This window comes from Cupressus sempervirens, chromosome 4 (genome assembly GCF_028749045.1).
Source record: "Cupressus sempervirens isolate cs-2001-9-10 chromosome 4, ASM2874904v1, whole genome shotgun sequence".
NCBI lineage: Eukaryota > Viridiplantae > Streptophyta > Pinopsida > Cupressales > Cupressaceae > Cupressus > Cupressus sempervirens.
In genome coordinates this window covers 739,788,844-739,860,932 of record NC_143121.1, presented here as the reverse complement: position 1 = coordinate 739,860,932, position 72,089 = coordinate 739,788,844, and the positions used below count along the sequence as shown (strand labels likewise).

The 72,089-nt window shown below is 33.3% G+C and overlaps 1 protein-coding gene and 1 pseudogene across 1 annotated transcript; both read right to left on the bottom strand.

Moving 5' to 3' along the window:
• Window positions 1-12,553: 12,553 nt before the first annotated feature.
• On the bottom strand, window positions 12,554-16,102 carry LOC149563467 (toll/interleukin-1 receptor-like protein). The gene is made up of 2 exons (XM_089828189.1): window positions 15,591-16,102; window positions 12,554-12,947 (listed from the first exon to the last, which is right to left on the bottom strand). Exons 1-2 carry the CDS (start codon window positions 16,100-16,102, stop codon window positions 12,554-12,556), a joined length of 906 nt encoding a protein of 301 aa, XP_089684315.1.
• Window positions 16,103-21,099: 4,997 nt separating this feature from the next.
• LOC149563466 (cysteine-rich receptor-like protein kinase 15) lies at window positions 21,100-71,831 on the bottom strand (annotated as a pseudogene).
• Between the last annotated feature and the right edge of the window lie 258 nt (window positions 71,832-72,089).

Below are 72,089 nucleotides of genomic sequence, written 5' to 3'. Positions count from 1 at the left end.
TTAGGCTTGCATTTAATAGTTTAGTCTTGCATGTTTGATTTAGATTTAGATTTGTATTCAAAATCTATTTGATATATATATTTTATAATACTTTTCATTGTTAATGGTGCTTGATGGGAGTGTTTTAGGGATGTCTTCTTTTCTATTTCTGAAATATTTTGGTCCAATATGTACTTTCCTAACCAAATCTATCCATTTTCTTCTGATTCATGCATGGAGCTTCCTGACGCTATTAGCGCGTTGCTGGGACTGAATGGGAATGGATTAAAGATAAATGACTGACTCTGGATCTGGATATGCATTTGGAATTGGCTCTGTTGCGGCTCCAATTTATAGGTTCCTTCCAGTCTATGAGCGCACTAAAATCTTTGCAGAATTCAGAAGATCCATGACAAATTGAAACATTGAATTTTTGGAGCCTTTTGATTTCAATTTCTATTTGACTTTGATTTGGGTCATTGTATTTGGACAAAATTCCAGAGTTGCTCGGTCTTCTCAGATTTTATTTATTTTATTTCTCTGTAAATTTTGTTAATAAGAATGAGTCTTGTTCATTTGAGTGTTGATAGCATCAATCTCTCTCTTTTGAAAATATAGTATTTGTAATGTTTTTATAAAAAAAAACCTAAATGAATATTCGATTGTTCTGTGATAGATTGTTCTGTGAGGTTCCAACTTGGAGCTAATAAGATGCTCACTTCTAAAAACTCTTCGTAGTATACCCGTGTGTCTTCTTTAAGTTCTTTACTAATCTTTATCGCCTCCTTGCAATGGATTGTTTTTTAGTGTATTTTAGCCGGTGTGATTCATGAGTACGGAATCAGTTTAAACTATTGATGCAAGAATGCAAATCCATGGAAAACCCATTTTGGATTCCGTCATACTCTTCTATCATACATTTTTTAACATTCCATTATTTACTTGCACATTTCCACTTCCTTGAACTTCTAGAGGACTATTATCTCCTAGATATATATTCTCACCATTGCTTTCACTGAATAACTCAAACTGCTCCTTATTATGTGACATATGTTGTGTGCAACCAAAATCAATTATCCATTCATCCTTAAAAGAAGTATTTGCTTTAAGTGCTACATAGAAGGTATTCCTCTTAGAATCAAATGATTTTGTAGACTTATTCTTTTCTGAGTCATTAATCCTTTTGTAACATTCATTAGCTTTGTGTCATTTCTTACCACAGTGATGACATTTCCACTTACTTCTATTTGGATTCCTATATGAATTATTATTATCTCCATACTTCCAAATCTTTCAATTAGATCTATTATCTTGTGTCCTTTGATGTTATTGTTCTTCTTTCATTACAAATGCTTGAGATGCACAATCAACAATAGAGGATTCTCTTTCTTTTATTTGACATTTTTCTTCTTGAATTAACTTAGCACACAACCCATCAGATTTAATGCCTTTTAATTTATCAACAATATTAAGTCCCCTTATAAAAGATTGATAAGAGCCTAGAAGACTTTGTAAAATTATTTGCACAAAATCCTTATCATCTATGCTCTTTCCAAGAGAAACCAATTCATTTTTCTTTTCCTTTAATTTACTTAAATGAGTCACTACTTCCTGTGAGCCTTTTAATTTTAGATTATACAACTTTGTGATGAGAGATATAATCCATACAATACTTGAATTTTGATACAAACTTTCCAAGATCTTCCATACTTGGCACTCCTCTTCTTTCATTTCAAACTTCTGGAAAAACTTCTTCTGAAAGCGTTAACTTTATCAAAGCAGATGCCTTCTTGTCTCTCCTATTCCAATCATCATGTTCTTTTCTAGAATCTACTAGTCTCTGCTCACTACCATTTGCAATATCATAACAGTTTTGTAGAGTTAGAGACATTTCAATTTGTGAAACCCAATCATAGTAATTCTTTCCATTCAATCTAATTGAGGGTAGAGGAGTAACAAGAGAATCCATTAATCAACTTCACTTCTTTTTTGAAAAAAATAGAACTTTCAGCACTTCAAAGTTAACAAGGACATGAAATTCTTACCAAACTTGTGTAGAGAATAAACTTAGTGTTGTTCAACCAATTTTTAGCCTGCAACAAAGAAGATTAGAGATTTTCTCCATAAAGCCACTGCCCAGAAATTAGATCTACTCAAAAGAAGGTGGATGAAAAATTGTATAGGTAGCTTGTCGGTAGTCTCTTATATCTTACCATAACTAGACCAAATATTGCATATGCTGTTGGTGTTGTATCCAGGTACATGGAAAACCCATGCTTTGATCATTGGAAGGCTGCTAAGAGGATCTTGAAGTACATCAAAGACCCTTACAAGCTTGGCACTGAGTACCAACATGGAGGAGACCCTACTTTAGTAGGCTATATAGATTTTGATTATGTAGCTGATATTGATGATAGGAAATCAACTTCAGGATATATCTTCCACCTTGGATTCGGACCAATCTCTTGGAGCAGCAAGAAGCAATCAACAGTGACACTATCATCAATAGAAGTCGAATATATTGTAGCATCAAAGGCATCTCAAGAAGCTCTATGGATCAGAAGACTACTTGAAGAGACATGTCATCAACAAGCTCATCGAACTACCATATTCTGTAACAACCAAAGCACTATTAAGCTTGCAAAGAATCCTGTCTGCCATGCAAGATTCAAACATATTGAAGTTCACCACCACTTTGTTTGAGATCTCATGGAGAGTGAAGTAATCAAGCTACACTTCTGTGGCATTGAAGATCAAATTGTAGATATATTTACCAAAGCATTATCTACTATCAAATTTCTCAAGTTTAGAACATTGCTATATCTCAAAGAGGTTGATGTTTGAATTCATTCTTGTAATAATTTCTCCCACTTAAAGATGCATTCGTGGTAGAAATTAAGGGAAGGTATCGGAATAATTCCACCTTATTATCTCCACATCACTGGTCCGTTATAACAAAACTGCCAGTTTATCATATTTTCCAGCCATTGACTTTTAGTGCTGTCAAAATAATATCGGGTCCTCTGCAATGTATGAGGAAGTTAGTTTATTTTCAACATGAATTCAGGAAAGTTCTACCAACCTATACGTGTTGGAAGCCTCTATATATAGAGAGAGCCATTGTAATGTGTTGTTGTAGCTAGATTAATAAAACAATATCTTTCTCTTTCAAATTTGTTTTGTGCTGCTATGCTTTTCTCTTAAGTTTGTTTATGTTTTTTTCATTTATACTAATAAACAAAAATAATAATTTGAATCCATGTAATCACAAGACAAGCTACAATGGATGGACTGTTAGTATTTAAAATCCAAATGAATATATATTATTTACTTACCACATTCAGCGGCTAAGATTGCCCTATACTCTTCCATGTCTTGTATATTAATCGAAAGAATAGACTCTGTTTGACATCGCAGGGCTAGTATTCCAAATTTCCGCCAGTTATCTACCTGGGGAGGTAAGCCCAATACCACTATTTATAATAAAAAAATGAATCTTCTTAAGGCGAAGTTAGTGACAGCTAAAAAATAGAGAAAGAAACATATCTATTTTCTATCATTTACAATTGTCAATGCAATTGCAATTACGAAGAATATCTATTTCGCACACATTCTAATCCACTAAAAAAAATATAATCTTCACAGTATTAGAAAGGGAACTAAATAACCATGGTAGAACTATGTATTTACAGAAATCTGTTTATACTAAAAACTTGGTACATATTTCTATGGCGCATTTGCCAGTTTTTGTTCAACTAGTGAATTATCCCCGCTTATTTTCCAAGAGGGAATATTTTAAATTTTTTCCATATTTTTATATCCTATAGAATAGATGAAAACCAAGGCGGCCACAGAACTGTCTTTGAAGATCTTTATTTTCTTGCATCTTATCTAATGCAAACGGAGGAAAACTTCAGGTCAGAATATCTCATGCTCATCTGTATCAACTGTCTTTCATATCTAAACTTACCTAAAAGATCACCCTTTCTAATTTGTTTTATAAATCCATTTTTTCAATCATTATTTCATTAGGTTTTTAAGTATTTTAAGCTAAAGCCAATTCTTGTAAACTAATGTGTAAGGAAATCAAGATCCTTGATATCACTGACTCTTTTATGTCAGAAAAGAGAAAGAAAGCAGCAGAGGAAAAATAAAAATAAAATAAAATAGAAATTTTTTAAATTCATATTTCATGTTTATTTTAAATTTTATTAATATTTAATTGAATATATATCAAATCATAGAACTATTGTTACTATTTTATTTTTATAAAGAGAAAATCAAAGTGATCAAAAGAACTTTCTTAAAATACTTAAAGTTCATGTTGTTTCATATCATAAGAGGATTATTCAAACTAATATAATATATTCAAAGTAAGAAATTTATAGGAAATAATTTGCCTTCTATTTCTTAATGAGAATGATAATTCACACATGCTATTCTATTTCAATTGCAAAATATTATCTATTTTAGTTTTACAAATTGTAAGTTACAAGCTATTCTTCGAGATTACTTACTATTTATTTTATCTAGAAGAGAAGAACTCAACTTCCAATAAATAACTTCTAGCCTACGAATTCTTTTTATATTTTTTTCACCTCTTAGAAATCTCTCTTCCTTTTGATGAACAACACATCTCTATCAATATAAGAAACACATAACTAGTAGACCACCTTTCAACTTTTCCAACAGAGCTTCTAAAAAGTGTATCTATTCAATTTTCCAAAATAGGTACCTTAAACATCCAGATTGTTCCCCATCTTATCCCATCTTCAACGTAGCTTATTGGGAGCTTTCTAGAGGTCTGCATAAATGGTTATAAATTTCCAGTTGCTTTGGCTCATGTATATAACAAAAAGTTGCAGTGTGCTCTGGCAGTAAAGTTCTAAATTTTCAGTGTCCATATGTGTTGTATTTAATTCCTTCTTTTCTGCCCTATCTTTGTTCTGTTGTTCTTTGCTCCATTTTCTTTTTATTAAAACTTCATTATCGCAGACACTCAAATTTACTTTTTCATAACACCATAGAGAAAATATCTGCCAATTGTTCTTCAAACTTGCAAAACTAAAGGTAAATTTCTCCACACCTCAAAAAATCAATTTTTTTGATTTAACCATGATGAATGATAGTTCAGGTGTACCTTGTTGAAAATTATAGTTTAGATGTATTTTCAGTCTTCTGTGTTCTCTTGAACACTTTTCCCAGCCCAATACATAAAAATTTATATATGTCTGCATTCATTTTCAACTACTTAACTATTATTAAAAAAATAAAAAATAATAATACTTAAAAAAGATGTAAAATTGTCCTATGCCCCCAAATTCTCCTACATCAGAGAGAGACCCTTGTTGTTGGCTACTGCCAACACATAGAAGACTTCTCTTGTTCAACGAATATGGGCAACAAAGAGAGGCAATAACCCAAAGTACTAATTAGAATTAAATTTTCTTATAGAAATGCACCGCATGAAGATTATAACAAGGAGCTTTCAATCAAAATTTCATTCATTTCCTTCCTATAAATTGGAAAGCTCGCCCATAAGAGCAGAAGATTTCAACATTGAGACAGACTCCCTAAGACACCATGCCAAGATCACATAGCCTTTGGAAAATATAGGAACATATATTGCACCGCACTTAATTGCATTTTCTAGGCTTGAATCAATGATTTGCGCCTTCTCTAACTTGTGGATGTTAAGAAACACATTCAATCAGCCTGCAAAGAGAGCTTGAAAGAGATGATCAACCAGAGTTTTCTCACATCTTTTCCCCTAAAAGTAAAAAACACATGATATTTCATGGTACAATTGAAAGGAACTTTTATGGCGGTAGGAATGTAGAGTTTGACTCCCTCCATGTTAGAGTTTGAATTCAAAGGAAGAAGAAGAATGTAATGAGACAAAACCTAAATCCACGCATCAGATCTTAACCTCTACTACATATATCATTGGAATTTATTCCAACTTCTTGATAGCCATCTTGTATGCTCTTTCCCCACTCTTTCCCCATACAATTGTTATATTGTAGTGGGTACCTCCATGCATGTCTATTTTTTAATCTATTTTGCAATGTTATGTTAAATCTATTTTGAAAGTCAATGTCAAACACATTTTATAATTTTTTGTAAATCTATTTTGAAAGTCGGTGGCACACGAATCTCTGTCAAGACTAAAATTTTTGAGAGAGGAGCTTGACCTTGTTCGAGAAGAAATGTCCAAGTAGTTTCAGGGGGCGTATACCTTAGAAAATCTGTTTGTGACTTTGCTCGTCAGATTTATGTAAAAACTCTATGTAGTGCAAAGAACAATTGTTAGGTAATTTATGATTAGCTGTATTTTTATTTTTTTCAAAATTTTCTAATATTTAATTAATCTAGAACATGTTAAATAAGAATAATAGTAATTAACATTAACTTATTAATATGAAATATTTTTTAAGATTGATTCAAATGTATACTTTAAGTAAGCAGTTCTGTAATATTTTAGTTTGTTCTTTGAATTATTATAGAATATTATGGTACAAAATATGTGTTGGAGTGATTTTTATTATTGATTTGAAGAAACTTAATTATATAATAAATATTTGGAAAGATCTAGGTTAAACTTCTTGAACATGTTTGTCATCTCATAAATTGGTAGATGTCACCCAAATTGATCAAGAATTTTGAGATTTTCAAGGTTTTTGGGTTTTCTTTGCATTGAACACAAACCCATAGTCGAATTTTGAATCACGGTTCCAAATCCACAGCTTTTAGAGTAGAAAGGCACTTTCTTTTTCATATTTCAAAGTTAGATTTCCCCCTTTTTTGAATCTCTTAGCATAGACCTATTTATATGCTTTAATTGGTATGATTGCACGTATAATGCTCCTAGATATATTTCATTTAATTAATTGGTTCAATTTACACTTATATTGCACATCTTAAAGTAAATGAACATTGCATGAAAGTTGATTTGCATGCACACTTCCTGATTACATAATATGAGTTTAATATTGACATCTCTTCATCCTATTTGAGTTTTGCTAGTCTAACCTTGATTATATTAAGAGTTATGTTTGGAATACCCCTCTTTCACCTGTATTTTCTATTTAGGAAGTGGAAGGCTTATTTGATACATAATTTATTGAGTGTTTCCATCCCCCCCCCCCCAACCCAATAAGAGTTCATTGTTTTATCTCCATACTTTTGGTTCCTTTCTTTAGATTAATTATTTTGTGCCTTTTTATAACATTATTTTCTTAAATGCTTAAGACTCAAGATTAAGCAATAAATGATTCTCTTTCCTTTATTTTATGTTTCTCTTCATAGATTAACTTAGCACATGACTCGTTAGATTTAATATTTTTAATTTATCTGGAGTATCAAGTCCTTTTTAAATGATTGATAAGATTCTTCAAGATTTCGTAATATTATTTGTACAAAATCTTTATCATTTATATTCCTTTCTATTGAAAACAATTAATTCTTCTATTCCTTTAATTTACTTAAATGATAGACTATTTCTTGTGAATTTGATAACTCCATATTGTACAAGTCTATGGTGAGGGATATGATTCATATATCACCTCAATTTTGATAGTTTTTTTTACATTTCTTATATTTTCACACTACTTTCGAAAAGACTTTTTTTTGAAAGTGCAAGCTTGATCAAAGTTGCTGCCTTCTTGTCCATTTTATCCCAATCTACTTGCTCTATCTTTGTTCATCCCAATAACAATATTATAATAATGTTGATGTGTTAGAGACATCTCTATTTGTGAAACCCAATACTAGTAATTATCTCCACTTAACTTTCTGCATGTAAAATAACACTAAGATAATCCATTGTATCAACTTCTCTCATTTTTGGACAAGAAAAAAAATTAGAATCATCAAATCTCAAATTAACAAATGAAAAAAATCTCACTAAACATATATAGAAATTAGTTGACACAAGAAAAATTCTTGACACTATTTAGCAGAAAAGATCACAATTTCACGAAAAAGCCATATCACTTTCCAAGTATCAAATTTTTCTTTGATATCATGTTGAGGAAAACAATATGAGAACAATGTTATACTAGCATGGAAGAAAACATCTAGAAAAAAAACAAATTTTTTATAAGTATTGAAGACTTAATATTTTATTTTATTGATTCATATTTAAGTAGAGAAATCCATAGCTTCTTTTTATTATAGGTCTAAGTTGGTCCATATAAATTAAGTAATAGGAAGTTTAGTTTATAATTGACAACCATTAGATCCTGCCAATTGGATCCTATTTTTCAGCATGAATAACCATTGATTCTAGGTTCTAGAGAGTAATAAGACCACATAGGGCTCCTGCAATAAGTGTATGAACTGCATTCTATTTATAACATTTTTGAATAGTGTCTTCAAAGTTTTGTAGAGAATTTTTGGTTTCTTGTTACATTATAATATATACCTTAAGTGCATACAATTGATACTTGATCTCGTACCTCTAATTAGATGCATTTAAACCTTTGACATTCCATGTCAGAATTTTCATTGGGCTCAAGGAAAGCGATACAGTCTCCTCAACCTTTTAGAAACTAATGATTTTCCATCCAAGATGGATTGACTACCAATGTCAATTTCTTCCTTCAATTTAGCTATCTTATATTTCTGACATCTCTTCTTGGAGGAGGACTTAGATGGAGCATGGGATAATACTATTTTAATAATGGAAAGCATTTTTGAATAATCAAATTTAGGATCTTGAGATTCAATCAAAAACATCTCTTCTTCCTCACTGTGGTCAAAATTCAGAATCTTGGAACCCTTCCATCCAACTCCTTTCTCAAAATGTTCATAAAAACTAGTTGTTGCAGATTTTTTTTGCCTGCAACAATGAGTTGATAGGAATTTTGTTTTACCAAATTATCAACTGGATGCATAATACAAAAAAACGAATATTGATAATTTGTAGTAAAAAAATTGGGTAAACATAGTTAGAGAAAACTTGAAGAAATACTTTATGTTCTATTAAAAAATATAATAAAAAAATTAATAAATTAAAAAAATAAATATTTCAAAATAAATTATAAAATTAATCTTATTCTGATTCTAGTTTTGTACAACCAAACACTGGAAAATATGTTCCCATTGAATTTCAAGTGAACCAAATGGATTCAATCATATTCCCAAAATCAAACTCTAGATTAACAAATTCAATAACTAACAAATTTCAGTATTGCACAAATGCTGCATTTGCTAATTGCTGCAGTCAAACAGATATAGAAGACAAAAAAAATAAAAATCCAAGCTAGTGTTTTCCAAAACCACGCCTTAATATTAAAGCACTTTCTTAATAAAGAATTTAAAGAAGCACCCCGAAATTTGTTAACTAGTTTGCATAATATGCAAAACTTGATTTTCATGCAATCTCTGGAAGATTCGATTTCAATGAGATTTCAAAATAAATTATAAAGTTAATCTTATTCCAATTCTGATTTTGTATAATCAAACAAGGAAAACATCTTCCCATCAAATTTCAAGTGAACCAAATGGATCCAATTATATTTCCAAAATCAAACTCTAGATTAACAAATCCAACATCTAGCAAATTCCAATATTAGACAAATGCTAGATTGCTAATTCATGCAGTCAAAAAAATGGGTTCTAAGTTATAGAAGACCGAAAAAAAAAAAACTTTAAGTCATTGATTTCTAAAACCATGCCGTTGTTGAATAAAGAATTTAAAAAGGCACCAGAGAAAGGTATTTATTATAAAATTTGACAACTCACAAAATAAATTACAATATAATTTTTGGTAGCACATAACAAATAGAGGGTCAATTTGCATTTGAGATTACAAATATAACTCTCATTGTTACTTTTAGTTTGTTTTCCTACCAGCTTGAATTCCAGTCTTGATTCATTTCAACAAACGTGGCTTACTCATCCCATTTTTGTTGTTCATCATATCCATGGGTTTGCTCTTTATATCATGGGAAAATAGGGGCACTCCTTGTCTATATGGAAAAACCAGATTTCTCTGCTGAGAATATTGGGACACTCCACGCATGATCAATGGGTTTGGTTTCGTCACAAGAATCTAACTTTTCTAAGATTTAGAAAAATAAAATCATGTTATATTTTAATATTTAATATTCATAGAAGAATTTAGCAGTTTAGACATCACATATTAAGAAATAAATTAATTTTTGTAAAAAGAAGTAAAATTTAACTTTTTAACAGTTACAGCCTAAAAATCAAGTCTTCAACAATATAAAAATAAAAATTAGCCTAAAAATTTAAATTAAATATAAGTTCTCATATTCATATTGGTATAGATATAATACTATAAATATGAAGCTGAAACAATACAACCTTATTTTAAAGCATTACCATTATACAATTGCTTCCAACCATTTTAATATATATGGCAAAAAAAACTTTTCAGTAATCTTCTAATATATTCTCAATTGAATTTTAAAAATGAGATTGCATCCAAGAGATTTTAATCGAACAAAATCGTGAAGAAAAAATAAGACGAGTCTGAACTTACGTGCAAGGCGATTGATATGCTTTTTACCTTTACTGGGTTTGCCGGACAATTTGAATTTGAGTTTTGAACTTTTACCCTACGACCATCTGACTTTTGTTAGCTTGGACACTAATTTTTCTGGATTGAAGGAAAACATCCCCTTTAGCGTGTGATAGTAAGTATATTTTTTAAGAGCTTTGAAGTGTAAAATTTATTTAAGATTGCATACAAAAAATGACCAAGAATTTAATGCATTTAAGATATGATCAGGAGGTTGAGGTATACCGTTTTGATCTACTCTTTGTGTGACGCTGCCAGTACATTACACATTACACATGCTTTTATGCAAATAAGGGAAAGCATAAATTTCATTCCATCAAACCATAAGACAAGCTGTAATGAGCTGATTGCTAGTATTCAATATCGAAATAAATATATAGTATTTATTTACATCCTGGGGTTATAATTAAATTCTTCCGCCAGTTCTCCGCCTGAGGAGGCAATCCCAAGAGGCATATTGTTGGCTTGATCAAAATGGCATATGGAGTTGATTTCCATGCAGAATAACAACTCATAACGTCCAACTTATCCAGATTTGACAAGTTGCTAATGCTTTCTGGAAGGCTCTGCAATTTTTCGCACCAGCTTAGGCTTAAATGTTTCAGCTGTGATAGATTGCCAATACTGTCAAGAAGTTGAACTAAGATCTTACAACAGGTTAAGTTCAAGTACTCAAGCCCAGAGAGGGTTCCCAATACTGTCAGGAAGGCAACGGAATTTTTCACAGTAACTCAAATTCATGTATTGCAGTTGTGAGAGGTCGAAAATGATGTTAGGAAGACAATTCAAATTCTGACATCTGGAAAAATTCAAGGACTGCAAAAGTGACAAATAACTAACACTGTCCGGGAGGTTTCGCAGGGACCTGCAGTCAGTCCAGTCGATGATCCTCAATTGCGATCTCATGCCTAAAACAGATGATTTCTCCTTTATTGCTAAAAGTAACTCCTCCAACGAATTCGAGCTACACCCCATGCTTGCAAAAAGGCAAGGCAAGGTGGTTTTATAGTCCACGACACTATGCCATAGTTTTTGGGTTTACGTATGGTGACAGTGATATGGGACTACCTCGTACTCTTTTTCGAGAGGCGCTTGGCACTACAAATGAGGCATACATACCCTACCCGCCCAGTGGGATTTGAACTTGTGACCTCTCTTTCAAGAGTACAAGTTCTCCACCACTAGACCAACTCAGGTTGTCTAAGAATTCACCTTGACCCATCTCAAAGTTAGAGGAAGAATGTCTAAGATATCTTCTATGAGCACTTGCTCCAAATGAAGATAGCGAAGACTAGGTGTACACAACATTTTAAGGCACCGTGAATCACCTTGATGGAGACGAAGGCGAGAGATATTGATAGTGCTACTTGCATTGTTGAATGAGCTGCTTGACTGGAAGTGGACAGTCTCCCGTTGCTGGGTTTGATCTTCCTCAGCAATGATTCGGCCCATATCTCGCACGAGGTCATGCATTTCAAATACACCTTTCTCGTCTATCTTTATCAACAACTTATTTGACAGATTATTGATAGCAATGCGCACATTCTTGTACATGGATTTCCAGAAAACTATGGGAGAAGTTGTGCATTCTCCAATAAAATAGCAAGCAATGTCCAGAAACATTTCTTTTTCCTCACTACTAAGACCACTATATCTGATCTTGAGTGTTTCAAAAATGTCTCTATTGCCTGCAACATTTTCAAGGGTTTCATTCCAGCAATCAATGTGAGTGTCATCCTGCTTATCGTACAAAAAAGCTCCAATGATCTCGAGAGAAAGAGGGTGTCCCTTGCAAGCCTCCACTATTCTTCTCGAGAGTTGTTTAAAACGGGGAATGGGGGATGGTCTGAGGAAGGCGTGCCAACAAAACAACTGGAGCCCTACGCTTTCCTCAAATCCGCGCATCTCGCGAATGCAATCGGATGAGATATGAGCGGCATTGAGAATGTGTCTAATGATTAAATGATTAAACGGCTTCCAGGGGCCAGCCAATCCCCAGCCAAGGCGTCCAATTGCACGCGATTATCAACATCGTCCAAGACGATAAGGGCGCGGATTCCTTGCAAACGATCTATCAACAAATATTTTCCCTTTTCCACACAGATCTTCTTCATAGTTGACCAAATCTTTGAGAATTTGACCCTGCAATTTTGGAAGGCTAGCGTCGCGGACATTAAACAGGAAGGAAGCAGCATCGAATTCACTATAAATTTTATTATACACGGCCTTCGCAGCTGTGGTCTTCCCAATACCACCTATACCCAATATTCCATATTGGGATGAAATGAGATGCAATTTCTGAATTAGACCTTTTCGTACAGTTTCAAATCCCACCGGATGTTTGGCAACTTGTAACGGCACCCTGTCAAGTGTCTTTATTATGTCGTTCACCACTTTCTTCACTAGCTGACCTTCGAATCTGTATATTGCGAAGTTAGTGACACCTGTACAATGACGAAATAATCGAATCTATTTTCTATCATTTCAAATGACAATGCAATTGCAATTACGAAGTATATCTAATTTGTGCCCATCCTAATCACCCAAACAATATATAATCTTCATAATAACCATGGAAAATCTATGTATTTATGGAAATTTGCTCATACTAAAAACTTGGTGCATATTGCTTTGAAACATTGTGCTAGTTTTTGTCTAGCCAATGAAGTATCTCCTGTTATTTTCCAAGAGGGCAGATTTTAAATGTTTTATGATTTTGTTTTAATAGTGTAGAATGGATGGATATGAGTAAAGCCACACAACTATCTCCGATGATCTTTATTTTCTGGCATCTTATCTCATGCGTATGAAGGAAAACCTAAGGTAAGAATTCTTTTTTTCATCTGCTCCAGCTTTCTTCCATATTTAATTTAAAAGATCATCCTCTCTAATCTTCCTTTTAACTCCATTTTTCCAATCATTATTGCTTCAGGTTTTCCAAGTATTTCAAGCGAAAGCTAATGCTTGCGAACTACCGTGCAAGGAAATAAAGCTTAGTGATATGATGGAGTCTTTACGTCAGAAAAGTGAAAGAAAGAGCACAGGAAAAATGAAATAAAAAGGAACAGAAAACTAGAGAGGTAAGATTTTTACAAATCAAATTTAAAAAAAAATCATATTTCATATATATTTAAATCTGTATCAATATTTGATCGCGAATTATAGATCTACTGTTCTGTGTAACTTTCATGAATACTATAAACAGAGTGATGATCTTAACCTATTCAAAGTCTGTGATCTTTTACATAACATGAAGGTCACTCAACACATCATTCTAATATTATCAACATTTAAAAATATATATTCTGCAATCTAAACTTCTTTTACATATATCATATGAAGGTTAATCTAGAACTCTTTTGCAGTAATTAAAAACTTGTAATAAATAACTTGTTTTCTATTTCTCAATGAAAATGAAAATTTGCACATGCTCTTCAATTGCAAGATATTAGCTATTTCAGCTTTACAAAATAGACTAGATTCCTTGCTACTTTTATTACGACCAAAACAATTCAACTTGTCCCATACTTATAGTCAGAAATGAGAAGCCCACAGGAAACCTCTAGATGCTCAAATTTGGTTATTTTGAACGATTGAGTTCAGGTGTTTGGCTTTTTTCTTTTGACGTTCTTAAGAGTGCTCACTATATTAGATATGGGGCATTAATTATGTGATAAACGAATCTGGTATTTCTTTTCCTTCTTAAAATAGGCCGGCTTTGTGGAGGCATTCAACTGTTGAAACTCCTCAATTTTAAATTGATAGATTTACACTCTCGGACACGTGACAATTCATAACATTTATTTTGGAATTCACAGACTTAGAATTAAATAAGAACCAACATGGCTAAATTGTTCATATGCTGCATCAATGAAATGTCCATATTATTCATTGTATGTCTATTTGACTCAAATTTACCATATGTACATGTGTATCTCATCCGTAGATGCAGCTGGTAACTCTTCTGCATAAGAGCAGCTTATAGGCATCAATAACGTTACATCGCTCAGAAGATGCCCGGTACAACCCGCATTTTATATTGCAGTGGGTACAAATATTATACTACAAAGTAGAGATCAACATTATCTCCACTAAATTGGATGGCTCTAAACCTCTCAATACTCGATAGGTGAATATATATATATATATATATATATATATATATATATATATATATATATATATATATATATATATATATGACCGAGGCCACCAGAGTATCCATGAATGGTGCGGTATAAAATAAAAATAACTATTTTTTACGAGATTTTTGGGTTTATTCTTTTAAAGTAAATAAATGCTATCCTATTTTCCGTCTCCTTAAAAAACATTTCTGATTCGGCATATTAGGTTTCACTTGAGATTGCCAATATAAAGAAAGGAGAAAGTGTAATTGGATTATAAATGTATTATAACTATTAAAAATATTCATTTATATTTTATTTGTATAGTGAATAATAAAGTTTAATAGATTATAGGCAAGAGCTTACACCACAACGGTAAATTGTGAGTCTTTTATCAAAAAGGTCTTGCCCTTCAGTATGTAGTATCTAATTTATATTTTTGTTTTTAAATCTTAGCATTTTAGACAAACTATTTGCCATTTCTAGCTGAAACTTGCAGAAGTAAAACTATTAGCATGCAGGCTCCCATTTAGTCTTACCAAATTTTTATAAAGTGGTGAATTGACAATAATTTTGAAGTCTTTAATATATGTCAAAAAAATAATAATAATAATAATTCGCATAGACTTTCCAAATCTCTTGAGTGTATCCATTTCACACCAAGTTGAAAATGTTAGTTTTAAAACAATTTCATGACTAAAAATTCTCTCTCTTCCCCTTTTTTATATATAATTACATAGAGTTCTATCCATTTAAACTCCCTCAATATCTCTTTTCACTATTTATTTTCCATTTCTGTTTATATCTATCTATTTTTCTTCTTATCTAACTATAGAAAAGAACTTTGACACATTTCATCCTTTACTTTTAAAAAATAATTCAATTTTAAACTAATAATTGAATTTGAAAAAACAAAAAAACAAAGATCAATTACTAACCTTGGAGTCATATCTAGTGACCACCCTGAACGAGAGCAGATCTTCTCAAGGGCATGCTTCCACCCATCAATCTCTTCTCTTGAATATCGATTTGGATGGTTGTAGTGCTTTTCAAATGATTCCTTGTAAGGGCTGGAATCTCCTAGAGGATACCTAACATGGGTCGGTTCCAGTTCATAAAAGAGAGGAATAATCGTCCCAGAAGATTCCAACATAAAGGCAACTTCCCTAAGACACCATGTTGAGCTTGCATAGCCTTTGGAAAATATAGGAATACATATTGCGCTCCACATAATTGCATTTTTCAGGCTGGAATCAATGGTTCCCCCCTTATTTAATTTGTGGGTGTCAAGAAATACATTCAATCCGGCTGCAGAAAGAGCTTGGAAGAGATGGTCAACCAGAGTCTTTCTCACATCTTTTCCCCTAAAACTCAAAAACACATTATATCTCTTAGCATGGAAAGAAACCTTTGTCATGGCGGCCGAAAGGTAAGGCGTGAATCCTTCCATGTCAGAGTTCCAATTGAAAGGAAGGAGAATGTAATGAAACCTAGATACAGAAGGGCGATATTGGGCACAACCCAAAAAGGAAAAATATTATAGGAAAGATCAGATCTTAACTTGTACTCCATGTAGCAGGAAACTTCCTTTCAACTCATTAATAGACATTCTATAAATGCACTCTTTCGTCGTACTATTACAAATGTGATATACTGTAGTGTGCAGCTCTCTAGATGTATTGGTATAGAAGATCTTTATTATTATCTATTTACTATTACCATGTGAATTTCAATGAGAGCCTTTATATCTGATAATGTTCGAGTTTTAATTTTTTGAAATTTAATATTCTCCAAAACAAAAGATTAAAATTTATCAATAATTTTAAAAAAAAATTGTATTAAATAAAAGCTACTATATTTTACATGTATGATATTTTAAAATTTTGTATTAAATAAAAGTTAATATATTTTAAATGTATAATATTTTTTCGGTCAACTGGACTTGGTGGTAAAAATACTGAAACAAAGCAAATATAAAGAAGACTTACAAATTCAATAATTTGCTAAAGCAAATGGTAAGAAAACTTCAGTCTGAAAGTCACTGTCAAACAGGTCTCTGACAGGGTTAAATTTTCCGACAGAGAGTTTGACGTTGTTTTGGAAGAAACATCTGCATAGCTTCACGAGCTTGAGAGTTTAGGGTCGAGTGAGGGCGTACATTTTAACTTCTACCGCATTGCCTTGCCGCTTGTTTTGGAATTAGAACGATATAATATTTGAGTCTTGAGCGATGCTTCAACATGAAGCTTCTGCGAATTATGAAAAACATGCACCGGAGGAGATACAAAGGAGCATCAATCTATTAGATTTATAGTCAAATGCATAATAAATGGTGGTCATGAAGTTGGTTATAGTATTCATGACATATATAGTTTGTGATCAGGTTGCACTAATCATGAAGATAAGACTGAGTTGGTGGTGGACCTACTTGACCATTTGGTTGATTCTATGGCATCTAACAGGAATTGGCCCTCCTCCTAAGATTCTAACAAAAGCCCAAACATACTACCGCATCAAACTTATATGTTTAATTAGAAGAATGGGGAAGGAAAGCCACAGAAATTGGAAAAATATTTATTTTCTTGAACTTTTTGCCGGCCAATTCGCTTTCCACGTTACACGCACTTTTTGGCTGACGCGTTTTGTAGATTGAAAATGATATATTCGAATACAATGCAACACCTTTAGGAAATTTTCCTCGCTCGCCTGCTCAGATTTGACATAATGTGCATCCTTCTCCTCAGAAACCACGTAATGGTTAACTTAGATAAGAACTTTCGTTTGTGGGGCACCCGGACAAGTAAAGTTGAAATTAAACATGTTATAGGATTCCACGAAAGGGGGAGTTGTCTCAAAACATCATTTTAAAATCAACGATCATATTCATTAATATAGGATACAAGATGATTGCAGTAATCTCAATGATTAATTTCAAAATATGATAATATGCCATTCCTGACAAGTGTAGTCCTTTAGAATATTTTATTACATTTGTTGTTGAGTGTTTTCAGAATGTGAAAGTCCAATATGAAATTCTTTTCTCACCGTGTGATAAATGTAGTCCTTTCCAAAAAAATTTTGTATGGGACATGTTTGATCTGCATCTTTAAAAAAACACGCATTTATCTCAACCAACTGCCATAATCCTATATGGGTTTAGATTATGGAAAATGTAGCGGCGTTCTTTGTTTTCCTGACTGTTGAGTTAACGGCTGTTTTGGTGGTCGGTTCTATGAATTCTCTGGCGGCTTCTTATGGAGAAAATGGGCGGACGCTCTGCGGATTGAACGCCGATGGTTCGCATTTTGTGACTCGCTTTGGAAGCGATGCGGCGATCGTGTACGGAGCACCTCTCAGAAAGGCGTTCACAGGGCTGACTGGCGGCGATGGATTTGTGTGCTGATTGGAGGGCTCCGGGCAGCCGTATTGCTGGGGAAACAACGTGTATGTTCAGATGGGAGTGCCGTCAACCGCAGCAGAATATGTTGAAATCAGTGCTGGTGATCACCATTTGTGCGCTTTGAGGAACTGGGACTGGATCGTATATTTTAAAATGTGGAATCTTTCCTAAAATCATCTTCTTTAGCTAGTCTTAGCTGGTGGATGGGAAATCAACAAAATATAGGCAAGTATAAATGCTTCTCATTATCATAATTAATGTTCTGTCATTATTATTCGAACAAAAATAGTCTGGCCTAGAATTACGAGGGCCTTCAATGGAACCCAGAAATTTGCTTTCATAGTTCTCTTTTATATTATATATTTCTCCCCTACTCTAAAGTTATTACTAAACTTGGGTGCAACTATTGAAGTAGTTAAAAATCATTTCGAAATCGTTGAATTGTTAATAAATTAAGTAGAACTAATTAAATACTTGTTAAAAATTATTTGTTTGCGTTCCCACCGTCAGTTAGGCTCAATATGATTTATGCTCTGCGTGTCAATCACATTGTATATCGAGTGAGGGAAGCGCAATGGAGAAGGATGTTTGGGGTTACTTCTTGACGAATATTCAAAACCTGGCATTCGCGTCCATAGCACTTTGTCTATTTTAGCTGTGTAATAGCACTCGATCTATGGGGAAGCTTTAAGAAGAGAACGTACTGGATCCCGGGGAAGTATTTGGTTCTGTGTGCGCTGACAATTGAGGCTCTGTCATACTTGGACGTGGCGTCTGTGAGCCTTTCGGACAACCCAAACATATGGGGCATGTCAATGGTGCTTGGCAATCATCTCCTCATTGAGAGTGGAAGACTCATAATATGTGTGTTTATAGGGTATCTGCTGCCGGGAATGGCCGCGTTTGGGTCTAGAGACCAGTGGGGAGATATTCTTGCCTTGGCCATCAATTTGTTGAGCAATATCGCCTCTGAGCTCTACTTTCTATACGCACAACAAATTTGGTGTTAGATGTGATAATATTTTATCCAATTTTGATGTTTATTTTCGTGAGGATCTAAATGCATGGTGGATTACTGTATAATTCTTATTATAGCACTAGCTCTCCTTACTGCGATTGCACTAAGAAGACTTATATTTTTAATGTGTGTCTATGGAGAATTTTTTTTTATCATAAAGGACATAATTTTCCCACATTATTCGGCCAAACTCAAAACTAATTACCAAATTCATGAGTGTTGTGATCTTAGATTCTATTCTTTTACAGTTGACTACAAAACAGTAAAAATAGTTCATTGAGCATGTCTTAATTAACAGCGAATGCAACACATTTTATATACGCACTGGCTCTTCATTCTATTTGGTTTCCAATATATTTTTCAAATGTTCAGCTACCAAATGATGTTTAAAAGAACATTTTTATTTGCTACTTATAATCCACACACAATTCCATACAACATTTGGGCACAGTTATAATTTTTTTTTCATTAAAACTTAAATCTTCAAAAATTGAAACATATAATAATGCAAATCATGTTTCTCACCTTGTCCAACTATGCCCATTCCTATATTTGCATTTGTTAAATTTACACACCTCACTTGATACTTTATTAATTAATACCATTTGATTGTTGATTGGATTGCTTTGAACTTTTGTTTATTTCTCGAAAATAAATAAATATGTCTTCTATACCTTCATTGTTACAATTTAATGACAGATTTACAATTTCTTACTAATCATATTTCCTTGCTGACATTCAAATGTGTCTTTTGACTATTGCTTGTGTTATGTTTCTTTATGGAAAAAATAGGCAATGCTAAACCTGGATACGACAGATCCATAAAAAGATGTTTGTGTGCCACATAAACTTTTGTACTTATGTTTGTTCAAATATATGCAATAAAAATAAATGTTTATCATATTATTCATTACCAACATTTTAAACTTAACATAATTTTCTTCGGTATCCTTATTGCAACCTTAGGTGCAATTGCTAGTTATTATTCGAAAGGTGTTTATGTGAAATGGACTTTACTAAGTTTGTCTATCAACGGCTTGCAATGTGGGAAAAGGATAGGCGAGAGTCAAGACGATTGAAGGCTATACAGTCGTCTGACGATGTCCACCGCTTTTTCATCATTTCATTACTGGTGATGACATTGATGTATATGTCATTTGTCCACGCCTTCTCACAGGTTTTTCATTGTTTTTTGTCCATTCTTTTTATTCGTACGCTGACCTCATAGTTGTACAATCGTCATGTGGGGCCCTGTGCCGTTAAACCCGAATTCTCGTATTTATGCCTATGTCTACGTTTGCATTTTTTTTTACCATTGGAGATTTTCTGTCCACAGTTGGAAGGAATCTATGAGTCACCTTAAGAATAGGCATGGAGAATACAACCCATGTTGTAATGTTGGTATTCCTTCTGTATATCACATTAATTATGCTCTTAGGCCCCGTTTGGTTGCTGGCATAGGAATAGAAAATTAGAATAGAAAATGGGAATGGGAATGGAAAGGAGGAATGGGAATAGAAATAGACAATTCCAATCATGTTTGGTGCACTTGGAATTCGACTGGAATATGTTAATCTATTGTTTGGTTGTACAAAAATAGAATAGGAATAAGGTTAAGTTTTGTATTTTTTTAAACATTTTTCCTAATTTTTTTTTAATTTATTTTTTTTAGTTAATTCATTTTCATTTTCATTTTTTTAAACAAATAGATATAATTTTAAAAAATGTTATAAAAAAAAAAAAATTTAAAAAAATTTAACAAAAAAAATTCAAAAAGTAAAAGTACAAAAAAAAAAAAAAAAAATTAATAAAAAATATTTTTTAATGGAAAATCGGAATGGGAATGGAAATGGCCTATTCCAATAACAAATATTTTTGGGCATGGACATATGCTCATTTTAGGGGCAAAATTGGAATATGTCTTCCTATTCTCTATTCCAATTGAGCTTACCAAACAACGAATATAAAACATATTCTAATTTCGTTTTCCTATTCCACCCATATTCCGGCAACCAAACGGAGCCTAAATGTCAATACCTACCTTATCTTGGCCCCATGTTAGTGACGGAGGTTTCATTTACCGATGGAACGCCCAACGCAGAAGAAGCGGTGGTTCCAGATGTCTGCGAGTCTTCAAATGTGGGTGTCTCCTTTCCGTGCCTTACTAATTCTAGTCCTTTACTTGAATCCGAGCCACTTAAAAATGCCGGCTTTGATGGAACTGGCAATGTCACCGAATTGCTCAATATCATCGGAACAACTTTGGACATAAGTGGACGAACTGTGGCATCAGCTTGTACACACAAAAGTGCCACATGAATGCATCGTACCACAAGATCCTATGAGCACCTCTCTCTTAATGTTGGCTCAACCATAGTTATCACATCTCCTCCTCTATAAACTCTCCATGCCTGTATAAATCACAAATTATATCTGTCAGTATCTGTCAGTTTTGAGATTGTTTGAACATAATACATTAAGATTTGATTCCTAAGCTAAAAGTGTTAAATAGTCAAAGTTGACTTATATTTTCAAGCTTAATTTATTCCTTAGTGCCGTCAGTTTTAAGTTTGATATCTGGAATTGAAATCCATTATTGAAAACAAACATATAGTGGTAGATTGATTTGGTACCCATTCCAACAGATTCTGCATCCCCTGGTCTAAATGAATATCTAAGTTTTTCCTTCCGCTGACAATCTCAAGCACTAGCACACCAAAGCTATAAACATCAGCTTTAACTGACAGTTGTCCTCGCATTGCATACTCTGGAGCCATGTAACCTCTGCCTCACAAATAAACCCCACTTAGAAAAATTGAAAAATAATTTTAAACAATTTCAATCATCATTGGGGTCCTTACATTGTGCCCGCAATTCTTGTTTGGATTTGTGTTTCATCTTCTGGGAAAATTCTGGCTAAACCGAAGTCAGCTATTTTAGGATTAAATTTGTCATCAAGCAAAATATTGCTTGTTTTAATATCCCTGTGAATGATTTTCACCTGTGAATCTTCATGAAGATAGAGAAGACCCCGAGCAATTTCAGTGATGATGTTATAGCGTTGTTGCCAATCTAGCTGTCTTCGCTTTTCTGGATCTCTAATCCCAATTCTATCCATCATTCTTCAAAGCATCACATGCTAAGGAAAAAAATTAAGCTTGGAAAAAATAAGTCAATTTTGACTATTTAACACTTTTAGTACTGAAATGAAGCTAAATGTATAATGTTTAAACTATGACTCTGCAAAATAATATTATATTATATGTAATAAATAAAGAGAGAACATAACTCACCAAAGAGAAAAGTATCCAGGCTCTTATTGGGAAGATATTCATAAATAAGCAACCGTTCATCTCCTTCTGTGCAACATCCTAACAGCTTCACAAGATTTCGGTGCTGAACATTAGATATTAGCTTCACTTCATTCATGAACTCCATTGTACCTTGGAAAGATTTTGCAGACAGCTTTTTGACTGCTATGTCCTTCCCGTCTCTATTTGTTCCCTGAAAGATCAAACCAGAATTAGAGCTCTGCATTTCTCTTAAAGAAATTTCCCCCTTAATAACCTTATGAACACAGTGTTGATTAAGGTCAAGGATACAATATAGCCCCACCCTGTATACACTTCCAAAGCCTCCCTCTCCAAGCTTGTTATTTTCATGAAAATTTTGTGTGGCTTCTGCCAATGTCCCTAAGCTCATGAGTAAATGTTGCTGGTCAGGTATGAGTAAACGAGATTCGGCAGAATACCCATGCCCCTCTGTGTAGGAAAGAAAATTATAAAAACTCAGAATTTTTTTGTTTAAAAACTAAACCCAACAGAGAACAAAAAAAATTGGACGCAGCACCTTCGTTGTGGGTGACTGGGCTCCTAAAAATGACAAATCTCACTCTTTTTCTCATTGCAATTAGACAAATACTCCCAAGATTAAGGGTACTTTTGACTGCTTCTCTGCAGTGCAGATTCTTTTCAATACAAGAATATCAGACATAGAATCCAACAAATATTAAAAGGAGGTGTTTGTGCTTACTCTTTGATTGGGTCTGTCCTGCTGTGGGAGGTGCAGAAGTTGTTGAAGTAGGTGGAGAAGATACAACTGTAGTGTTGAAAAATGAATATGACTCAAATCTGACCACGCAGTTTCCTAACAGACCCCGACCTCCTTGGTTCATAGAACAACAATCCTCCACAGTTTTTCTTGCTGTAAACAAACAATTCTTGCAATCATTGATAGATAAATATCTCCAACATTGAACGAGCCCATAGACATTTTTGGATGTGGAGTAGTTGGTCGTTCCCATGGCGAATCGCTTATTTGCAGGATCTAAAGCTAGATTGGACAAGTTGGAGAGAAGAATAGAGGTTTTGGCTTTGAAATCATCCATATTGCTCGTGTCGACTTCAATGGGATTCCACAGCTTTTTATATACGTTGGTATCGAGGGTTGAAATGAAATTAGAGTTGTCATAGCGCAAAAAACAGTCATCCATCAATATCATGCCACCTGTGGTGTTCGCGCAATGCTCCATGAGAGAAGTCTTTGCTGCTTGTGCACAGTCTGAGCATTTCTGTGCTGATAAGTTCCCAAAACACTGCAGAAGACCATAGATCTTGTTGGGTGTTTGACCATAGAAAGATTTGTTAAACCCCGAATTTAGAGATGTATTTGTAAATAGATCCGACATGACTCGGTTCAGATTAGCAGAATATGTACTGCTGTTGGCGTAAGTTGAATCATTGTTACAATTATGCCATCTGTAATCGGATTTCACAGAAGAAAAAATCATTACAAAGAAGAAAAGAAGAATAGAAAAGCAAGAGCTGCACCTCATTTTGTAGCTGAGATCAAATCCGTGTTGTGCAACCCAGTTAGAAGTAGAATTTGTGTTTCATGTCATCAATTTTAGCGATGAATTGAATGGGTTGATTGCAGCGTCAGTCAACTTTCATTCAAATCAAAAGCTGAAGCAGAAAAAGTCAGAGTCATTTTGGACGGCTGGCCTCACTAGTAAAATGTTTATTTATATTATATGTTCTATTAATAGGAAGGTCACCAGTACTATCTAGTTTGTCATTTTTTTATTGATTATTTATTAATAAATATAGGGTCTCTAGCTAATTTTCAAAGCATGCACATTTTGAATATTACGTTGTGTCATTTTGTTTTTGTTTTTTAACTAAATACATGCTTTCTAATTATTCTTCAAAGTACTCATCTATTTAAAAATAGAATATTTGAATATAAAAATGTTTTTAATTTTAAATTTCATTGTTTGAATTAAACAGTGATACTAAAAATATTATACAAATAGTTAAGTAAAAAATGAAAATAGTAGGAAAAAAAGTGAAGATCACAACTTTGATGTATTGAAATTGCAGGAACAAGTAAATGGGTAGGAAGGTAAGGGAGCTTGATGTCATCATGACATTTTTTTAAATACTATATTAAAATGTGAAGATAGCTTCATGTTAACATGATATTTCTAGTTGTCTTTTATTAACATTATATATTTACTATATATTGCAGGATTCATAGGTCACATTTACATTTGTTGCTTTAAGTATTTATGAATGTTTGAACTTATTATTTTCATTTTTATTTTGATTAAGTGTAGTAAAATTAAGGTATTGCCCAAATACAACTAGGCCTAAAGGAGTGCCCTAATAGTCCAAAAGCTACAGAGACACGTTAACAACACTATGATAATATAAAAAACTAGACACACACAAAACAGAGAATGTGTGCGAAATGGATATTCTTCGTAATTGCAATTGCATTGACAATCGTAAATGATAGAAAATAGATATGTTTCTTTCTCTATTTTTTAGCTGTCACTACCTTCGCCTTAATAAGATTCATTTTTTTATTATAAATAGTGGTATTGGGCTTACCTCCCCAGGTAGATAACTGGCGGAAATTTGGAATACTAGCCCTGCGATGTCAAACAGAGTCTATTCTTTCGATTAATATACAAGACATGGAAGAGTATAGGGCAATCTTAGCCGCTAAATGTGGTAAGTAAATAATATATATTCATTTGGATTTTAAATACTAACATTCCATCCATTGTAGCTTGTCTTGTGATTACATGGATTCAAATTATTATTTTTGTTTATTAGTATAAATGAAAAAAACATAAACAAACTTAAGAGAAAAGCATAGCAGCACAAAACAAATTTGAAAGAGAAAGATATTGTTTTATTAATCTAGCTACAACAACACATTACAATGGCTCTCTCTATATAGAGAGCCTTCCAACACCTATAGGTTGGTAGAACTTTCTTGAATTCATGTTGAAAATAAACTAACTTCCTCATACATTGCAGAGGATCTGATATTATTTTGACAGCACTAAAAGCCAATGGCTGGAAAATATGATAAACTAGCAATTTTGTTATAACGGACCAGTGATGTGGAGATAATAAGGTGGAATTATTCCGACACCTTCCCTTAATTTCTACCATGAATGCATCTTTAAGTGGGAGAAATTATTACAAGAATGAATTCAAACATCAACCTCTTTGAGATATAGCAATTTTCTAAACTTGAAAAATTTGATAGTAGATAATGCTTTGGTAAATATATCTACAATTTGATCTTCAATGCCACAGAAGTGTAGCTTGATTACTTCACTCTCCATGAGATCTCAAACAAAGTGGTGGTGAACTTCAATATGTTTGAATCTTGCATGGCAGACAGGATTCTTTGCAAGCTTAATAGTGCTTTGGTTGTTTCAAAATATGGTAGTTCGATGAGCTTGTTGATGACATGTCTCTTCAAGTAGTCTTCTGATCCATAGAGCTTCTTGAGATGCCTTTGATGCTACAATATATTCGACTTCTATTGATGATAGTGTCACTGTTGATTGCATCTTGCTGCTCCAAGAGATTGGTCTGAATCCAAGGTGGAAGATATATCCTGAAGTTGATTTCCTATCATCAATATCAGCTACATAATCAAAATCTATATAGCCTACTAAAGTAGGGTCTCCTCCATGTTGGTACTCAGTGCCAAGCTTGTAAGGGTCTTTGATGTACTTCAAGATCCTCTTAGCAGCCTTCCAATGATCAAAGCGTGGGTTTTCCATGTACCTGGATACAACACTAACAACATATGCAATATTTGGTCTAGTTATGGTAAGATATAAGAGACTACCGACAAGCTACCTATACAATTTTTCATCCACCTTCTTTTGAGTAGATCTAATTTCTGGGCAGTGGCTTTATGGAGAAAATCTCTAATCTTCTTTGTTGCAGGCTAAAAATTGGTTGAACAACACTAAGTTTATTCTCTACACAAATTTGGTAATAATTTCATGTCCTTGTTAACTTTGACGTGCTGAAAGTTCTATTTTTTTCAAAAAAGAAGAGAAGTTGATTAATGGATTCTCTTAGTACTCCTCTACCCTCAATTAGATTGAATGGAAAGAATTACTATGATTGGGTTTCACAAATTGAAATGTCTCTAACTCTACAGAACTGTTATGATATTGCAAATGGTAGTGAGCAGAGACTAGTAGATTCTAGAAAAGAACATGATGATTGGAATAGGAGAGACAAGAAGGCATCTGCTTTGATAAAGTTAACGCTTTCAGAAGAAGTTTTTCCAGAAGTTTGAAATGAAAGAAGAGGAGTGCCAAGTATGGAAGATCTTGGAAAGTTTGTATCAAAATTCAAGTGATGTATGGATTATATCTCTCATCAAAAAGTTGTATAATCTAAAATTAAAAGGCTCATAGGAAGTAGTGACTCATTTAAGTAAATTAAAGGAAAAGAAAAATGAATTGGTTTCTCTTGGAAATATCATAGATGATAAGGATTTTGTGCAAATAATTTCACAAAATCTTCTAGGCTCTTATCAATCTTTTATAAGGAGACTTAATACTGTTGATAAATTAAAAGGCATTAAATCTAATGGGTTGTGTGCTAAGTTAATTCAAGAAGAAAAATGTCAAATAAAAGAAAGAGAATCCTCTATTTTTGATTGTGAATCTCAAGCATTTTTAATGAAAGAAAAACAATATCATCAAAGGACACAAGATAATAGATCTAATTGAAAGATTTGGAAGTATGGAGATAATAATAATTCATATAGGAATCCAAATAGAAGTAAGTGGAAATGTCATCACTGTGGTAAGAAATGACACAAAGCTAATGAATGTTACAAAAGGATTAATGATTTAGAAAAGAATAAGTCTACAAAATCATTTGATTCTAAGAGGAATACCTTCTATGTAGCACTTAAAGCAAATAGTTCTTTTAAGGATGAATGGATAATTGATTTTGGTTGCACACAACATATGTCACATAATAAGGAGCAGTTTGAGTTATTCAGTGAAAGCAATGGTGAGAATATATATCTAGGAGATAATAGTCCTCTAGAAGTTCAAGGAAGTGGAAATGTGCAAGTAAATAATGGAATGTTAAAAAATGTGAAGCTTGTCCCTCAACTATCAACAAATTTTCTCTATGTCTTTCAAATTGCAAATCAAGGAGACAAAGTAGAATCTTACAATGATAAATGCTTAGTCAAGGATGTGAATAAAAATTATGAAGTGACTGCAATTGGTAGAGAGGAAAATGGGCTTTATAAATTTCAAGAATTTATTGGAAATAAAGATTTATGTGCTATTGCAAAGTACGATGATGTGAGCAGCTTGTGGCATGAGCGTATAGGGCATGTAAACTATCAAAGTCTCAAAATTATAGAGAAGTTGAAGATGGTGCATGGTCTACCAAGAATCTCTCCAACAAAAGCAGTATGTGAAGGATGTGCAATGGGCAAGCAACATTTAAAAAGTTTCCCACGAGCAAAATCATGGAGAACCAAAACGCCTTTACACATAGTCCACAGCGATGTAATGGGTCCTTTCAAAACATCCTCACTTGGAGGTGCAAGGTATGTTATCACATTCATAGATGACTATTCAAGAAGAATTTGGGTATACTTTCTACAAAAGAAGGAGGAAGTGTTTCATAAATTTAAGGAGTTTAAGGTTCTAACTGAAAAGAAAAGTTGGAAATTTCTAAGAATTATAAGAACAAATAGAGGTAAATCTTTGGGCTGAAGCAATTCATACAGCAGTTTATATTCTAAATAGAACTCCTACAAAGGTTGTCATGAACATAACCCCTGAAGAGGCTTGGAGTGGAAGAAAGCCTACTGTGTCTCATTTTTGTATTAGAAATTTTTAGTTTCCCCTATCACTATCACTATGGAAAAATTCATTCCTCTTGTTAAGTGGTTTTAGCTTACCACAAACTCTTCAAAAAATGCTTTAGGATCTTTCACCCAAACAAGTGGTTTTGGTTTACCACAAACCCTTCAAGACTTTTAGGTTTTTCACCTAACCAAATGGTTTTGGATTACCGCAAACCCTTCAAGACTTTTAGGTTTTTCACCTAAATAAGTGGTTTTGGCTTACCACAAAGCTTTCAATAGATTCACCTAAACAAGTGGTTTTGGATTACCACAAACCCTTCAAACTTCACAAAACCATTGATCCAATGATGGAGAAACCAACTCTAAACTTTTCTCATGCACACTAGTATTGAGTCCATATAAAAAATAATCCATCTACCGAGTCACATGGGTACCTAGCCATTGTGCTCAATAGTTCTCTAGAAATATTTTTCAGATACATGGTTCATCAATATCTAAAACTTTTGAGGCGTCGAGCACAACGGATAATGCACCTCTTACAATAGATTAGGTACAATACTCACTTGAGGGATATTTGATTCAACAATCTTCCATTACATGACCAAAACTTGACAACATAACCTTCACATTTAAATTGACATATCCACTTACTACCAATCCATACACTTACATCCTACATCATCTTCATTATGTGATAAAAAAAAAACTTTAACATACCATCTCCCAACTATTTTCTATACCTAGACACTCAAATCCAATAAAAACGATAGATCTAATAGCCAACATAAAGCCCAAACTACTCAATATTTTTTTTAAGAACTACACAAACAACAGTGTCTTGCTTCCTACGATATTCAACACTTTTCTGATTTTTCTTCAGCTTGGCATTAAAAGACATTTTCTCATATGATTATGATAAACACTTTATTGGATTCTTCTAGCTTTCTCCAAAATATTCGTAGATTTATTTGATGTTGCTCAATCATAAATAACATGCAGCAAAAAAACTAAAACTTCACACAAACAATTTTTACCATAAGCTGTGAATCATAGATGCTCTGATATAGTCATACATCAGAGCAAGAAACCATATCACAGCCCATGAATCAAAAGTTGCTTTGATACCATGAAGAAAACATAGAGAAACTTAAGAGAAAAGAACAACAACACAAAAAAAATTTGAAAGATAAAGATATTGTTTTATTAATCTAAGTATAGCAACACATTACAGTGGCTCTCTCTATATATAGATGCTTCCAACACCTATAGGTTGGTAGAACTTCCCTGAATTCATGTTGCAAATAAACTAACTTCCTCATATATTGTAGAGGACCTAGTATTATTTTGACAGCACTAACAGTCAATGGCTGGGAAATATGACAAACTGGTAGTTTTGTTATAACTGACTGGCAACGTGGAGATAGTAAGGTGGAATTATTCCAACAATAAAAGCATGTGTGTTGTTTTAGCTTCATGCAATGCATATGGATTATGGTTATGGTTATGGTTATGATTAGGGTTAGTGTTAGGGTTATAGTAAGGCTAATGTTAGGGTTAGGGTTAACGTTTGAGTCAAGGTTAAGGTTAGAGTTTAAAGGGTTAGGGTTTGAGTTAGGATCAAAATTAAGGTTAGGGTTAATGTTAGAGTCCAATTATGGTAGAGTCAAATCCAAAGTCAGAGTTATGCTTATGGTTAAGGCTAGGGTTAGAGTTATGCTTATAGTTAGGGTTAGGGATAGGGTTAGAATCCAATTATGGTAGAGTTAGAATTAGGGTTAGAATTAGGGGTAGAGTTATGCTTATGGTTAATGTTAGGTTTAGAGTAATGCTCATGGTTAAGGTTAGGGTTAGAGTCATCATTATGGTTATGGTTAGGGTTATAGTGGGGATAGGGTTAAGGTTAGGGTTTGAGTCAAATATATATTTTAATTTAATATAAGGAATTTAATTTAGATAAATAAAAAGAATTGGGATATTGTAATGTAAAATGTTATATTCATACGTAGATATATGGTTAGGGACAAAGTTAACATTACAGTTAATGTTAACCTTAGGGATAGAATTAGGGTTAGGGTTAGCATTAGGGTTAGGGTTGGAGTTAGGGTTAGGGTTTGAGCTATGGTTAAGGTCAAGGATAGAATTATGGTTATGGTTATCATTAGAGTTATGGTTAAGGTTCAGATTAGAGTTATGTTTATGGTTAAGGTTAGGGTTAGAGTTATGGTCATGGTTAAGGTTAGGGTTAGAGTTATGGTTATGGTTATGATTAGAGTTAGGGTTATAGTAAGGCTAGGGTTAGGGTTAGGGTTAAGGTTTGAATCAAGGTTAAGGTTAGAGTTAGGGTTAGGGTTTGAGTTAGGATCAAAATTAAGGTTAGGGTTAGGGTTAGTGTCCAATTATGGTAGAGTCAGATCTAGAGTTAGAGTTATGCTCATGGTTAAGGCTAGGGTTAGAGTTATGCTTATAGTTAGGGTTAGGGATAGGATTAGAGTCCAATTATGGTAGAGTTAGAATTAGGGTTAGTGTTAGGCGTAGAGTTATGTTTATGGTTAAGGTTAGGGTTAGAGTAATGTTCATGGTTAAGGTTAGGGTTACGGTTAAGGTTTGAGTCAAATATTATTTTAAATTTAATATAAGGAGTTTAATTTAGATAAAAATATATATTTTATTTTTGGGATATTGTAATGTAAAATGTTATAGTCATACGTAGATATATGGTTAGGGACAAAGTTAGGGTAAGGGTTTGAGCTAGGGTTAAGGTTAGGGTTAGGGTTCGATTCTAATTATGGCAAAGTTAGATTTATGGTTAGAGTTAGGGGTAGGGTTAAGGTTAGTGTTAGGATTAGAATTAGGGTTAAGATTAGGATTAGAGTTAGGGTTAGGGTTAGGGTTATAGATAGGGTTAGGGTTAGGGTTAGGGTAAGGTTTTGGGTTAGGGTTAGGGCTAGGGTCAGGTTTAGGGTTAGAGTATGAGTTAGGGTTAGAGTTTGAGTTAGGGTTAGGGTTATAGTTTGAGTTAGGGGTAGACAGAGCATTATAATTTGGGTTAGGATTAGGGTTACGTTTAGGGTTTCAGTTTGAGTTATGGTTAGAGTTAGGGTTAGAGCTAGAGCTAGAGTTAGAGTTAGGGCTAGAATTAGGGTTAGGTTTAGGGTTTGAGTTACCAATAGAAATTTTACAGTTGGGTTAATGTTAGAGTTAGGGTTAGGGTTAGAGTTTTGAGTCAGGGTTAAGTTTAGAGTTAGGTTTAGGGTTAAAATTAAAATCCAATTATGGTAGACTTAGATTTACAATTCGAGTTATCGGTAGGGGTAGGGTTACGCTTACAGTTAGGGTTAGAGTTAGATTTAGGGTTAGGGTTAGGGCTAGGGATACGTTTATATTTAGAGTTAGGGTTATATATAGAGAGAGTTATATCAATGTTAAGGTTAGGGTAAGGGGATTGAGTCAGGGTTAAGGTTAGAGTTAGGGTTAGGGTTAGGGTTTCAGTCAGGATTAAAGTTAGGGTTAGGGTTAGAGTCTAATTATGGTAGAGTTAGATTTATAGTAAGAGTTAGATTTAGGGTTAGAGTTAGGGGTAGGATTAGGGTTAGGGTTAGGGTTAGAGATAGGAGTAGACAAAGGGTTAGGCTTAGGCTTAGGGTTGGGGTTAGGGTCAAGATTAGGGTTAGGTTTAGGGTTAGAATATGAGTTAGGGTTAGAGTTTGAGTTATAGTTAGGGCTATAGTTTGAGTTAGGGGTAGACAGAGTATTAGAATTCTAGCTACGATTAGGGTTAGGTTTTGGGTTACGGTTAAGGTTAGAGTTAGGTTTAGGGTTACAGTTATAGTTAGGGTTAAAGTCCAATTATGGTAGAGTTAGATTCAGGGTTACAGTTAGTGGTAGGGATAGGGTTACAGTTATAGTTAGGGTTAGGGTTAGGGTTAGAGTTAGAGGAAGGGTTATATTTAGAAGTTTTCTTATGGTCACAGTTATAGTTAGGAGGGGAGTAGGGGTTGGGATTTTAGATTATATTTATTATTATATAAGGTGCCCTACATAATAATATGTATATTCCCACGCTCATGGATAAGGTTAGGGAAAGAAGTAGGACCATGGTTATTAGTGTTACATTTAGAATTTCATTTAGGAGGGCATTGTGTGCTATTGTTTTCCCCTATTCAACCCATCACTGATGTCTGATCTGAGAGACCTTAAATGGGATAGGTTCTTTGTAGAGGGTTACCATCGCTAAAGTTGGTGGCTAACATTTTGTGTTGGCTCGATTTCTTCATTGACCACGTTGGATCATTTTTTCTTGGTCAGGTTGATTCATGCTGCGAGATTCGATAACTCTTATTTCTTCACGAGCTATCTTCTCATCTTCCCAAAAGTGTAAGATGTTGCCATGCATTCCCATTCTAACGTTTCTTTATATGCTAGTGTCTTCAAAACACTCTAAAGCCTAGAATTGCACAAGATGCTACCATGCATCTCCATTCTGATGCATCGTCATGCTACATTGTTTCTTCAATTCTCTTAAGCCCAGAACTGCATCATGCTACCACGCATTGCCTTTCCAACATTTCCTCACTCCACAATGCTTTCATGAGTCTTTGAGACCCAAAATTGTGCCACATGGAGGGGGTTCACACCTTTTGTGCTATCTGCTTCGTTTGTTGGGAGGAATCTCTTCACTACATCTTAGTCATCCATTGGAAATAAAGCCAATCTTGTTCGACGAATGTGACTTAATCCTTCATTGGGAGGAGTTTCCTCGTTGCATCTCAGTCATCCTTTTTGAGGGGAGAATCTACATCAACGGTTGTGACTTAATCCTTCATATGTGAGGATTCACGATGCATGTATGCCGTCTATTTCGAGAGGAAGACCTTCATCGATGACCATCATTCATTTTTGGGGAAACCAAATTCCCCATTGTGGTCAACCTTGCATTTTTTGTGGGAGGTTAACACATCATGTTATCTCTTTTCGTAGTTTTCTGCCAGCGACATGAAAGTCTTTCCTCTTCTTTCCATGAGTCTCCATTGTAGCGCCTCCTTACGCTGCATTGTTTCTTCAATGCTCTAAAGCCCAGAATTGCGTCATGCTACCACATGTCACCTTTCTGACATTTCCTCACTCTGTAGTGCTTTCGCGAGGCTCCAAGACCTAGAATTGTGCCACGTAGCGGGGGTCCCCACCTTTCGTGCTATGGTTACAATTTAGATTTTAGGGTTATGGTTAGAATCAAGGTCAATTCTAGAGTTTATAGAATATTTAGAGTTAAGATTAGGGATTAAATATACATGAGGGTTAGCATTGGGTTGTATGATAGTTACAGTTAGGATTATAGTTAGATATATCATTTAGATTAGGTTTTAGTCAGGGTTTAATTAGACTTAAGATTAGGGTGAGGATCAAGGTGAAGTCTATATTAGGGTTCATATCCTGGTAGGATTGAAACTAATGTTAGGGTTAACATTGAAATTATGATTAGGGGTAAGGTGACGATTTATATTTGGTCATGATTGTGGTTTGTGCTAGGATTAGGGTCTAAGCTATGATTAATTTTATGATTGTACCTTTAGGGTTAGGGTTTTGTTTAAGTTTATGATTATGGTTACAACTATGGTTTATGGTTCAATTTTAAAGTTGGGAATGTGATTAGGATCAGGGATTAGTAAATTTTTTAAGAGTTCGGTTATAGGTTTACACCATGGTTAAGACCTTGGGACTGGATTTAGAGTTTAATATCATGGTTATCCCTATAGTTAGGTTTAGGATTTTGATCAATATTCTGGAGTTTGTTTTTACATTATGGTTAAGGGTTAGATTTTAGGGTTAGGACTATAACCAATATTAGTGTGTAGGTTTTTGGTTTAGATTATGGTTTGGGCTGAGATTTTTGTCATGATTAGAGTTTAGAATATCAATAGGGATATGTTTTAGTGCTATAATTATAGTTTAATTTTGGATTATAGTTAGATTGTACATCATTTTTGGGGCTAGGGCTCAGGTAGGGGTTGCTGTTAGGGTTAACTAAGGATGACAATTAGGATGGTTTATCTTTTCAAGTAGAAAAAAAAACTCATATTGATTGAAAAACAAAGAAATTATACTTCGAAAATATTTTTCTATATGTCATAATAGATTCATTTATTTTAATTATTGTATTAGTTAATTAGTTTTTTGATGTTTCAAAGTAAACATGGCTTATTTTATTTAAATTTAAATAATATTATTGTTTTGAACTGAATTTAGCTTAACTGTTAATGATCATATTTATATTTCTAATATTAACTCCAATTTGATCAAAGACCAAATATATTTTTGGTATTTTTGTAAACGAACTTGCTTGACTCTTCCCTATTTCAAAGTTAATAAAATATCATTTCTATTGTCTTAGATTTTAGAGTAAGTATATTAAATAAGTAATAATAAATGAACATTATGATTAATATATTTCTAAAATAAAAATATATTACTTAAAAACTTGTTTACTTTAAATGAATAAAGTACTTATTTACTTGTAAATTTTAAAAATAGAAATTAATCTACATATATATAAAATATTTATTCTTTTTGCTATTTGCATACAAATTAATTAAAATATAAACGTTAAACTACATAAATATTTTTAAAATATATATCCATCAATAATTAGTTTAGAATAAAGTAAAATCTAAAAATTAGACACATATAGAATCTTTTTAATTTCTAGATACATGTTTTTCTAATTTATTTCTACAAACATGCAACTGATATTTCTATTATCCATTTTTTTCCATTCTAAAAAAATCTAGATGTAAATAGAATTTTTTTAGATGCATGCAATCTTTCTAATTTTTTCTACATACATATATTAACATTTCTATTTTATATTTTGTTTTTACATTATGGTTATTTCAATCAAAATATCTAGATGTAAATAGAATTCTTTTCAAAAAATCTAAATGTATATAGAATTCTTTTAATTTTTTACATACATAAAATCTTTCTAATTTTTTTCTACATACATAAAAGAATAATTTCTATTTTCTATTTTTTATTTTCTATTTTAAAAAAAAGCTATCATAAAGATTGATAAAAAAAATTGATTGCATATGCATTCTTTATTTTGTGCACTAAATGCATTAATTTTTTTCATTTATCTAATGGTTTTGAATGAACTTTGTCTCATCTTGGCATTGCATCTTCCAAAGATGAGTAAGCAATATCAAGATATAAAATGTCAAAGTTGAAAATATTAAAATGAATGACTAAAATATCAAATGCTCAGGATGCAAGCCAGAAATAAACTGTGTTGAAGTGTATTTTATTGATTAAATGATGACTTTTATATTGAATTACTAAATTACCAAATCTACCCACCCCATTGTAAAACTTAATTGCTCTGTTTAAAACGTGATTAAATTAAAAATAGAAAATCTACACAACATAGATCTATTCTGCATAATGCAGATTTTAAAACTATGTAAAAGATTTGTTGTTCTGCATAATACAGATTTTAAAACTATGTAACAACAATTTATTCCTGACTTCCAACTATTTGTATCTTCTCTAATATAAATTATTTTGTTCATATCATACATTATATAATGAAAGTAAATCCATACCAATTAATATTAATGTAAGTGGGAAATAATTTTTTTTCACATTGATAGAAGAGTATGACGGAATCCAAAATGGGTTTGCCATGGATTTTCATTCTTGCATCAATAGTTTAAACTGATTCCATACTCATGAATCACACCGGCTAAAATACACTGAAAAACAATCCATTGCAGGGAGGCGATAAAGATTAGTAAAGAACTTAAAGAAGACACAAGGTTATACTACGAAGAGTTTTTAGAAGTGAGCATCTTATTAGCTCCAAGTTGGAACCTCACAGAACAATCTATCACAGAACAATCGAATATTCATTTAGGTTTTTTTTATAAAAACATTACAAATACTATATTTTCAAAATAGAGAGATTGATGCTATCAACACTCAAATGAACAAGACTCATTCTTATTAACAACATTTACAGAGAAATAAAATAAATAAAATCTGAGAAGACCGAGCAACTCTGGAATTTTGTCCAAATACAATGACCCAAATCAAAGTCAAATAGAAATTGAAATCAAAAGGCTCCAAAAATTCAATGTTTCAATTTGTCATGGATCTTCTGAATTCTGCAAAGATTTTAGTGCGCTCATAGACTGGAAGGAACCTATAAATTGGAGCCGCAACAGAGCCAATTCCAAATGCATATCCAGATCCAGAGTCAGTCATTTATCTTTAATCCATTCCCATTCAGTCCCAGCAATGCGCTAATAGCGTCAGGAAGCTCCATGCATGAATCAAAAGAAAATGGATAGATTTGGTTAGGAAAGTACATAGTGGACCAAAATATTTCAGAAATAGAAAAGAAGACATCCCTAAAACACTCCCATCAAGCACCATTAACAATGAAAAGTATTATAAAATATATATATCAAATAGATTTTGAATACAAATCTAAATCTAAATCAAACATGCAAGACTAAACTATTAAATGCAAGCCTAAATAGTTATGAACAGAATTCTAAATCTAAATGAAATTAATTAAAATTGAAATCTAAATCAAAGTAGAATATTATAACTAATTTTGAACTTCAATTTACATCTACATCTAAATCTAAATGAAAATGTAAATAAAAAATAGAAATCTCACCTGCAAAAATGTTACTCCAAAACTTCAATTTACTTCTATTCAAAAACTCCAATCTAATCCTCCAATAACCTCCACCTCTTCCTTCCTGCAAAAACATAAAATGAAAATTAAATGAGGAGCCTTGGTTTTATAACTTCTGAGAGGCTCCTCATATCCCCCAACAGACGTCTCTTCACATTCCACGAATTTGTTTCAAATTCCCCCACTCCCCGCAAAAAATAAGCATGAATGTGCATGCAAAATTATATTTAACAAAAAAAAAAATCATATTGAAATTATTTTGCCCCTATTTTTCCGAGCCCTATTTTTCGGGTCCTACTTTTTCGGGCCGTACTTTTTCGGGCCTATTATTTTGGCCTCCATTTGGCTTCCTATTATTTCGGCCAACTATTATTTCGGGAATTCTTTTTTAATATTTAATTTGGAAGTTTGTAACTGCTCCCAAATCTTTTTTATTGACAAGGAATCTTGGCATATTCCTGTGCTGCCATTGTATAGAACGCCTCTCGGCGTAATAAATTGATTAAAATAAATTTTTAAAATAATTGAATTTTAAAATATATGTTCCATCTCAAGACTTAAGAAAAGAAATAAAATCTAAGACAAAATTAAAACAAAAGATTATCTCAAAAAAGTAAAAATCATTAATAAAAATGATAATTTAAAAATTGAAATAAATAAATTGACATAATATACAATTTCTTTTTAATATCAAATATTAGAAACATTGACCTTAAAGATTTATCCCAATCCATTTATACAATTCACAATTACTATTTTTAAATAGAGTTCTACATAGAAATTGTGATGGAATATAATAAGTTGGCTCATGTGTTAGGAAAATTTCTTGTTTTTTATCTAAAACTTGATAGTAGATAATATGAAAGTAGTAATAGTTAATTATAAATATAATAATTTTAAATTGACATATAGATATATTCAAAATATCTATACCTCACTGAAAAATACCTTTGAGAGGAATGTGACCCTTTTTCTGGGAAGAGGCACTGAGAAGTAAATATTGCAGCTGCAAGCACTTGCAGTTCAGATGTATACTTCAGGAATTACCAATTTCTTTGCTAATATCTGAGCCCAACTTAAAATCCCATTAAAAATAATGCAGCTTCAAAGAATGGGCATGTGTTGTTTCTTCAAATTGATTGAAACAATTATTTGTCATGGATTCACAAAGCTCACCAATTAATTGGTTGATTCGTCTGTGTTGAAGAGGAAGACCATGTGGAATACTTTTGAAGACAATGGCACTCATTGACTGGATTGATCCAGATTTAAACATTTTCTCGTCCATATATTCATTATTAAAAGTGATGTGGAAACCTGGGGGACAAAACTTTGGAAAACTGCATTAAGGCCCCGTTTGGTTGCCGAAATATGAGTGGAATAGGAAAATGAAATTAGAATATGTTTTATATTCGTTGTTTGGTAAGCTCAATCGGAATTGGGAATAGGAAGACATATTCCAATTTTGCCCCTAAAATGAGCATATGTCTATGCCCAAAAATATTTGTTATTGGAATAGGCCATTTCCATTCCCATTCTGATTTTCCATTAAAAAATATTTTTTATTATTTTTTTTTTTTTTTTAATTTTAAATTTATTTTTTTTTTAAAAAAATTTCGATTTTTTTTTTTTTTTGTACTTTTACTTTTTGAATTTTTTTTGTTAAATTTTTTTTTTAAAAAAATTTATAACATTTTTTTAAATTATATCTATTTGTTTATAAAAATGAAAATGAAAATGAATTAACTAAAAAAATAATAAATTAAAAAAAAATTAGGAAAAATGTTTTTAAAAATACAAAACTTAACCTTATTCCTATTCTATTTTTGTACAACCAAACAATAGATTAACATATTCCAGTCGAATTCCAAGTGCACCAAACATGATTGGAATTGTCTATTTCTATTCCCATTCCTCATTTCCATTCCCATTCCATTTTTCTATTCTAATTTTCTATTCCTATGCCAGCAACCAAACGGGGCCTAAGAGCATAATTAATGTGATATACAGAAGGAATACCAACATTACAACATGGGTTGTATTCTCCATGCCTCTTCTTAATGTGACTCATAGATTCCTTCCAACTGTGGACAGCAAATCTCCAATGGTAAAAAAAAATGCAAACGTACACATAGGCATAAATACGAGAATTCGGGTTTAACGGCACAGGGAAGCCACTAGTCCTTGGTGAGTCGATTTTCTTTCTATTCACTTAACCTTTCATTAAAATGTTCATTGTGTGTATTGATTTGCCACGTAAGTCGAGTGGTATTGGTTATTCTCAAAGCGTGATCGAGTTCCACGTTTCCCCAAGAAATTTTTCTTTCTTGTAAATTGGACGATGACCAGTACTCTGCTTCTTCAAAAGAGACCAATTCTTGGTTTAAATGCTTGGACATCCATTACCATACAATCTGAAGAAATTTCTCTTTTTGATTGTAATTAATGTTATCCTTTTCACATATCAATATGACCACACTCACAATCTTTGAACTCAATATGACTAGGCTCAACATGCATCCTTCCCTCATTCTTTTTTCTCCTCATTGGTGCCTAAAACAAGATTTAACCCTATTTTTTACTAAAGATTAGTGATTTACATCTGACAATCAATTACCCATAGATAGAACTACTTGGACTAGATTTGCACAACTACCTACATATTCCTTTTCTTCAAGCACACCAGTAGATATGATCTTCTTGGTTTTGGCTTCCTTTGCCTTGCTATTACAGAAGACAACCCAACCAGCAAGCTCTCAGAGACTATGCCTAAGCATGTCAAGTTCTACAAGTGACATTTCAATCATGCAAGAAGCATCAACATAATGTCCTCAAACGCCACACACTCTAAACTATCTCATGAGGCACAAACTTTTTTTACAATGCATCTTCTCCATCCTCAAGGAGCCCAATTTGCACATTCATTCAATGTTTCTCTTCATAGCTCACACAGAGATTTGGACTCCGCGCAACTAATGCCACATTAGATCTAAAGACCATGTGGTTCCTCAAACCTATAGGTAATGTTCATCTTGTTTCAATGGTACAGACTTAAATGTCAACACCTGAATATTCTTCAAGCTTCCATGAGACCTGTGGATGTTGCTATATGTCATTCATTTGTCTAATTTGACACTTATTTCCTATCATGATACTCCTTAGTAAGAGAGAATATATTTCTCTTCATGGAAGTTTATTTTATGGATGACAACCTACCAAGAAGATTTGACAGTTAAGAGAGATAACCTATGTTTGTGTGTCAAATGACATACATTCTCAACCTAAAAGTATAGTATCCATTTATTTATAACTTGCAAACTGTGCTGAAATGCACAAGGAAAAACCAGTTCTCATACAATGTATTGAAGCGCTGTCATTGTCTATGTCTTTGCCCATCACATACTATCTTGCTAAACATATTACAAATTTATTAAGGGATTATTTGTTTTCAAACTAATAGCCACAACCAATTATCATTTGTAGTTTGGCTCTGATATCATGTTGAATAACTTAGATCTTTTTTGCAAATGTACTAAAATGACCATTGTAATTGATGATTTGCAAATGCAGATTTGGATCTCATATAAATATGAGAGGAGGAGACATGTCTCTTCGTATGAGAGGAGGAGAAATGTCTCATGAAGAGACATGTCGCTACGATTAATCATCACTAGTTAACATATTTGATAGTAATATATAAACAACCATATATGTAGTATATTATTATGTTATTATATAATAATATACAATATATAATATATATTATTATATTATTATATATAAAATATATTATATATTATATTACATATATATTATATATATTATATATATAAGATATTTAACTTAAAGAAGATTTACCATCAACAAGGTATCTCAAGATAAAATCAATCCGACAGAAGCTACAACCTTAACACTTACAACATTTAACATGAAAGAAAATTTAACATATTCTTACCTCCTCTTCTTATGCAAATGGATCTCCAAATGGATACATTTGAGTTCATCTTAGATCTCCAAATGGATATTTCATAGAAGATGGAGTGAAGAGGCAAACTCATATCAAGAAGAAATGGGAAGTTCTGATGCTTCACCATTGTGAGCATCACCTAGATCCAATGAGTGCTATGTGTTCCATTTATTCTCATGAGAAGATAGATTTCTGTTGACTTGTTACTCATGAAATGTGGGTCAATGAGTTTGACTAAAAAAACTATAGAGTTAAATCCTGATAGCAATATTACAATATGTAAAAAATCTTAAGTTTACAAAACATAGTTCTAAATTGATATGGCTACTAACTAAATTTCTAAGTTCTTACATTTTGTTTAGATAAGAAAATCTAATTTTATTGATATCTAATTAAAAATTAAAAATTAAAGGTAATCATAATTTAGTGCATTTAAAAATACCAAACAATCATAGAAAATATTAGTATGTCTGACACCCAAAGACATTAAAAAAATTAAATTAAATCAGGTTAGGATATTGGAGGAACCAAGAATTCCCAAGAAAAAAATCCCTTATAAAAACATGAAAATGTAGCGTAATTATTTATAAATTTAGAATATGTATTTTAGAGGGGGAAAGAGGAGGAGAAGGAGAAAAATTTAGAGAAGGAGAAAGAGAAGACCTAGAAGACTAGAATAAGGAGGAGGGGGAGATTGACACAAGGAGGGCAAAGAAAGACTAGGGCCAAAGGCACACCCAACAATCCAAATCAACCTTGCAAAGCAAACACAACGGAAGAAAACACAAAAAGAGAACAACACCACAAAGAGAGGGAACAATATTCTTTTATTGATTTAACAAATGATCAGCATACATGCCTAGCTGTAAGGCCTTTTAGGTTACTGCTAGATACAAGATACATTCAAGATCTAATGTCCAACTTCAAATTTGCACTTTCCAGTTCCCTTCTAAACTCCCTCTAATCTCTTCAAAAAAAAATGCCTAACTCTAAGCCTAAACACTCTATTTATACTTGCCAAAATGGCTTACAGAACATTCTAGATCATTACATAATATGTAGGCCAACCCAACAACGATCTAGACACATCCCAAGAAAAGATCTTATCAAAAATGTCACGGTCAAAATAAATCCCACAAGTCGGCTTGCACCAAAAATGCAGAAAACTAGTCCAAAATGTTGACACTTGACATCAACGGGATAACTCGGCACATGAAGGATCACTCGACACATGAAGGATAGCTCGACACACACTGCAAGGTTGGATGGGATAACACACTAAACCAAGTGTTAACATGACGAGGGATAACCTCAACTCGGCTTAAACTGCAAAATTACTAGCACTCAGCAATTGCTGCAACTCGATAACAACTAGCAAAATGAACACAAATGAGCAAGATAACACATCAACCCAAGATGCTCCTGCATCAGACAACCAAGGTAGAAAGAAATGATTCTCCTGAATCATGCAAGTGTCACAACCTGAGCTGAATCCAACTCAGATTCAGAAATCCATATAGCATCTTCAATTGATTTGTTCTTCCACTTTACCAAATATTCATAGTACTCTTTTCCTCTTGTGTTTTTATCAACTCTCTGATCCAATATCTGTTCAACCTCTTCAATCTAATTCTTAGGATAATCATCAAGTACAACAACTTCATCATCTAACTCATGATACTTTTATAGATCAGCAACATTGAATATAGGAGATGTATCCATGTCATCAGGTAACTCAACTTCATAAGCATTTCCACTATCAGACTTCTTCAAGATCTTACAAGGTCCAAACTTCTTCATCTTCAGCTTACTATATGTTCCAACCAGAAATCTTCTTTTTTTCAAATGAACTATCACCTCATCACCAACTTCAAAAACATGATGTCTTCTAAACTTATCAACTTTCTCTTTGTACTTCTGATTACTTTGTTCCAACTTCAGCTTCACTTCCTTATGCAAAGACTCCATAAAATCAGAAAATTCTTCTCCAACAACACTTCTCTTCTCTTCACCAACAACATCTCTCAAATCTGATACTCCTCTAGGCATCATTCCAGTAACAATCTCAAAAGGTGTCTTCCATGTACTCCTATTCACAGAATTATTATATGCAAACTCAACTTTTACCAATACCATCTCCCAATTATGTGTTTCATCTCTGACTAAGCATCTCAGCAAATTACCCAAGCTTTTATTCACAACCTCTGTCTGCCCATCAGTTTGTAGATGGAATATAGAACTAAACTTCAGCTCAGTACCGATCTTCTTCCACAAAGTCCTCCAAAAATAACTAACAAACTTACTATCTCTACCAGAAATAATACTTCTTGGTAACCTATGCAATCTAACAATCTCTTTAATGAAAAGTTCAGCAACATGCTCAACATTTGATGTCTTCTTAGAAGGTATAAAATGAGCCATTTTAGAAAATCTATCCACAACAACATATATAGAATCATACCCCTTTGATGTTTTAGGCAATCCAAGAACAAAATCCATACTAATGTCACTCCAAGGTTTCTCAGGAATAAAAATAGGTTTATACAATCCAGTATTCTAACTTACTCCTTTTGCAACTTGACAAACTCCACAACTTTTTACAAATTTCTAAACATCCTTATACATCTATGGCTAATAATACTTCTCCTTCACCAAACTTAAGGTCTCATCAATTCCAAAATGTCCAGCCAATCTACCACTATGCTTTTCCTTAATCAAATTCAATCTCATAGAACTTCTAGGGATACACAACTAAATACCTTTAAACAACATACCTTCTTGAATGAAATATTCATCATACTTATTGATGTGATCTATTAGATTTGGTGCTCTGCACCCTCTCCATGCCTCGAAAAAATAGATTCAGCATCATACAACTCCTTCATCTCATCAAAATCAAGAACTTCAACTTTCATTTTAGTCAACAAAGAATGTCTTCTACTCGATGCATCAACAACTCTGTTAGCAACCCCACTCTTATGCTTAATCACAAATGTAAAACTTTGCAAATACTCAACCCACTTCATATGTCTCTGGTTCAATTTATGTTGACTTCCCAAGTACTGTAAAGCTTTATGATCAGTATACTATTGTCACAAAAGTTTGCACCCTTGTCCAAAGTTTTTACCTAAGGACAACCTTGTGAAACATGGAAACAACCTCCAAGCTGTGGGACTTGAACTGTCGGGTTGAGTCTCTGGAGAAGGCCAGCTTCCTTTACTATCAAGGTGCACCTAACTACTCTTGGAAAGGAAAAGGGAGAAGGAATGCATAGAAGCAAATCTATCTGCTCTAACCTAAGGGGGCCATGCACCAAAATAGAGTGTTCAAACCAATCTCTACCCATACATGCACTATTGAACCATCATATCACCAAAAGATATACACATTCAGACTTGCTTTAATCTAGCAATCACATGTAGATCAGAAAATTCAAATAAATGACACAAGGAAAGAGGAAATTCACTTATATATCATTTATAGGCCAAAAGAGGTACAGTCATGCAAGATTGCAGATATCCACAATACCCTAATGAGAGGCAAATAGTTCTTGCACTTTACATCAATGGCTGAAGGAGATAAGGTAGAATGTCATACAATTTAGAGACAAAGGGAATTTATAGTGAAATTCTAGAGCAATATCAGAGAGGTTAGAGAAGAGTCGACCTTAACAAAATATATTAAAATTGCCTTTATAGTTCAGGCATAATTGAGATGTTCTCTAACTGAAGTTACTCCACACCCACTACCATTAAGTCTTATAGAGAATAATCATGCAGATCTAGGGAAAATCTAACCTTGGCACAGATTCAAATACAATGAAATCCAAAATCTTGTTGAAACAAGGCCTCGAGAAGATAGAAACGGTGCCATTAAACCATTCTAACCAAGTAGATGGATAGGATTAGAGGTGGTGGAGTGTTCTCCTTCATTTACTGGGCGCAACATTCACTTCGAGTGGTTGGAATCGATCATGAAGATTGGATTGTGCAAGAAAACCGGATTCCCTTCATTTCTAGCTTGCGAGTCAGCAAAGTTAGCAAGTCAACCAAATTTTGCCACCAAGATGAGCCACGTGTGCCAATGATCTTATTTCATTTTGCCACCCTGCAAAAGTCTCTATGCGGTTGACCAACTAATTGAGCCACCTTTTCAAAACCCTAACTGTGGCAGTCTCACAACTACCAGCCTTAACTATCAATGCCTTAGTTGGGCCCTTTAGGCACTTTCTCACATTGTTTAATTACCTTGCATCTTCATAATGCAATAAAGCATCGATCATTGATCTCTATAAGATCAACGATCATGAAAGATCCTCATTACACTGTGCCTGCCCACAAAAGTTTTTAGGCCCACGAACCGTTCAGCATACACTTCAGCATGACTTGGCTCCATCTGGGATCACCCTACAGCTTCATAATAACCTGGCCCCCACAAGGACATGCGGTAGTAAGGCACTTGCCCACATTCCTTAACATCCTTGTATCTCCATAAAGCAGGGAAGCGGCATCCGTTGATCTTGGGAGATCAAACGATCGATGAGAATTCATGGCTGCTAACGATCTGTGTTAGTACTTGACCAATGAAAATTCCTCCGTATGCCAACTCGACTGACAATCCTTTTTTCTCCTCAACCCACAAAAGATGAAATGACCCCACTAATCCATGTGTCATGTCGCCGCTTGCCCGCATTGTCAAAAGGTCTGACAAAACACAAAATGTGGGAAAGCGCCTGCCAATCATATTGTCAGCAGACATCTACCACCTTGTCCACCCTATCTATGGTAGCCTACTAAAAAAGTTGAACCCATGAAACCATGTGGCCGGACGACGCTTGCCTGCATTGTCAAAAGGTCTAATGAAAGACAGAATGTGGGAAAGCGCTAGCCAATCAAAACACCATCTCACCCAATAGCTTCCCCAACTTGAGGCCCACAAAAGGAAATAGACCCACCTACCACATGGCAATGAGTCATTTGCCCACATTATGTAAAGATCGCTTGTTTTGAGAAAGCAGGAAAGTGCCTGCTGTAGATCTATGCAAGATTTGATAGTGGGGAAAGTTGCGAACCCATAAAAATAAACTAAGGAGATATGGAAATGCAATAAAGTTTTAATTTCATTCATTTCATATTTTCATGGAATTTAAATAATATTAAAGATGGGAAGTAACCGTTGGGTGGGCATAGGCATTCAAATTCAATTTTTGGCGAGAGGGCAAAAATGGCCAACATATACAACACAAACTCCTTATGAATCAAATAATGTCTCCACTTCTTCAAAGCTTGAATAATAGCATAAAACTCTTGATCATACACAGAATACTTCCTTTTAGCATCATTCAACTTCTCACTAAAGAAAGCAAGAGGTTTACCTTCTTGACTTAATACAGCTCCTATTGCACTACCACTTGCATCGCATTGAACTTGAAATACCTTATTGAAATCAGGAAAAGCCAATACAGGTAACTCAACAACCTTTTGTTTCAAATTCTCAAAACTCTTATTAGCTCCATGTGTCATCTTGAATTCCTTTTTATCTCCTATCATTGTCTCAGTCATAGCATTACAAACAACACTGAAATTATTTATAAACTTTTTGTAAAAACTAGTCAAACCATGAAATGATCTTACCTCACCCACATTCTCAGGTGTAGGCCATTCAAAAATTGCTTTAACCTTCTTTGGATCCATTCTCAAACCAGCAATGGAAAACACAAATCCCAAATACACAATCTCCTCTTGCATAAAAGAACACTTTTTTCTGATTGATCGTCAACTTATCCTCTTTCAACCTCTACAATACTTGTCTAACATGCTCAAGATGTTCTTCTTTAGTCTTACTAAATATCAAAATATCATCCAAATAAACAATCACAAACTTACCTAAGAATCTTTTCAAAACTTCATTCATCAACCTCATGAAAGTACTAGGTGCATTAGTCAAACCAAAAGGCATAACCAACCATTCATACAAACCATCTTTTGTCTTGAAAGCAGTCTCCCATTCATCACCTTCTCTGATTCTGATCTGATGATAACCACTCTTCAAACCAATCTTCGAATCATTTTTATTAATGATTTTTACTTTTTTGAGATAATCTTTTGTTTTAATTTTGTCTTAGATTTTATTTCTTTTCTTAAGTCTTGAGATGGAACATATATTTTAAAATTCAATTATTTTTTAAATTTATTTTAATCAATTGATTACGCCGAGAGGTGTTCTATACAATGGCAGCACAGGAATATGCCAAGATTCCTTGTCAATAAAAAAGATTTGGGAGCAGTTACAAACTTCCAAATTAAATATTAAAATAGAATTCCCGAAATAATAGCTGGCCGAAATAATAGGAAGCCAGATGGAGGCCGAAATAATAGGCCTGAAAAAGTGGGGCCCGAAAAATTAGGACCCGAAAAAATAGGGCTCGAAAAAGTAGGGGCAAAATAATTTCAATATGATTTTTTTTTTTTTGTTAAATATAATTTTGCATGCACATTCATGCTTATTCTTTGCGGGGAGTGGGGGAATTTGAAACAAATTCGTGGAATGTGAAGAGACGTCTGTTGGGGGATATGAGGAGCCTCTCAGAAGTTATAAAACCAAGGCTCCTCATTTCATTTTCATTTTATGTTTTTGCAGGAAGGAAGAGGTGGAGGTTATTGGAGGATTAGATTGGAGTTTTTGAATAGGAGTAAATTGAAGTTTTGGAGTAACATTTTTGCAGGTGAGATTTTTATTTTTTATTTACATTTTCATTTAGATTTAGATGTAGATGTAAATTGAAATTCCAAATTAGTTATAATATTCTACTTTGATTTAGATTTCAATTTTAATTAATTTCATTTAGATTTAGAATTCTGTTCATAACTATTTAGGCTTGCATTTAATAGTTTAGTCTTGCATGTTTGATTTAGATTTAGATTTGTATTCAAAATCTATTTGATATATATATTTTATAATACTTTTCATTGTTAATGGTGCTTGATGGGAGTGTTTTAGGGATGTCTTCTTTTCTATTTCTGAAATATTTTGGTCCAATATGTACTTTCCTAACCAAATCTATCCATTTTCTTCTGATTCATGCATGGAGCTTCCTGACGCTATTAGCGCGTTGCTGGGACTGAATGGGAATGGATTAAAGATAAATGACTGACTCTGGATCTGGATATGCATTTGGAATTGGCTCTGTTGCGGCTCCAATTTATAGGTTCCTTCCAGTCTATGAGCGCACTAAAATCTTTGCAGAATTCAGAAGATCCATGACAAATTGAAACATTGAATTTTTGGAGCCTTTTGATTTCAATTTCTATTTGACTTTGATTTGGGTCATTGTATTTGGACAAAATTCCAGAGTTGCTCGGTCTTCTCAGATTTTATTTATTTTATTTCTCTGTAAATTTTGTTAATAAGAATGAGTCTTGTTCATTTGAGTGTTGATAGCATCAATCTCTCTCTTTTGAAAATATAGTATTTGTAATGTTTTTATAAAAAAAAACCTAAATGAATATTCGATTGTTCTGTGATAGATTGTTCTGTGAGGTTCCAACTTGGAGCTAATAAGATGCTCACTTCTAAAAACTCTTCGTAGTATACCCGTGTGTCTTCTTTAAGTTCTTTACTAATCTTTATCGCCTCCCTGCAATGGATTGTTTTTTAGTGTATTTTAGCCGGTGTGATTCATGAGTACGGAATCAGTTTAAACTATTGATGCAAGAATGCAAATCCATGGAAAACCCATTTTGGATTCCGTCATACTCTTCTATCATACATTTTTTAACATTCCATTATTTACTTGCACATTTCCACTTCCTTGAACTTCTAGAGGACTATTATCTCCTAGATATATATTCTCACCATTGCTTTCACTGAATAACTCAAACTGCTCCTTATTATGTGACATATGTTGTGTGCAACCAAAATCAATTATCCATTCATCCTTAAAAGAAGTATTTGCTTTAAGTGCTACATAGAAGGTATTCCTCTTAGAATCAAATGATTTTGTAGACTTATTCTTTTCTGAGTCATTAATCCTTTTGTAACATTCATTAGCTTTGTGTCATTTCTTACCACAGTGATGACATTTCCACTTACTTCTATTTGGATTCCTATATGAATTATTATTATCTCCATACTTCCAAATCTTTCAATTAGATCTATTATCTTGTGTCCTTTGATGTTATTGTTCTTCTTTCATTACAAATGCTTGAGATGCACAATCAACAATAGAGGATTCTCTTTCTTTTATTTGACATTTTTCTTCTTGAATTAACTTAGCACACAACCCATCAGATTTAATGCCTTTTAATTTATCAACAATATTAAGTCCCCTTGTAAAAGATTGATAAGAGCCTAGAAGACTTTGTAAAATTATTTGCACAAAATCCTTATCATCTATGCTCTTTCCAAGAGAAACCAATTCATTTTTCTTTTCCTTTAATTTACTTAAATGAGTCACTACTTCCTGTGAGCCTTTTAATTTTAGATTATACAACTTTGTGATGAGAGATATAATCCATACAATACTTGAATTTTGATACAAACTTTCCAAGATCTTCCATACTTGGCACTCCTCTTCTTTCATTTCAAACTTCTGGAAAAACTTCTTCTGAAAGCGTTAACTTTATCAAAGCAGATGCCTTCTTGTCTCTCCTATTCCAATCATCATGTTCTTTTCTAGAATCTACTAGTCTCTGCTCACTACCATTTGCAATATCATAACAGTTTTGTAGAGTTAGAGACATTTCAATTTGTGAAACCCAATCATAGTAATTCTTTCCATTCAATCTAATTGAGGGTAGAGGAGTAACAAGAGAATCCATTAATCAACTTCACTTCTTTTTTGAAAAAAATAGAACTTTCAGCACTTCAAAGTTAACAAGGACATGAAATTCTTACCAAACTTGTGTAGAGAATAAACTTAGTGTTGTTCAACCAATTTTTAGCCTGCAACAAAGAAGATTAGAGATTTTCTCCATAAAGCCACTGCCCAGAAATTAGATCTACTCAAAAGAAGGTGGATGAAAAATTGTATAGGTAGCTTGTCGGTAGTCTCTTATATCTTACCATAACTAGACCAAATATTGCATATGCTGTTGGTGTTGTATCCAGGTACATGGAAAACCCATGCTTTGATCATTGGAAGGCTGCTAAGAGGATCTTGAAGTACATCAAAGACCCTTACAAGCTTGGCACTGAGTACCAACATGGAGGAGACCCTACTTTAGTAGGCTATATAGATTTTGATTATGTAGCTGATATTGATGATAGGAAATCAACTTCAGGATATATCTTCCACCTTGGATTCGGACCAATCTCTTGGAGCAGCAAGAAGCAATCAACAGTGACACTATCATCAATAGAAGTCGAATATATTGTAGCATCAAAGGCATCTCAAGAAGCTCTATGGATCAGAAGACTACTTGAAGAGACATGTCATCAACAAGCTCATCGAACTACCATATTCTGTAACAACCAAAGCACTATTAAGCTTGCAAAGAATCCTGTCTGCCATGCAAGATTCAAACATATTGAAGTTCACCACCACTTTGTTTGAGATCTCATGGAGAGTGAAGTAATCAAGCTACACTTCTGTGGCATTGAAGATCAAATTGTAGATATATTTACCAAAGCATTATCTACTATCAAATTTCTCAAGTTTAGAACATTGCTATATCTCAAAGAGGTTGATGTTTGAATTCATTCTTGTAATAATTTCTCCCACTTAAAGATGCATTCGTGGTAGAAATTAAGGGAAGGTATCGGAATAATTCCACCTTATTATCTCCACATCACTGGTCCGTTATAACAAAACTGCCAGTTTATCATATTTTCCAGCCATTGACTTTTAGTGCTGTCAAAATAATATCGGGTCCTCTGCAATGTATGAGGAAGTTAGTTTATTTTCAACATGAATTCAGGAAAGTTCTACCAACCTATACGTGTTGGAAGCCTCTATATATAGAGAGAGCCATTGTAATGTGTTGTTGTAGCTAGATTAATAAAACAATATCTTTCTCTTTCAAATTTGTTTTGTGCTGCTATGCTTTTCTCTTAAGTTTGTTTATGTTTTTTTCATTTATACTAATAAACAAAAATAATAATTTGAATCCATGTAATCACAAGACAAGCTACAATGGATGGACTGTTAGTATTTAAAATCCAAATGAATATATATTATTTACTTACCACATTCAGCGGCTAAGATTGCCCTATACTCTTCCATGTCTTGTATATTAATCGAAAGAATAGACTCTGTTTGACATCGCAGGGCTAGTATTCCAAATTTCCGCCAGTTATCTACCTGGGGAGGTAAGCCCAATACCACTATTTATAATAAAAAAATGAATCTTCTTAAGGCGAAGTTAGTGACAGCTAAAAAATAGAGAAAGAAACATATCTATTTTCTATCATTTACAATTGTCAATGCAATTGCAATTACGAAGAATATCTATTTCGCACACATTCTAATCCACTAAAAAAAATATAATCTTCACAGTATTAGAAAGGGAACTAAATAACCATGGTAGAACTATGTATTTACAGAAATCTGTTTATACTAAAAACTTGGTACATATTTCTATGGCGCATTTGCCAGTTTTTGTTCAACTAGTGAATTATCCCCGCTTATTTTCCAAGAGGGAATATTTTAAATTTTTTCCATATTTTTATATCCTATAGAATAGATGAAAACCAAGGCGGCCACAGAACTGTCTTTGAAGATCTTTATTTTCTTGCATCTTATCTAATGCAAACGGAGGAAAACTTCAGGTCAGAATATCTCATGCTCATCTGTATCAACTGTCTTTCATATCTAAACTTACCTAAAAGATCACCCTTTCTAATTTGTTTTATAAATCCATTTTTTCAATCATTATTTCATTAGGTTTTTAAGTATTTTAAGCTAAAGCCAATTCTTGTAAACTAATGTGTAAGGAAATCAAGATCCTTGATATCACTGACTCTTTTATGTCAGAAAAGAGAAAGAAAGCAGCAGAGGAAAAATAAAAATAAAATAAAATAGAAATTTTTTAAATTCATATTTCATGTTTATTTTAAATTTTATTAATATTTAATTGAATATATATCAAATCATAGAACTATTGTTACTATTTTATTTTTATAAAGAGAAAATCAAAGTGATCAAAAGAACTTTCTTAAAATACTTAAAGTTCATGTTGTTTCATATCATAAGAGGATTATTCAAACTAATATAATATATTCAAAGTAAGAAATTTATAGGAAATAATTTGCCTTCTATTTCTTAATGAGAATGATAATTCACACATGCTATTCTATTTCAATTGCAAAATATTATCTATTTTAGTTTTACAAATTGTAAGTTACAAGCTATTCTTCGAGATTACTTACTATTTATTTTATCTAGAAGAGAAGAACTCAACTTCCAATAAATAACTTCTAGCCTACGAATTCTTTTTATATTTTTTTCACCTCTTAGAAATCTCTCTTCCTTTTGATGAACAACACATCTCTATCAATATAAGAAACACATAACTAGTAGACCACCTTTCAACTTTTCCAACAGAGCTTCTAAAAAGTGTATCTATTCAATTTTCCAAAATAGGTACCTTAAACATCCAGATTGTTCCCCATCTTATCCCATCTTCAACGTAGCTTATTGGGAGCTTTCTAGAGGTCTGCATAAATGGTTATAAATTTCCAGTTGCTTTGGCTCATGTATATAACAAAAAGTTGCAGTGTGCTCTGGCAGTAAAGTTCTAAATTTTCAGTGTCCATATGTGTTGTATTTAATTCCTTCTTTTCTGCCCTATCTTTGTTCTGTTGTTCTTTGCTCCATTTTCTTTTTATTAAAACTTCATTATCGCAGACACTCAAATTTACTTTTTCATAACACCATAGAGAAAATATCTGCCAATTGTTCTTCAAACTTGCAAAACTAAAGGTAAATTTCTCCACACCTCAAAAAATCAATTTTTTTGATTTAACCATGATGAATGATAGTTCAGGTGTACCTTGTTGAAAATTATAGTTTAGATGTATTTTCAGTCTTCTGTGTTCTCTTGAACACTTTTCCCAGCCCAATACATAAAAATTTATATATGTCTGCATTCATTTTCAACTACTTAACTATTATTAAAAAAATAAAAAATAATAATACTTAAAAAAGATGTAAAATTGTCCTATGCCCCCAAATTCTCCTACATCAGAGAGAGACCCTTGTTGTTGGCTACTGCCAACACATAGAAGACTTCTCTTGTTCAACGAATATGGGCAACAAAGAGAGGCAATAACCCAAAGTACTAATTAGAATTAAATTTTCTTATAGAAATGCACCGCATGAAGATTATAACAAGGAGCTTTCAATCAAAATTTCATTCATTTCCTTCCTATAAATTGGAAAGCTCGCCCATAAGAGCAGAAGATTTCAACATTGAGACAGACTCCCTAAGACACCATGCCAAGATCACATAGCCTTTGGAAAATATAGGAACATATATTGCACCGCACTTAATTGCATTTTCTAGGCTTGAATCAATGATTTGCGCCTTCTCTAACTTGTGGATGTTAAGAAACACATTCAATCAGCCTGCAAAGAGAGCTTGAAAGAGATGATCAACCAGAGTTTTCTCACATCTTTTCCCCTAAAAGTAAAAAACACATGATATTTCATGGTACAATTGAAAGGAACTTTTATGGCGGTAGGAATGTAGAGTTTGACTCCCTCCATGTTAGAGTTTGAATTCAAAGGAAGAAGAAGAATGTAATGAGACAAAACCTAAATCCACGCATCAGATCTTAACCTCTACTACATATATCATTGGAATTTATTCCAACTTCTTGATAGCCATCTTGTATGCTCTTTCCCCACTCTTTCCCCATACAATTGTTATATTGTAGTGGGTACCTCCATGCATGTCTATTTTTTAATCTATTTTGCAATGTTATGTTAAATCTATTTTGAAAGTCAATGTCAAACACATTTTATAATTTTTTGTAAATCTATTTTGAAAGTCGGTGGCACACGAATCTCTGTCAAGACTAAAATTTTTGAGAGAGGAGCTTGACCTTGTTCGAGAAGAAATGTCCAAGTAGTTTCAGGGGGCGTATACCTTAGAAAATCTGTTTGTGACTTTGCTCGTCAGATTTATGTAAAAACTCTATGTAGTGCAAAGAACAATTGTTAGGTAATTTATGATTAGCTGTATTTTTATTTTTTTCAAAATTTTCTAATATTTAATTAATCTAGAACATGTTAAATAAGAATAATAGTAATTAACATTAACTTATTAATATGAAATATTTTTTAAGATTGATTCAAATGTATACTTTAAGTAAGCAGTTCCGTAATATTTTAGTTTGTTCTTTGAATTATTATAGAATATTATGGTACAAAATATGTGTTGGAGTGATTTTTATTATTGATTTGAAGAAACTTAATTATATAATAAATATTTGGAAAGATCTAGGTTAAACTTCTTGAACATGTTTGTCATCTCATAAATTGGTAGATGTCACCCAAATTGATCAAGAATTTTGAGATTTTCAAGGTTTTTGGGTTTTCTTTGCATTGAACACAAACCCATAGTCGAATTTTGAATCACGGTTCCAAATCCACAGCTTTTAGAGTAGAAAGGCACTTTCTTTTTCATATTTCAAAGTTAGATTTCCCCCTTTTTTGAATCTCTTAGCATAGACCTATTTATATGCTTTAATTGGTATGATTGCACGTATAATGCTCCTAGATATATTTCATTTAATTAATTGGTTCAATTTACACTTATATTGCACATCTTAAAGTAAATGAACATTGCATGAAAGTTGATTTGCATGCACACTTCCTGATTACATAATATGAGTTTAATATTGACATCTCTTCATCCTATTTGAGTTTTGCTAGTCTAACCTTGATTATATTAAGAGTTATGTTTGGAATACCCCTCTTTCACCTGTATTTTCTATTTAGGAAGTGGAAGGCTTATTTGATACATAATTTATTGAGTGTTTCCATCCCCCCCCCCCCCCAACCCAATAAGAGTTCATTGTTTTATCTCCATACTTTTGGTTCCTTTCTTTAGATTAATTATTTTGTGCCTTTTTATAACATTATTTTCTTAAATGCTTAAGACTCAAGATTAAGCAATAAATGATTCTCTTTCCTTTATTTTATGTTTCTCTTCATAGATTAACTTAGCACATGACTCGTTAGATTTAATATTTTTAATTTATCTGGAGTATCAAGTCCTTTTTAAATGATTGATAAGATTCTTCAAGATTTCGTAATATTATTTGTACAAAATCTTTATCATTTATATTCCTTTCTATTGAAAACAATTAATTCTTCTATTCCTTTAATTTACTTAAATGATAGACTATTTCTTGTGAATTTGATAACTCCATATTGTACAAGTCTATGGTGAGGGATATGATTCATATATCACCTCAATTTTGATAGTTTTTTTTACATTTCTTATATTTTCACACTACTTTCGAAAAGACTTTTTTTTGAAAGTGCAAGCTTGATCAAAGTTGCTGCCTTCTTGTCCATTTTATCCCAATCTACTTGCTCTATCTTTGTTCATCCCAATAAGAATATTATAATAATGTTGATGTGTTAGAGACATCTCTATTTGTGAAACCCAATACTAGTAATTATCTCCACTTAACTTTCTGCATGTAAAATAACACTAAGATAATCCATTGTATCAACTTCTCTCATTTTTGGACAAGAAAAAAAAATTAGAATCATCAAATCTCAAATTAACAAATGAAAAAAATCTCACTAAACATATATAGAAATTAGTTGACACAAGAAAAATTCTTGACACTATTTAGCAGAAAAGATCACAATTTCACGAAAAAGCCATATCACTTTCCAAGTATCAAATTTTTCTTTGATATCATGTTGAGGAAAACAATATGAGAACAATGTTATACTAGCATGGAAGAAAACATCTAGAAAAAAAACAAATTTTTTATAAGTATTGAAGACTTAATATTTTATTTTATTGATTCATATTTAAGTAGAGAAATCCATAGCTTCTTTTTATTATAGGTCTAAGTTGGTCCATATAAATTAAGTAATAGGAAGTTTAGTTTATAATTGACAACCATTAGATCCTGCCAATTGGATCCTATTTTTCAGCATGAATAACCATTGATTCTAGGTTCTAGAGAGTAATAAGACCACATAGGGCTCCTGCAATAAGTGTATGAACTGCATTCTATTTATAACATTTTTGAATAGTGTCTTCAAAGTTTTGTAGAGAATTTTTGGTTTCTTGTTACATTATAATATATACCTTAAGTGCATACAATTGATACTTGATCTCGTACCTCTAATTAGATGCATTTAAACCTTTGACATTCCATGTCAGAATTTTCATTGGGCTCAAGGAAAGCGATACAGTCTCCTCAACCTTTTAGAAACTAATGATTTTCCATCCAAGATGGATTGACTACCAATGTCAATTTCTTCCTTCAATTTAGCTATCTTATATTTCTGACATCTCTTCTTGGAGGAGGACTTAGATGGAGCATGGGATAATACTATTTTAATAATGGAAAGCATTTTTGAATAATCAAATTTAGGATCTTGAGATTCAATCAAAAACATCTCTTCTTCCTCACTGTGGTCAAAATTCAGAATCTTGGAACCCTTCCATCCAACTCCTTTCTCAAAATGTTCATAAAAACTAGTTGTTGCAGATTTTTTTTGCCTGCAACAATGAGTTGATAGGAATTTTGTTTTACCAAATTATCAACTGGATGCATAATACAAAAAAACGAATATTGATAATTTGTAGTAAAAAAATTGGGTAAACATAGTTAGAGAAAACTTGAAGAAATACTTTATGTTCTATTAAAAAATATAATAAAAAAATTAATAAATTAAAAAAATAAATATTTCAAAATAAATTATAAAATTAATCTTATTCTGATTCTAGTTTTGTACAACCAAACACTGGAAAATATGTTCCCATTGAATTTCAAGTGAACCAAATGGATTCAATCATATTCCCAAAATCAAACTCTAGATTAACAAATTCAATAACTAACAAATTTCAGTATTGCACAAATGCTGCATTTGCTAATTGCTGCAGTCAAACAGATATAGAAGACAAAAAAAATAAAAATCCAAGCTAGTGTTTTCCAAAACCACGCCTTAATATTAAAGCACTTTCTTAATAAAGAATTTAAAGAAGCACCCCGAAATTTGTTAACTAGTTTGCATAATATGCAAAACTTGATTTTCATGCAATCTCTGGAAGATTCGATTTCAATGAGATTTCAAAATAAATTATAAAGTTAATCTTATTCCAATTCTGATTTTGTATAATCAAACAAGGAAAACATCTTCCCATCAAATTTCAAGTGAACCAAATGGATCCAATTATATTTCCAAAATCAAACTCTAGATTAACAAATCCAACATCTAGCAAATTCCAATATTAGACAAATGCTAGATTGCTAATTCATGCAGTCAAAAAAATGGGTTCTAAGTTATAGAAGACCGAAAAAAAAAAAACTTTAAGTCATTGATTTCTAAAACCATGCCGTTGTTGAATAAAGAATTTAAAAAGGCACCAGAGAAAGGTATTTATTATAAAATTTGACAACTCACAAAATAAATTACAATATAATTTTTGGTAGCACATAACAAATAGAGGGTCAATTTGCATTTGAGATTACAAATATAACTCTCATTGTTACTTTTAGTTTGTTTTCCTACCAGCTTGAATTCCAGTCTTGATTCATTTCAACAAACGTGGCTTACTCATCCCATTTTTGTTGTTCATCATATCCATGGGTTTGCTCTTTATATCATGGGAAAATAGGGGCACTCCTTGTCTATATGGAAAAACCAGATTTCTCTGCTGAGAATATTGGGACACTCCACGCATGATCAATGGGTTTGGTTTCGTCACAAGAATCTAACTTTTCTAAGATTTAGAAAAATAAAATCATGTTATATTTTAATATTTAATATTCATAGAAGAATTTAGCAGTTTAGACATCACATATTAAGAAATAAATTAATTTTTGTAAAAAGAAGTAAAATTTAACTTTTTAACAGTTACAGCCTAAAAATCAAGTCTTCAACAATATAAAAATAAAAATTAGCCTAAAAATTTAAATTAAATATAAGTTCTCATATTCATATTGGTATAGATATAATACTATAAATATGAAGCTGAAACAATACAACCTTATTTTAAAGCATTACCATTATACAATTGCTTCCAACCATTTTAATATATATGGCAAAAAAAACTTTTCAGTAATCTTCTAATATATTCTCAATTGAATTTTAAAAATGAGATTGCATCCAAGAGATTTTAATCGAACAAAATCGTGAAGAAAAAATAAGACGAGTCTGAACTTACGTGCAAGGCGATTGATATGCTTTTTACCTTTACTGGGTTTGCCGGACAATTTGAATTTGAGTTTTGAACTTTTACCCTACGACCATCTGACTTTTGTTAGCTTGGACACTAATTTTTCTGGATTGAAGGAAAACATCCCCTTTAGCGTGTGATAGTAAGTATATTTTTTAAGAGCTTTGAAGTGTAAAATTTATTTAAGATTGCATACAAAAAATGACCAAGAATTTAATGCATTTAAGATATGATCAGGAGGTTGAGGTATACCGTTTTGATCTACTCTTTGTGTGACGCTGCCAGTACATTACACATTACACATGCTTTTATGCAAATAAGGGAAAGCATAAATTTCATTCCATCAAACCATAAGACAAGCTGTAATGAGCTGATTGCTAGTATTCAATATCGAAATAAATATATAGTATTTATTTACATCCTGGGGTTATAATTAAATTCTTCCGCCAGTTCTCCGCCTGAGGAGGCAATCCCAAGAGGCATATTGTTGGCTTGATCAAAATGGCATATGGAGTTGATTTCCATGCAGAATAACAACTCATAACGTCCAACTTATCCAGATTTGACAAGTTGCTAATGCTTTCTGGAAGGCTCTGCAATTTTTCGCACCAGCTTAGGCTTAAATGTTTCAGCTGTGATAGATTGCCAATACTGTCAAGAAGTTGAACTAAGATCTTACAACAGGTTAAGTTCAAGTACTCAAGCCCAGAGAGGGTTCCCAATACTGTCAGGAAGGCAACGGAATTTTTCACAGTAACTCAAATTCATGTATTGCAGTTGTGAGAGGTCGAAAATGATGTTAGGAAGACAATTCAAATTCTGACATCTGGAAAAATTCAAGGACTGCAAAAGTGACAAATAACTAACACTGTCCGGGAGGTTTCGCAGGGACCTGCAGTCAGTCCAGTCGATGATCCTCAATTGCGATCTCATGCCTAAAACAGATGATTTCTCCTTTATTGCTAAAAGTAACTCCTCCAACGAATTCGAGCTACACCCCATGCTTGCAAAAAGGCAAGGCAAGGTGGTTTTATAGTCCACGACACTATGCCATAGTTTTTGGGTTTACGTATGGTGACAGTGATATGGGACTACCTCGTACTCTTTTTCGAGAGGCGCTTGGCACTACAAATGAGGCATACATACCCTACCCGCCCAGTGGGATTTGAACTTGTGACCTCTCTTTCAAGAGTACAAGTTCTCCACCACTAGACCAACTCAGGTTGTCTAAGAATTCACCTTGACCCATCTCAAAGTTAGAGGAAGAATGTCTAAGATATCTTCTATGAGCACTTGCTCCAAATGAAGATAGCGAAGACTAGGTGTACACAACATTTTAAGGCACCGTGAATCACCTTGATGGAGACGAAGGCGAGAGATATTGATAGTGCTACTTGCATTGTTGAATGAGCTGCTTGACTGGAAGTGGACAGTCTCCCGTTGCTGGGTTTGATCTTCCTCAGCAATGATTCGGCCCATATCTCGCACGAGGTCATGCATTTCAAATACACCTTTCTCGTCTATCTTTATCAACAACTTATTTGACAGATTATTGATAGCAATGCGCACATTCTTGTACATGGATTTCCAGAAAACTATGGGAGAAGTTGTGCATTCTCCAATAAAATAGCAAGCAATGTCCAGAAACATTTCTTTTTCCTCACTACTAAGACCACTATATCTGATCTTGAGTGTTTCAAAAATGTCTCTATTGCCTGCAACATTTTCAAGGGTTTCATTCCAGCAATCAATGTGAGTGTCATCCTGCTTATCGTACAAAAAAGCTCCAATGATCTCGAGAGAAAGAGGGTGTCCCTTGCAAGCCTCCACTATTCTTCTCGAGAGTTGTTTAAAACGGGGAATGGGGGATGGTCTGAGGAAGGCGTGCCAACAAAACAACTGGAGCCCTACGCTTTCCTCAAATCCGCGCATCTCGCGAATGCAATCGGATGAGATATGAGCGGCATTGAGAATGTGTCTAATGATTAAATGATTAAACGGCTTCCAGGGGCCAGCCAATCCCCAGCCAAGGCGTCCAATTGCACGCGATTATCAACATCGTCCAAGACGATAAGGGCGCGGATTCCTTGCAAACGATCTATCAACAAATATTTTCCCTTTTCCACACAGATCTTCTTCATAGTTGACCAAATCTTTGAGAATTTGACCCTGCAATTTTGGAAGGCTAGCGTCGCGGACATTAAACAGGAAGGAAGCAGCATCGAATTCACTATAAATTTTATTATACACGGCCTTCGCAGCTGTGGTCTTCCCAATACCACCTATACCCAATATTCCATATTGGGATGAAATGAGATGCAATTTCTGAATTAGACCTTTTCGTACAGTTTCAAATCCCACCGGATGTTTGGCAACTTGTAACGGCACCCTGTCAAGTGTCTTTATTATGTCGTTCACCACTTTCTTCACTAGCTGACCTTCGAATCTGTATATTGCGAAGTTAGTGACACCTGTACAACGACGAAATAATCGAATCTATTTTCTATCATTTCAAATGACAATGCAATTGCAATTACGAAGTATATCTAATTTGTGCCCATCCTAATCACCCAAACAATATATAATCTTCATAATAACCATGGAAAATCTATGTATTTATGGAAATTTGCTCATACTAAAAACTTGGTGCATATTGCTTTGAAACATTGTGCTAGTTTTTGTCTAGCCAATGAAGTATCTCCTGTTATTTTCCAAGAGGGCAGATTTTAAATGTTTTATGATTTTGTTTTAATAGTGTAGAATGGATGGATATGAGTAAAGCCACACAACTATCTCCGATGATCTTTATTTTCTGGCATCTTATCTCATGCGTATGAAGGAAAACCTAAGGTAAGAATTCTTTTTTTCATCTGCTCCAGCTTTCTTCCATATTTAATTTAAAAGATCATCCTCTCTAATCTTCCTTTTAACTCCATTTTTCCAATCATTATTGCTTCAGGTTTTCCAAGTATTTCAAGCGAAAGCTAATGCTTGCGAACTACCGTGCAAGGAAATAAAGCTTAGTGATATGATGGAGTCTTTACGTCAGAAAAGTGAAAGAAAGAGCACAGGAAAAATGAAATAAAAAGGAACAGAAAACTAGAGAGGTAAGATTTTTACAAATCAAATTTAAAAAAAAATCATATTTCATATATATTTAAATCTGTATCAATATTTGATCGCGAATTATAGATCTACTGTTCTGTGTAACTTTCATGAATACTATAAACAGAGTGATGATCTTAACCTATTCAAAGTCTGTGATCTTTTACATAACATGAAGGTCACTCAACACATCATTCTAATATTATCAACATTTAAAAATATATATTCTGCAATCTAAACTTCTTTTACATATATCATATGAAGGTTAATCTAGAACTCTTTTGCAGTAATTAAAAACTTGTAATAAATAACTTGTTTTCTATTTCTCAATGAAAATGAAAATTTGCACATGCTCTTCAATTGCAAGATATTAGCTATTTCAGCTTTACAAAATAGACTAGATTCCTTGCTACTTTTATTACGACCAAAACAATTCAACTTGTCCCATACTTATAGTCAGAAATGAGAAGCCCACAGGAAACCTCTAGATGCTCAAATTTGGTTATTTTGAACGATTGAGTTCAGGTGTTTGGCTTTTTTCTTTTGACGTTCTTAAGAGTGCTCACTATATTAGATATGGGGCATTAATTATGTGATAAACGAATCTGGTATTTCTTTTCCTTCTTAAAATAGGCCGGCTTTGTGGAGGCATTCAACTGTTGAAACTCCTCAATTTTAAATTGATAGATTTACACTCTCGGACACGTGACAATTCATAACATTTATTTTGGAATTCACAGACTTAGAATTAAATAAGAACCAACATGGCTAAATTGTTCATATGCTGCATCAATGAAATGTCCATATTATTCATTGTATGTCTATTTGACTCAAATTTACCATATGTACATGTGTATCTCATCCGTAGATGCAGCTGGTAACTCTTCTGCATAAGAGCAGCTTATAGGCATCAATAACGTTACATCGCTCAGAAGATGCCCGGTACAACCCGCATTTTATATTGCAGTGGGTACAAATATTATACTACAAAGTAGAGATCAACATTATCTCCACTAAATTGGATGGCTCTAAACCTCTCAATACTCGATAGGTGAATATATATATATATATATATATATATATATATATATATATATATATATATATATGACCGAGGCCACCAGAGTATCCATGAATGGTGCGGTATAAAATAAAAATAACTATTTTTTACGAGATTTTTGGGTTTATTCTTTTAAAGTAAATAAATGCTATCCTATTTTCCGTCTCCTTAAAAAACATTTCTGATTCGGCATATTAGGTTTCACTTGAGATTGCCAATATAAAGAAAGGAGAAAGTGTAATTGGATTATAAATGTATTATAACTATTAAAAATATTCATTTATATTTTATTTGTATAGTGAATAATAAAGTTTAATAGATTATAGGCAAGAGCTTACACCACAACGGTAAATTGTGAGTCTTTTATCAAAAAGGTCTTGCCCTTCAGTATGTAGTATCTAATTTATATTTTTGTTTTTAAATCTTAGCATTTTAGACAAACTATTTGCCATTTCTAGCTGAAACTTGCAGAAGTAAAACTATTAGCATGCAGGCTCCCATTTAGTCTTACCAAATTTTTATAAAGTGGTGAATTGACAATAATTTTGAAGTCTTTAATATATGTCAAAAAAATAATAATAATAATAATTCGCATAGACTTTCCAAATCTCTTGAGTGTATCCATTTCACACCAAGTTGAAAATGTTAGTTTTAAAACAATTTCATGACTAAAAATTCTCTCTCTTCCCCTTTTTTATATATAATTACATAGAGTTCTATCCATTTAAACTCCCTCAATATCTCTTTTCACTATTTATTTTCCATTTCTGTTTATATCTATCTATTTTTCTTCTTATCTAACTATAGAAAAGAACTTTGACACATTTCATCCTTTACTTTTAAAAAATAATTCAATTTTAAACTAATAATTGAATTTGAAAAAACAAAAAAACAAAGATCAATTACTAACCTTGGAGTCATATCTAGTGACCACCCTGAACGAGAGCAGATCTTCTCAAGGGCATGCTTCCACCCATCAATCTCTTCTCTTGAATATCGATTTGGATGGTTGTAGTGCTTTTCAAATGATTCCTTGTAAGGGCTGGAATCTCCTAGAGGATACCTAACATGGGTCGGTTCCAGTTCATAAAAGAGAGGAATAATCGTCCCAGAAGATTCCAACATAAAGGCAACTTCCCTAAGACACCATGTTGAGCTTGCATAGCCTTTGGAAAATATAGGAATACATATTGCGCTCCACATAATTGCATTTTTCAGGCTGGAATCAATGGTTCCCCCCTTATTTAATTTGTGGGTGTCAAGAAATACATTCAATCCGGCTGCAGAAAGAGCTTGGAAGAGATGGTCAACCAGAGTCTTTCTCACATCTTTTCCCCTAAAACTCAAAAACACATTATATCTCTTAGCATGGAAAGAAACCTTTGTCATGGCGGCCGAAAGGTAAGGCGTGAATCCTTCCATGTCAGAGTTCCAATTGAAAGGAAGGAGAATGTAATGAAACCTAGATACAGAAGGGCGATATTGGGCACAACCCAAAAAGGAAAAATATTATAGGAAAGATCAGATCTTAACTTGTACTCCATGTAGCAGGAAACTTCCTTTCAACTCATTAATAGACATTCTATAAATGCACTCTTTCGTCGTACTATTACAAATGTGATATACTGTAGTGTGCAGCTCTCTAGATGTATTGGTATAGAAGATCTTTATTATTATCTATTTACTATTACCATGTGAATTTCAATGAGAGCCTTTATATCTGATAATGTTCGAGTTTTAATTTTTTGAAATTTAATATTCTCCAAAACAAAAGATTAAAATTTATCAATAATTTTAAAAAAAAATTGTATTAAATAAAAGCTACTATATTTTACATGTATGATATTTTAAAATTTTGTATTAAATAAAAGTTAATATATTTTAAATGTATAATATTTTTTCGGTCAACTGGACTTGGTGGTAAAAATACTGAAACAAAGCAAATATAAAGAAGACTTACAAATTCAATAATTTGCTAAAGCAAATGGTAAGAAAACTTCAGTCTGAAAGTCACTGTCAAACAGGTCTCTGACAGGGTTAAATTTTCCGACAGAGAGTTTGACGTTGTTTTGGAAGAAACATCTGCATAGCTTCACGAGCTTGAGAGTTTAGGGTCGAGTGAGGGCGTACATTTTAACTTCTACCGCATTGCCTTGCCGCTTGTTTTGGAATTAGAACGATATAATATTTGAGTCTTGAGCGATGCTTCAACATGAAGCTTCTGCGAATTATGAAAAACATGCACCGGAGGAGATACAAAGGAGCATCAATCTATTAGATTTATAGTCAAATGCATAATAAATGGTGGTCATGAAGTTGGTTATAGTATTCATGACATATATAGTTTGTGATCAGGTTGCACTAATCATGAAGATAAGACTGAGTTGGTGGTGGACCTACTTGACCATTTGGTTGATTCTATGGCATCTAACAGGAATTGGCCCTCCTCCTAAGATTCTAACAAAAGCCCAAACATACTACCGCATCAAACTTATATGTTTAATTAGAAGAATGGGGAAGGAAAGCCACAGAAATTGGAAAAATATTTATTTTCTTGAACTTTTTGCCGGCCAATTCGCTTTCCACGTTACACGCACTTTTTGGCTGACGCGTTTTGTAGATTGAAAATGATATATTCGAATACAATGCAACACCTTTAGGAAATTTTCCTCGCTCGCCTGCTCAGATTTGACATAATGTGCATCCTTCTCCTCAGAAACCACGTAATGGTTAACTTAGATAAGAACTTTCGTTTGTGGGGCACCCGGACAAGTAAAGTTGAAATTAAACATGTTATAGGATTCCACGAAAGGGGGAGTTGTCTCAAAACATCATTTTAAAATCAACGATCATATTCATTAATATAGGATACAAGATGATTGCAGTAATCTCAATGATTAATTTCAAAATATGATAATATGCCATTCCTGACAAGTGTAGTCCTTTAGAATATTTTATTACATTTGTTGTTGAGTGTTTTCAGAATGTGAAAGTCCAATATGAAATTCTTTTCTCACCGTGTGATAAATGTAGTCCTTTCCAAAAAAATTTTGTATGGGACATGTTTGATCTGCATCTTTAAAAAAACACGCATTTATCTCAACCAACTGCCATAATCCTATATGGGTTTAGATTATGGAAAATGTAGCGGCGTTCTTTGTTTTCCTGACTGTTGAGTTAACGGCTGTTTTGGTGGTCGGTTCTATGAATTCTCTGGCGGCTTCTTATGGAGAAAATGGGCGGACGCTCTGCGGATTGAACGCCGATGGTTCGCATTTTGTGACTCGCTTTGGAAGCGATGCGGCGATCGTGTACGGAGCACCTCTCAGAAAGGCGTTCACAGGGCTGACTGGCGGCGATGGATTTGTGTGCTGATTGGAGGGCTCCGGGCAGCCGTATTGCTGGGGAAACAACGTGTATGTTCAGATGGGAGTGCCGTCAACCGCAGCAGAATATGTTGAAATCAGTGCTGGTGATCACCATTTGTGCGCTTTGAGGAACTGGGACTGGATCGTATATTTTAAAATGTGGAATCTTTCCTAAAATCATCTTCTTTAGCTAGTCTTAGCTGGTGGATGGGAAATCAACAAAATATAGGCAAGTATAAATGCTTCTCATTATCATAATTAATGTTCTGTCATTATTATTCGAACAAAAATAGTCTGGCCTAGAATTACGAGGGCCTTCAATGGAACCCAGAAATTTGCTTTCATAGTTCTCTTTTATATTATATATTTCTCCCCTACTCTAAAGTTATTACTAAACTTGGGTGCAACTATTGAAGTAGTTAAAAATCATTTCGAAATCGTTGAATTGTTAATAAATTAAGTAGAACTAATTAAATACTTGTTAAAAATTATTTGTTTGCGTTCCCACCGTCAGTTAGGCTCAATATGATTTATGCTCTGCGTGTCAATCACATTGTATATCGAGTGAGGGAAGCGCAATGGAGAAGGATGTTTGGGGTTACTTCTTGACGAATATTCAAAACCTGGCATTCGCGTCCATAGCACTTTGTCTATTTTAGCTGTGTAATAGCACTCGATCTATGGGGAAGCTTTAAGAAGAGAACGTACTGGATCCCGGGGAAGTATTTGGTTCTGTGTGCGCTGACAATTGAGGCTCTGTCATACTTGGACGTGGCGTCTGTGAGCCTTTCGGACAACCCAAACATATGGGGCATGTCAATGGTGCTTGGCAATCATCTCCTCATTGAGAGTGGAAGACTCATAATATGTGTGTTTATAGGGTATCTGCTGCCGGGAATGGCCGCGTTTGGGTCTAGAGACCAGTGGGGAGATATTCTTGCCTTGGCCATCAATTTGTTGAGCAATATCGCCTCTGAGCTCTACTTTCTATACGCACAACAAATTTGGTGTTAGATGTGATAATATTTTATCCAATTTTGATGTTTATTTTCGTGAGGATCTAAATGCATGGTGGATTACTGTATAATTCTTATTATAGCACTAGCTCTCCTTACTGCGATTGCACTAAGAAGACTTATATTTTTAATGTGTGTCTATGGAGAATTTTTTTTTATCATAAAGGACATAATTTTCCCACATTATTCGGCCAAACTCAAAACTAATTACCAAATTCATGAGTGTTGTGATCTTAGATTCTATTCTTTTACAGTTGACTACAAAACAGTAAAAATAGTTCATTGAGCATGTCTTAATTAACAGCGAATGCAACACATTTTATATACGCACTGGCTCTTCATTCTATTTGGTTTCCAATATATTTTTCAAATGTTCAGCTACCAAATGATGTTTAAAAGAACATTTTTATTTGCTACTTATAATCCACACACAATTCCATACAACATTTGGGCACAGTTATAATTTTTTTTTCATTAAAACTTAAATCTTCAAAAATTGAAACATATAATAATGCAAATCATGTTTCTCACCTTGTCCAACTATGCCCATTCCTATATTTGCATTTGTTAAATTTACACACCTCACTTGATACTTTATTAATTAATACCATTTGATTGTTGATTGGATTGCTTTGAACTTTTGTTTATTTCTCGAAAATAAATAAATATGTCTTCTATACCTTCATTGTTACAATTTAATGACAGATTTACAATTTCTTACTAATCATATTTCCTTGCTGACATTCAAATGTGTCTTTTGACTATTGCTTGTGTTATGTTTCTTTATGGAAAAAATAGGCAATGCTAAACCTGGATACGACAGATCCATAAAAAGATGTTTGTGTGCCACATAAACTTTTGTACTTATGTTTGTTCAAATATATGCAATAAAAATAAATGTTTATCATATTATTCATTACCAACATTTTAAACTTAACATAATTTTCTTCGGTATCCTTATTGCAACCTTAGGTGCAATTGCTAGTTATTATTCGAAAGGTGTTTATGTGAAATGGACTTTACTAAGTTTGTCTATCAACAGCTTGCAATGTGGGAAAAGGATAGGCGAGAGTCAAGACGATTGAAGGCTATACAGTCGTCTGACGATGTCCACCGCTTTTTCATCATTTCATTACTGGTGATGACATTGATGTATATGTCATTTGTCCACGCCTTCTCACAGGTTTTTCATTGTTTTTTGTCCATTCTTTTTATTCGTACGCTGACCTCATAGTTGTACAATCGTCATGTGGGGCCCTGTGCCGTTAAACCCGAATTCTCGTATTTATGCCTATGTCTACGTTTGCATTTTTTTTTACCATTGGAGATTTTCTGTCCACAGTTGGAAGGAATCTATGAGTCACCTTAAGAATAGGCATGGAGAATACAACCCATGTTGTAATGTTGGTATTCCTTCTGTATATCACATTAATTATGCTCTTAGGCCCCGTTTGGTTGCTGGCATAGGAATAGAAAATTAGAATAGAAAATGGGAATGGGAATGGAAAGGAGGAATGGGAATAGAAATAGACAATTCCAATCATGTTTGGTGCACTTGGAATTCGACTGGAATATGTTAATCTATTGTTTGGTTGTACAAAAATAGAATAGGAATAAGGTTAAGTTTTGTATTTTTTTAAACATTTTTCCTAATTTTTTTTTAATTTATTTTTTTTAGTTAATTCATTTTCATTTTCATTTTTTTAAACAAATAGATATAATTTTAAAAAATGTTATAAAAAAAAAAAAATTTAAAAAAATTTAACAAAAAAAATTCAAAAAGTAAAAGTACAAAAAAAAAAAAAAAAAATTAATAAAAAATATTTTTTAATGGAAAATCGGAATGGGAATGGAAATGGCCTATTCCAATAACAAATATTTTTGGGCATGGACATATGCTCATTTTAGGGGCAAAATTGGAATATGTCTTCCTATTCTCTATTCCAATTGAGCTTACCAAACAACGAATATAAAACATATTCTAATTTCGTTTTCCTATTCCACCCATATTCCGGCAACCAAACGGAGCCTAAATGTCAATACCTACCTTATCTTGGCCCCATGTTAGTGACGGAGGTTTCATTTACCGATGGAACGCCCAACGCAGAAGAAGCGGTGGTTCCAGATGTCTGCGAGTCTTCAAATGTGGGTGTCTCCTTTCCGTGCCTTACTAATTCTAGTCCTTTACTTGAATCCGAGCCACTTAAAAACGCCGGCTTTGATGGAACTGGCAATGTCACCGAATTGCTCAATATCATCGGAACAACTTTGGACATAAGTGGACGAACTGTGGCATCAGCTTGTACACACAAAAGTGCCACATGAATGCATCGTACCACAAGATCCTATGAGCACCTCTCTCTTAATGTTGGCTCAACCATAGTTATCACATCTCCTCCTCTATAAACTCTCCATGCCTGTATAAATCACAAATTATATCTGTCAGTATCTGTCAGTTTTGAGATTGTTTGAACATAATACATTAAGATTTGATTCCTAAGCTAAAAGTGTTAAATAGTCAAAGTTGACTTATATTTTCAAGCTTAATTTATTCCTTAGTGTCGTCAGTTTTAAGTTTGATATCTGGAATTGAAATCCATTATTGAAAACAAACATATAGTGGTAGATTGATTTGGTACCCATTCCAACAGATTCTGCATCCCCTGGTCTAAATGAATATCTAAGTTTTTCCTTCCGCTGACAATCTCAAGCACTAGCACACCAAAGCTATAAACATCAGCTTTAACTGACAGTTGTCCTCGCATTGCATACTCTGGAGCCATGTAACCTCTGCCTCACAAATAAACCCCACTTAGAAAAATTGAAAAATAATTTTAAACAATTTCAATCATCATTGGGGTCCTTACATTGTGCCCGCAATTCTTGTTTGGATTTGTGTTTCATCTTCTGGGAAAATTCTGGCTAAACCGAAGTCAGCTATTTTAGGATTAAATTTGTCATCAAGCAAAATATTGCTTGTTTTAATATCCCTGTGAATGATTTTCACCTGTGAATCTTCATGAAGATAGAGAAGACCCCGAGCAATTTCAGTGATGATGTTATAGCGTTGTTGCCAATCTAGCTGTCTTCGCTTTTCTGGATCTCTAATCCCAATTCTATCCATCATTCTTCAAAGCATCACATGCTAAGGAAAAAAATTAAGCTTGGAAAAAATAAGTCAATTTTGACTATTTAACACTTTTAGTACTGAAATGAAGCTAAATGTATAATGTTTAAACTATGACTCTGCAAAATAATATTATATTATATGTAATAAATAAAGAGAGAACATAACTCACCAAAGAGAAAAGTATCCAGGCTCTTATTGGGAAGATATTCATAAATAAGCAACCGTTCATCTCCTTCTGTGCAACATCCTAACAGCTTCACAAGATTTCGGTGCTGAACATTAGATATTAGCTTCACTTCATTCATGAACTCCATTGTACCTTGGAAAGATTTTGCAGACAGCTTTTTGACTGCTATGTCCTTCCCGTCTCTATTTGTTCCCTGAAAGATCAAACCAGAATTAGAGCTCTGCATTTCTCTTAAAGAAATTTCCCCCTTAATAACCTTATGAACACAGTGTTGATTAAGGTCAAGGATACAATATAGCCCCACCCTGTATACACTTCCAAAGCCTCCCTCTCCAAGCTTGTTATTTTCATGAAAATTTTGTGTGGCTTCTGCCAATGTCCCTAAGCTCATGAGTAAATGTTGCTGGTCAGGTATGAGTAAACGAGATTCGGCAGAATACCCATGCCCCTCTGTGTAGGAAAGAAAATTATAAAAACTCAGAATTTTTTTGTTTAAAAACTAAACCCAACAGAGAACAAAAAAAATTGGACGCAGCACCTTCGTTGTGGGTGACTGGGCTCCTAAAAATGACAAATCTCACTCTTTTTCTCATTGCAATTAGACAAATACTCCCAAGATTAAGGGTACTTTTGACTGCTTCTCTGCAGTGCAGATTCTTTTCAATACAAGAATATCAGACATAGAATCCAACAAATATTAAAAGGAGGTGTTTGTGCTTACTCTTTGATTGGGTCTGTCCTGCTGTGGGAGGTGCAGAAGTTGTTGAAGTAGGTGGAGAAGATACAACTGTAGTGTTGAAAAATGAATATGACTCAAATCTGACCACGCAGTTTCCTAACAGACCCCGACCTCCTTGGTTCATAGAACAACAATCCTCCACAGTTTTTCTTGCTGTAAACAAACAATTCTTGCAATCATTGATAGATAAATATCTCCAACATTGAACGAGCCCATAGACATTTTTGGATGTGGAGTAGTTGGTCGTTCCCATGGCGAATCGCTTATTTGCAGGATCTAAAGCTAGATTGGACAAGTTGGAGAGAAGAATAGAGGTTTTGGCTTTGAAATCATCCATATTGCTCGTGTCGACTTCAATGGGATTCCACAGCTTTTTATATACGTTGGTATCGAGGGTTGAAATGAAATTAGAGTTGTCATAGCGCAAAAAACAGTCATCCATCAATATCATGCCACCTGTGGTGTTCGCGCAATGCTCCATGAGAGAAGTCTTTGCTGCTTGTGCACAGTCTGAGCATTTCTGTGCTGATAAGTTCCCAAAACACTGCAGAAGACCATAGATCTTGTTGGGTGTTTGACCATAGAAAGATTTGTTAAACCCCGAATTTAGAGATGTATTTGTAAATAGATCCGACATGACTCGGTTCAGATTAGCAGAATATGTACTGCTGTTGGCGTAAGTTGAATCATTGTTACAATTATGCCATCTGTAATCGGATTTCACAGAAGAAAAAATCATTACAAAGAAGAAAAGAAGAATAGAAAAGCAAGAGCTGCACCTCATTTTGTAGCTGAGATCAAATCCGTGTTGTGCAACCCAGTTAGAAGTAGAATTTGTGTTTCATGTCATCAATTTTAGCGATGAATTGAATGGGTTGATTGCAGCGTCAGTCAACTTTCATTCAAATCAAAAGCTGAAGCAGAAAAAGTCAGAGTCATTTTGGACGGCTGGCCTCACTAGTAAAATGTTTATTTATATTATATGTTCTATTAATAGGAAGGTCACCAGTACTATCTAGTTTGTCATTTTTTTATTGATTATTTATTAATAAATATAGGGTCTCTAGCTAATTTTCAAAGCATGCACATTTTGAATATTACGTTGTGTCATTTTGTTTTTGTTTTTTAACTAAATACATGCTTTCTAATTATTCTTCAAAGTACTCATCTATTTAAAAATAGAATATTTGAATATAAAAATGTTTT

What these genes read in the sequence shown, in the direction of transcription:
- LOC149563467 (XM_089828189.1), bottom strand. Translation starts at nt 16,102, where the DNA reads ATGGAAGGATTCACGCCTTACCTTTCGGCCGCCATGACAAAGGTTTCT. An exon ending in TCACTAGATATGACTCCAAG is followed by an intron (nt 12,948 to 15,590) that starts GTTAGTAATTGA and finishes CGCAATATACAG; the next exon opens with ATTCGAAGGTCAGCTAGTGA.